This window comes from Macrobrachium rosenbergii, chromosome 14, assembly GCF_040412425.1.
Source record: "Macrobrachium rosenbergii isolate ZJJX-2024 chromosome 14, ASM4041242v1, whole genome shotgun sequence".
Classification (NCBI taxonomy): domain Eukaryota; kingdom Metazoa; phylum Arthropoda; class Malacostraca; order Decapoda; family Palaemonidae; genus Macrobrachium; species Macrobrachium rosenbergii.
Genome location: NC_089754.1, coordinates 6621906 through 6693994, shown reverse-complemented (window position 1 = coordinate 6693994; position 72089 = coordinate 6621906). Strand labels below are relative to the sequence as shown.

General features: G+C 36.3%; 1 protein-coding gene and 9 non-coding genes across 10 annotated transcripts in view; 5 read left to right on the top strand and 5 right to left on the bottom strand.

Annotated features, from left to right (window-relative positions):
• LOC136845479 (prolyl 4-hydroxylase subunit alpha-1-like) overlaps positions 1–1958 on the bottom strand; it is a 41352-nt gene extending 39394 nt beyond the window's left edge. The window contains 1 exon segment of the mRNA XM_067115652.1: positions 1736–1958. The gene's annotated coding sequence lies outside the window, so the exon portion shown is untranslated.
• A 31488-nt stretch (positions 1959–33446) lies between these two features.
• Positions 33447–33518, bottom strand: TRNAQ-UUG (transfer RNA glutamine (anticodon UUG)). Its single transcript has one exon. It is a non-coding gene; the product is annotated as a tRNA-Gln (tRNA).
• A 621-nt stretch (positions 33519–34139) lies between these two features.
• TRNAQ-UUG (transfer RNA glutamine (anticodon UUG)) lies at positions 34140–34211 on the bottom strand. The gene has a single exon. It is a non-coding gene; the product is annotated as a tRNA-Gln (tRNA).
• A 1069-nt stretch (positions 34212–35280) lies between these two features.
• On the top strand, positions 35281–35352 carry TRNAQ-UUG (transfer RNA glutamine (anticodon UUG)). The gene has a single exon. It is a non-coding gene; the product is annotated as a tRNA-Gln (tRNA).
• Positions 35353–40043: 4691 nt separating this feature from the next.
• TRNAQ-UUG (transfer RNA glutamine (anticodon UUG)) lies at positions 40044–40115 on the bottom strand. Its single transcript has one exon. It is a non-coding gene; the product is annotated as a tRNA-Gln (tRNA).
• Positions 40116–41184: 1069 nt separating this feature from the next.
• TRNAQ-UUG (transfer RNA glutamine (anticodon UUG)) lies at positions 41185–41256 on the top strand. The gene has a single exon. It is a non-coding gene; the product is annotated as a tRNA-Gln (tRNA).
• Positions 41257–41935: 679 nt separating this feature from the next.
• Positions 41936–42007, top strand: TRNAQ-UUG (transfer RNA glutamine (anticodon UUG)). The gene has a single exon. It is a non-coding gene; the product is annotated as a tRNA-Gln (tRNA).
• Positions 42008–61534: 19527 nt separating this feature from the next.
• TRNAQ-UUG (transfer RNA glutamine (anticodon UUG)) lies at positions 61535–61606 on the bottom strand. The gene has a single exon. It is a non-coding gene; the product is annotated as a tRNA-Gln (tRNA).
• Positions 61607–62671: 1065 nt separating this feature from the next.
• Positions 62672–62743, top strand: TRNAQ-UUG (transfer RNA glutamine (anticodon UUG)). The gene has a single exon. It is a non-coding gene; the product is annotated as a tRNA-Gln (tRNA).
• A 744-nt stretch (positions 62744–63487) lies between these two features.
• TRNAQ-UUG (transfer RNA glutamine (anticodon UUG)) lies at positions 63488–63559 on the top strand. Its single transcript has one exon. It is a non-coding gene; the product is annotated as a tRNA-Gln (tRNA).
• Positions 63560–72089: the final 8530 nt, after the last annotated feature.

The window sequence follows — 72089 nt, the reverse complement described above, 5'->3', positions numbered from 1 at the left end:
ATGCGTTTCAGGTGGTATTCCCAGCATTTTTCGAATAATAACAGTTTTGCTATTACAAAGGAAAATTGTGTATGCAAGTAGTTTCTAAATGGAAGGGAATTAAGGAATTCACCATGGTTACTAGGTTCTGGCTACGCCAAAAAGCTAATAAATAGTCATCTTTTTCGTGTTTGGATCCAAGAATATAATGTCGATCTTATATGGTTTCCACGACCCTTGTGAAAAATTCATTATGTTTGTCTGATTAATTTAAGCCACCTTTGAAACAAAACACACCTTTGTAAACAATATTCGATAGATCCCAGTTTATACTGTAGTTGGTTTCACATTACAGAAATGAGAGAACTTTGATGTAAGTATTTTATTGATAGTCGTTGTCCGATTTTCCTCTGGGAAAGGCTTTTCCAGCGAAACTCACACAGGACATGTCGCAGTCCTTACACAGTAGTATCTTTGGGCGTTTCCTTCCACCCGTAAATAATAGTAACCGAAGATCCTACAGCGCAAGGTAGCTGCCTCTTATTAGAAGCTCTTGTGTAAATAATTTAGTTCTCCTGTGTACATTATAGTTTGTAAAGGGGTGGGAATGCCATCAGAGATATAACGCTCTGTCGTTTTCACTTTTGTTTCATCTATGGGGACATTTTCTTCGTCACTGTTCCTGTTTTTGCAGTTTTCAGTCACAGTGTCAGGGGCACCAGGCTCAACTATAGGGTCAAGGAAAGGGAGATGACTCAAAGTGTTACACCTCCGGGCTTCAGCTAGTATTTTGGGATACCGTTGTTGGTCCCCTGCTCTTCTCCCTGGGTTCGACCTACAACAGTGCTATCAAGTAAACAGTTCTTTACTTACGTCAGCAAGGAAAGTGTGTCTGTTGAAAGCAGCCCTAAATTCAAAGTCTTTACAGCAACATTTGGAGAATGCAGTGACGTTTTCATCTTCACAAAAGCTCTAGGGATTAGCTATTCGCATCCCTTGTATTTAGTGAACGCCGTAAGGTTGAACATTTCGAGAATAATACGGGCCAATAGACCCTACATCAAAACTTTTTCAAGCTTACTCCTATATTTTACTTGCACTATTGAAGTCCTACACATCACAAATTTACAATTTATGGTGGTGGATGGTTCCTTTCGCTCATCTCCTCATTGTTGATATGTTTGCATCAAAATTACGGAAATTACCTAATAATTTTCAAATCCATCGTATTTCAGTGTCTCCAAAAGTGTTTATACCACTCGTGTCCATATAAACTAAATCGTTCTTTCTTCTCTTACTTAAAAGGTCTCAGAAGCAAACATCCCCCTCACACACTAAATATTAGTACAGAATGGCCGCCTACCTCCCCACCATTTTTTTCTCTCTCGTATACAGTGATACTGTACATTGCGTTACAATGACAGTGACATTCTTCTGTGAGATTTATTAGTCTTTATTAATTAAGCTAACTCCAAGATACCTTTAACATAGCCTTAGTTAACTTGTAAAATAAAACTTGCTCCGAAGACCCGGTACTTCACCGCCTCCACAGAATCAGTAGCTAATACACATCGAACCAGTAATTCTGAACAAACGTTTGACCAGATAATTTGTATTGTTTCAACTAATTAGTAATGAAAAGACAACACATTCCACCGTAGTATCATTCCATTTTCGATCCCTTGACTGGCCCCACTGACTTAAAATAATCAAATTCACTTGAAAATATACAATGAATAAGTCGGTCGCAGCATACCTTTCCTGATTAAAACTCCCCTTCCTGTGATCCTCAGTTGAGCTACTTCTGGAAGTGTCGTCTTTGTCTGTTATTATGAATCTGAACTGATGTCGTCTCTACATATTTAGGAAGGTTTTTCTAAATTTTGTTTTCTTCAGTTGGGTTGAAAATATGATTTTGTCTCTGCAGTTAATAATTCTCTTCGATAAACATTGAGAAAATGTATACACGAACTGCCACAGCCGACGCAATGGTTGACTGTGGAAGAGTTGTCGAAAGTTGTGTTATCTTGCTGTCACAAGTGTTCACAGTGGCAGACAAATGTTATCCTGTACATGTGGGTGTCTGACTATATTCTATGCTAGCCATTAACCATATGATACACAAACTGTCAAAAGTTTTAATGCTCATATTCATCAAGCTAAATAACAATAGTAATTGGGAAGGAGACCTTTGGGGGCAGTACCATAAAAAATATTACCCGTTTCTTCGGTATTTGATAAAAAAAGTTAAGTATACCTTAGTTTAACCAGGCCACTGAGCTGATTAATAGCTCTCCTAGGGCTGGCCCGAAGGATTAGATTTATTTTACGTGGCTAAGAACCAATTGGTTACCTAGCAACGGGACCTACAACTTATTGTGGAATCTAAATCACATTATAGCGAGAAATGAATTTTTATCACCAGAAATAAATTCCTCAAATTCTTCATTGGCCGGTCGCAGATTCGAACGCTGGGCTAGCAGAGTACTAGCTGAGAACGGTACCCACCCGTCCTATGAGGAACTAGGCATTTGATCAAAGCGTATAGAGAAGTAAAAGAGTGGACAGTCGCGCGTGTCCTTATGAGATAAATTGTAACTGCGGGTGTTTGAGCTGGCATACACCACACTAATGTTTAAGACGAATGTTAGCACTTTTGTGGGTTGTAACACTATCTTCTGATCTTTTATTATTATTTATATAGCAATGCACTAATCTGGATTGATTATCTAAATATTCTATCGGAAAAAAAATGAGTAAATACATACAGCTTATCCTATCTATCTATAACTACTAGTGTTAAACCAGGTTTCATTCAAAAGGTTGAAAATTATGGATGAAAGGAAATATATAAATAAATAAATAAATAAATAAATTTAAAAGATATATCAGGCTAAACTATAAATAAACTGAAACTCCTCCGTTGTAAATTGATATCTTTATTTTATCATACTGAAATTGATATCTTTATTACTATACTGGGCCCGGATGCACAAACATTTACGATGGTGTAAAGTTAAGTTTTTGTTCGTTACATTACATTTTTGGTTTCTTTAAGGTTTTTTTTCAACATTACGTAGTTACATGCCATATCGTAATAAACATTTTTTCAAAAATTTTTTTTTCTGCGACTGTTGACAAATACAAATATGTTTCTAACCCTATTATTCAGAAATTAAATGGGAAATAGGAATGTTATCACAAGGAAAGCCAGAAAAACGAGGATACATACACCGTCGTAACTTAAGACATTGCAAGTATGTTTAGTACATCTGGGCCCTACAATGCAAGTATGCATTTTCAGTATTACAGATGACTAAACTTCTTGAGTTTTCGGTTCTTTCCATCTGCAACTAAAAGACTTTTGTTTGCATCTTCTAAAGTGTGATGAAGGCGGATGCGTATAAAGAGGTTGACAATGAAGAACCTGCAGTTGCATACAGAACAAGCTAAAAACTTGCCTTGCATTTTCTCCTCCAAGCCCGTCACAAGTCTGTAGTGAACGCTGCTTATGTAGTAAATGTCAGAAACCATCTTTCTATACTCGTTTTCCATCTGAGTAATCATGTCGTAAAGGACTGTACTTGGCACAATAGCTCCTCTTCTAGTGTGTTACCATAAGTCTTCTTGGAGAGAAAAACATGAACAGGGTTGTGTGGATCAAGAATACTTTGAAGCTTTGCCCTGCATTCTCTACAAACCCTGTGACGGATCTTACGCACAATGAAACCTGTGATATATGCTAACACATTGCATTTTTCGAGAGGGAGGGTCATTGGCAGAGAGGAATGTGTAACATTCACTGCAGATTTTGCAAAACCTGAAGTCCCTATATTGTTCAGAGTTACCAAGAAGGTATCAATGTCTTCTTGGGCAGTTAGCACCAGCACTTGGAACCATAATAGCATCCACCATGACTTGGCGGAATGCACTCCTGAACTGACATGCATCTGGGTTGTCCCTGTGCCCCCCTTTCCCCGAAATATTGAAAATAAATTCTCCAGTCTTGATTGAGTCAGTTGGTTAATAGGTAAGAGAGCTTGTACTTTGAATGTAACTCATCCCACAACTGTAACAGACCTTTGATTGCCATCTGCCATCCAGAGAGGCAAGGCAGCTTTCGTGAACCAAGTGATTGATACCATCCAACCATTTGAGGCAGTTAACTAGAAATTCCTTGTGATCTGATTTCCGATTCTAGGCATGCCGCATTTTTCATTACTGGTGTGAGCTCCACTACTGAAACAGTTGAACAATTGGTCCATCTTCTCAACAAAGTCTGTGTACTCTTAAATCAACACACAATACATTCCTCATCATGAGCATTTGACAGTTTGTGAAAGGGTGTCATATCAACCTAATTAATTAATTAATTAAACATATAATAATTAAATATTTTAAACAAACTTTTGCTTAGCACATTTCTCCTCATACCACACTACACCACCAGTGCTCAGTTTTTACAGGAAAGTTTTTGTGACAACAGGAGCAGAAGAAGAATAATGTAACAATGCAAGAAAGAAGACAACGAAAGAAGAGACAAGAAAGAAGAATAAAAAAAGAAGAAATCTAAGCGATTATGACTCCCTGAGAGTTTCCGGGGAAACCTAGTTGAACAAACAAACACTGCTATATGAAATAGCTTGAGCAGTAAGAGAAGGTCTGAATCGCTACAACAACACTCGTAACCATTGTAGTGTCTGAACAAAACATGGTGAATGAAACAACCAAAGCAGAGAGTTTAGAGTACAGTATACTCCTCAAAGAAACAAAGAGAGAAAAACCATCAACAGATCTCATAATTTCGTTAGTGTGAACTTAGTTTTGATAAAATGTAACTGAAAACATATCACTCACCTTTCTTTGTCGTTGGGGAATCGAAAAAATGATAATTCGGGCCTTTTCTTTCTTGAATCACGGCAATTAAGTGCAGCAGCAGCAGCACAGAACTGTCATGTTGTTGACATCTTCCAACTCCAATTACGCGCCCGCCGATAGAGGCACCACCATCGGCCGCAGTTACAAAGGGGAAGCACGAGTGTCCTCTCTTTACTTCTTTGTACTCTTTGATTTGATTTGCATAGTTTTCTCTATGCGACTTATAACCTTCTTCTCATCAGCGTATACAGCTAGTAGATAAAGTTTGTAAAGGTCATGTAAAGATTTTCTGAAGGAGTTTTATTTCCTCTGACGTTTCAGCTCAAGCTCTGGCGGCCATCTACTAAGAAGTACAAAAAGTGAGCGAATTAAGGTATTGTACATGCTACACAGTTATGAATAACAAGCAGGTGATTTAGTCCGATAGCCGACCCGCCAACTGTAAACTACCCACCTGCTATATACTGTACAGCTGTGCAACATGTATCTCAGTTCACTCACTTTTTGCAACGCTCGGTAGGTGGCTGCCAGAGCACGAGTCGCGATGTCAGAGGAAATAAAACTACAACAGAAGATCTTTACATGTTGTTCGCAAACTTGATGTACCACCTACACGCTAATAATAATAATAATAATAATAATAATAATAATAATAATAATAATAATAATAATAATAATAATAATTATTATTATTATTATTATTATTATTATTATTATTATTATTATTTGCAGGAGTAGACCTTTTTTGATTTATATTTTGTTGAAAATAATAGTTTTTTAACGAATTAATCTTATAAGATTAATTAGTTAAAAACTGCCATTATTATTATTATTATTATTATTATTATTATTATTATTATTATTATTATTATTATTATTATTATTATTATTATTATTATCCGTAAAAAAACACTGACATCAATACAACATTTTTACATCTGCTACATTTTAAACAACAGCAGATTATGCAAATAATTTCAGGTATTGTCATCTTACTCCGACTGGTATACTATCATAATGAAAGTACTTCAAGTAATGCGATATTCAGTTGAATTAGTTAAATGATAGTCGTTCCACCTGTGGACAAATAGGGGTAATAAGATGATGGTAATTTTACGGCTGCATAGTAGATTTCGTTTTGAAAACTTGCTTTGAAAAATCAGGGCAGAATTCCCATTCATAAATCTGTACACGCACACACACACACGCACACACATTCACGCACATGCACACTGTATATATATATATATATATATATATATATATATATATATATATATATATATATATATATATATATACATATACATATATATATATATATATATATATATATATATATATATATATATATATATATATATATAAATAGAGATATATATATATATATATATATATATATAAAAAATATATGAAATGATGAAAAACGAGCCATCGTAGCATCTTAAGATTATTGGCCAAATTTTCGAGACGGTAAGTCTCACCATCAGGGCTGTAAAATATACAAAATTCACAAATTAAAAACAGACTCGGTAAAATGACACATAGTAAATTTAAAATAACAAAACGCTAAATAACCCGTATTAAAACAAAGTAATAAAAAAAGTGAAATAAAAATCATAAAAAGTTAAGAGAACTCTAGACTAGCATCTACCTATCCCTAGGAAGTTGAAACACTGAGTGACATTCCCCTTCTTGGAAGGCAGGACGTCAACTCTGCTATGAACTAGACGGTGAAGAGGTCTGACTATTTAAGCAGCTTGTGCCCTCAATAAATAGTCAGACCTCTTCCACTCTCTTGTTTATAGCATAGGTGACATCCTGCCTTCCAAGAAGGGGAATGTCACTCAGTTTTTCAGCTTCCTAGGGACAGGCATTAGTCTTAGAGTTCTCTTACATTTTTATGCTTTGTAATTCACTTACTTTTACTGTTATAATATAGATTATTGTAGCGTGTTTGTGATTTTAACTTTAATATGTGGCATTTTCCTGAGTTTGTTTTTAATTTGTAACTTTTGTATATCTTACAACCCAGTGATGAGACTTACCGTCTCGGAAAATTTGGCCAGTAAACTTAAGATGCTACGATGGCTGTTTTCCATCCTATTTCTTCTAAATCTCAGGCGTTCCAGATGCCCTAACCTGCCTTAATATATATATATATATATATATATATATATATATATATATATATATATATATATATATATATATATATATATATATTTATATGTATATACAGTATATATATATATATATATATATATATATATATATATATATATATATATATATATATATATGTATATTTGCAGTTGTATCACATTACAGCAGTTGACAAATAAGAGACGGGTCTGACTGGTTTCGACTTTATTTCCAAGCCACTGACGAAGGACTTCGTCAATGGCTTGAAATAAAGTCGAAACCGGTCAGAACCTGTCTCTTATTTTTCACCTGTGGTAATGTGTGATAAATGAATCACGTAGAAAAGTGATTATAATCATATATATATATATATATATATATATATATATATATATATATATATATATATTATATATATATATATATATATATATATATATATATATATATATATATATATATATATATATATATATAAATTAATAAGACCTCACGTGAAAATAAGAGGAGGTGGTACCATGACTTTCAACTTTTATTCCAAAGTCACCTTCAGGGTACTTTTTCTCAGACATATCAGCAAGTCAAAGACATGTCCATAAATTACAATAACTTTATTTACATATTACAGAGTCAATATCGGGTATAACTTTCAGTACCCTGAAGATGACTTTGGAATAAAAGTTGAAAGTCTTGGTACCACCTCCTTTTATTTTCACGTGAGGACTTATTATATACTTCATCCACGGACCGTCGTTGAAGTAAAAAAAAAAAAAAAAAAAAAAAAAAAAAAAAAAAAATATATATATATATATATATATATATATATATATATATATATATATATATATATATATATATATATATATATATACTGAAATCTACTGGACACACAGTTTTTTACCAGAGTCATATGTAATGTAACTGTAATGACTGCAATGCCCTCCTAACTTCTCGATTTTTTCACATTTTGGATAATCTCGTCAGTACAAAGCCTGAGATCCAAATGAAGAACCAAACAAAGATATTCTGATGCCGGATGAGGTTCGAACCCACATCTGGAATATCAGAACAAGGTAACGTTATCCACCTGACACCTGAGAAGGGTATGTATATTACATACTGTACATAATTATATCTGTCGAAACCAGATACATTGACTATAGATGGACTAGAGACTCCTTCAGCAGGGTGAGTCTCGTCCACCTCTAGTAAATGTATCTGGATCCGATCGATAGATGTAAACATGAACGGGAATGAGGGACACCAGAATATCTTAGGTACTTCATTTGACTCTTAGGCTTTGCAGTGACAAGAGTATCAAAACTTGAAGAAATCGAGAGGTTAAGGGGGCATTGTGGTTATTACATTTACAAATATAAATTTGCTTATATATTTGTATATATTTATATATATATATATATATATATATATATATATATATATATATATATATATATATATATATATATATATATATATATAAGTGTGTGTGTGTGTGTGTGTGTGTGTGTGTGTGTGTATAACACCAAACCATTTTCACCAGAAAGATAACTGTTAAGAAAAATCAGAATAATGGTCCCTCCAACACTCAAACTTTAACTGCTGAATGGTAAGAAAGCCTCGTGTGCAATCAGAACTTCATAACATCAGACACTTATATACCTGCACAGAAGGCTCTTAGCAATGCATTGAAACCCCCTAAATACACAAAGAAAAATGAAAGTAAAAGTAAAAATTGTGACAGATTTCTCGCTTGCTTCAGTAACATAGTGGTAGAAAGATACATCGAGGATGTGTTAGAAAAACAGAGGTTAAATAGCTGAGGGTTCATACCTTCTAAATGTTTCAATTAATCCTTGATATATATATATATATATATATATATATATATATATATATATATATATATATATATATATATATATATATATATATGCTATATATACACTATTTGACAAAAAAGTTTAACACATGCAATTTTAGATGAGCAATTTGGAATAGAGTGGTCTGTTCACAAAATTGGTAGTAGTTGTACTACAGAAAAACTTCCAGTGAAAAGGTATGTTTCATGTATTAGGAAACGAAATTACACTTCAAAACTCAATACAAAAGACACATTAGTCGCAAGAAAAAGAAGAATATATATATACCAAAATTAGCAGAAAAAAGTAATGTTCACTTCCTTTCATATTTCACATCTGAACCTTTTTCCCAGACATATCAGCAAGTCCAACACATATACATAAGTTACAATAACCTTTATTTACATATCTACAGAGTTAATAGCAAGTATGACCTCCCATAAATGTTCTGTGGGGGTTGAGATCTGGGCTCAGTGCACAGTGCAGGCTGCCTCAGATCGTTCACATCCTGTCCTTCCAGGTAAGTAGCAGGCCAGTACCAGAACAGATTGGTAGCAATGGGTTACAGAGCATGTAGATGTGATGTGAGGCCAAAGCTCATCCCCAGACATAAAAGAGACTGTCTGGCTTGGGCCCATCAACACCGGAATCTGACTGTACAACACTGGCACCATGTGATATTTGGAGATGATTCCAGATTTCTGCTGTTTCCGGTAGATGCTAGGAGGCATGTATGCAGACAGCCTGGAGAACGTCTCAGGGACGAGTGTGTACAAGCTCGAGTTGCTGGAGGTTGTAGAGCTGTCCATGCGTGGGATGCCATTTGTGCAGGTGGCAAGAGTTAGCTTGTCATTCCGGATCGAAACGTGACAGGTGACGTGTACAGACAGTTGCTGGATCGGAACCTTCTTCATGGGCTTGTGGTTTGTTTGCCAATAATTTCCAGTACCAAGATGACAATGCCCCTGCCCATCGAGCACATATGGTGATAACTTACCAAGGTAAGTAGTTAGGAAGTGAACGTCCTTAGGCAGCCTGCACTAAGGTCGTTTCTCAACCCCATAGAACATTTATGGGATCAATTGGGCCGTGCAATTAGACAAAGGGATAATCAGCCATCTGCCCTTAGAGAAGAATGGGACAGGATACCTGCTGAGAGCCTTGTACACCTGGTGGAGAGCATGCCACACCGCCTGGTGGGCGTTATTGCTGCTCGCTGATGTCATACACGCTATTGACTGTGTAGATATGTAAATAAAGGTTGTTATAATTTATGTACATGTGTTGGACTTGCTGATATATCTGAAAAAAAGGCTCAGATGTGAAATATGAAAGAAAGTGAACATTACTTTTTTCCTGCTAATTTTAGTGTATAGTGGTTTGTTTGCCACTAATGTGTCTATTGTATTGAATTTTAAAGTGTAATTTCGTTGCCTAATTCATGAAACATACCTTTGTCCATGGGAAGTTTTCTGTAGCACAAGAACACAACCAATTTTGTGAACAGACCATTCTATTCCAAATTGCTTGATTAAAGATGCATCTGACGACCTTTTGGGTGAATAATATATATATATATATATATATATATATATATATATATATATATATATATATATATATATATATATATATATATATATATATATATATTGATTAATTGAAACGCGAGGTATGAACCTCAGCTGTTTAACCTAAGTATTTTTCTAACACATCTTCAATGTGTATTTCTGCCACTTTGTTACAAAAGCAAGAGAGAAGCCAGTCACAATTTATACTTTTACTTTCATTTTTCCTTGTGTATTTGGGGGTTTCAATAACATTGCTAAGAGCCTTCTATGCAGGCATAAAAAGTGTCTGACGTTATGAAATTCTGATTGCACACGAGGCTTTCTTACCATTGAGCAAAAGTTTGAATGTTGGAGGGACCATTATTCTATTTTTTTTATAGCTGTCTTTTTGGTGAAATGGTTTGGTGTTATACGCACACACACATACTTACATGCATAAATATATATATATATATATATATATATATATATATATATATATATATATATATATATATATATATATATATATATATATATATATATATATATATATATATATATATATATATATATATATATATATATATATATATATATATATATATATATATATATATATATATATATATATATATATATATTCATATATTCGCATCCAGATCAAAGGCAGGAATACAGAAACAAATGGCATAGTAACCATTTATTCCGACGTTCCATGATTCTTAATCACATCATCAGGGAGATCTACGACAATAAAATACAATGTACTAATATAAATTAATTAAAAGAGCTATATTCAAGCCTTTACTTTAAAAACGTAGAAAGCAGGCTAAGAAAATTGATAAAAACAGAACACAAAAAGAGAAAATTCAAAAACAGACAACACACTCAAACACAGACGCACTTAGAAAAAAATAGTAAAAACCAGACAACATACTTAAATACAGACGCACTTAAAAAACACTGGAGGGTAACCTACCATTCCAGAGGGCAAGGACATACTACTATGGGTTTCACAGACAGTGCAAGTGCGATTTTTTGCAATTATTCTGTAACGAACACTCGTATCAGTACGAGATTTTGCTATAGTGTATTACACCCAGTGAGGAAATTATAGGAGTATCACGAATCATTAATTGTTAATTATAAAGACACTCGCCCCTATACCAAAGGGCAAAGTCTCAATCAGCCAGTCCCAAAAACGAACAACCATATACAAAAGCTCTGCCTCCACCCCTCCTTCCCTCTCCTTTCTTCCTCACCTGCCATCCTCCCTTCAAGCTCTCTCTTTTCTCTCTTTTTCTCTCGGAAGGTAGCTTAAGTTTCAACTTATTTTGTATGATTTTTTAAATCTAGCTATCTATCTATCTATCTATCTATCTATCTAATTACAATTTATATTGTTGTAGCTATGTAACGATTCAATCGGTTGATCAGATGACTGATTTCTTTATGCATTGATTTGCTCATTTCTCTCTCGATCTCTCTCTCTTCTCTCTCTCGATTCTCTCTCTCTCTCTATGATAGTGGTTATGTAAATAATTATTAGACTGAGATCTATCTGAATGGTTTTGGAGTAGTTGAGTGATAGACACTATGACTGATAGAAAAATGACTGTTGTACCTGCGTTTGCTTACCTTCTTCGCGAACCTCATTTCTACTCAGGGCATTAGCCATCTACTGGTATTACGAGGGTGAGCCTGAAGAAGTGATGGCCACCTCAGAACATAACTGTCCGTATGGTTGCAGAAATGAGTTTGTCAACCAACTCTGCACAGTTTTTAATAAAGAGAAAGCTGACAATTGCCTTCAGATTCGTTTGAATAGGTAACTTGTTATAGTTACTCTATGAATTACAAATAAATATTGACCCTTTCCACAGGACATTCATCAGAGTTAAAGCCTTGATTATACTGATGCACGTATTTTCAAGTCATGGATGTTTAAATTTTATTTTATATGATACATATCTATATAAATCCTTTCCTTCATATAGGCCTTACCACCGTGTTGCAGCAGCCTTGAGGATGAAAGTGGGGACGGTGCATTCGATTGTGTATCGCAGGACTAGGCCACGGCCCGTCACACCACCAGTGCCTCCAGAAACAGCCTATTTTGACAAAGTTTCTCTGTAGGAGCCATATCGGCACATCCATACAAAGTTTGTTGCCAAGCAGGCTTTTACTCTCGCATCCCTGGCACAGAACCTGAAGGAAGAAAGTATCATCCCTGAAAGTACCTCAAAGATTTCGCTATGGCGCTTACTCCACAAAATGGGAATCGAGTATAAGACCATCAGCGCAAGATGTATGTCAGGAAGGAGTCGATTGACATCATGTGCCAAAGGATACGTTCCTGCGGACCTTCAAAGACACAGGAAGACGGCAGGGGAGGTAGTGTACCTGGATGAAACGTGGTTCACAACCAGAATGAGTCATAACATGGAATGGGTGGATACCACACAGCCAAATATCAGTGCCAATTACAGCCGTCAGGTGCCAATTTGGGGGAACGTTTCGTGGTAGTCGCAGGTGGTACAGGCGATGATTTCATTGAGGGCTCCTTCCTCTGCTTCCCTGCTAAAAATACCAGCGGCGACTACCACGGCGAAATGAATGACGAAATGTTCCTGCGGTGGCTAACAACTCAGCTCCTGCCACTCCTAGAGGAGCCTTCGGTATTAGTGATGGACAATGCTCCATACCATAGTATAATGACTGAAGAATGTCGTTGTCCCACCACTGCTACCAGGAAATCTGACCTCATTGAATGGTTACAGCGCAGAAATATATCCTTCCCGCAGCATGCTACAAGACCTGAACTCTACATATGCCCGTCAAAATAGGTCAGAGCCTGAGTACAAGGTAGATAACACCATTCGGGAATGGGGTCTAGATGTCCGCCTCCCGCCCGCACATATCAGAGCTCAATGCAATCAAGCAGTCGTTGGGGACACTTGAAACGACACGTGCGCTCCTCACTCCTACGTTTCACCTGAGCAGACCTGCAGGCCAGATTGGAGGAAGCAAGGCTCTCTGTCACTGGCGATGTGGCAGGGGGCAGTACGTCGATCACGAGCCTTTGAGGACAGTTATCGTTCAACAGATGACATGCATGACAGTATTGATCCTGTCATTATTAGTCTTGACAGTGACACTGACGATGAAGTTGACTTGCTCTTAGAAAGCGATGAAGACTAAAAAAAAAAAAAAATAAAAAAATAAAAATAAAAAATAAAAAAACCTTCAAAGAAAATTAAATATGAACGATTATATCCTACCCACATTCGAGTCCCGTTATCGATTGATACAAATATTCAATCAAATTCAATTCAGTCCTTACAGAGCGTTATAAGTTTTCATGGGGGCGGGGAGTGGGGGGCGAATATATGTGATATTAGGTGAAATAAAAATTTTGTTTCTCATTTACTATGAATACCTATCATCTACGCTCAGGCCCAATACCGAAATAAGCAATGATATAATGGTGTACAATTGCATATTGTTCAAAGACATTATATATTATGATTTATATATATATAGTATATATATATATATATATATATATATATATATATATATATATATATATATATATATATATATATATATATATATTGCTATTTAGAAAACACTTTAAATTTAAGAAGCATGGGGGCAAAAGGAAAAAAATGGTTAAGCCTCTGTACCAGCTCCCCACATTTGTAGAAACTGATTTGCAGAGAGAGTTGACAGAGAGAGAGAGAGAGAGAGAGAGAGAGAGAGAGAGAGAGAGAGAGCAAATCAGTGTATAAATAGATCAGTTAACTGGAGGGTAACAACCAGTGAATCGTTACATTTATACAACAATGCCAATTATTATTAGATAGATATACAAAATTCGTAAAAAATATGTTTAAATCAAAGCAACTTTCAGAGAGAGGGGGAGAAAGAGAGGAGGAAGGACGTAGTGCAGGTGAGGGAAGAAAGGAGAGGGGAGGAAGAAGAAGGGGGTTGGAGGTGAATAAATGGTAATTAGGCGCAAGCTTTTCTAAGCTGGTGTTCGTTTTCTTGGTTGGCTAATGAGGAGTTTTGCCTTTTGGTATAGGTACAAAAGTCTTTATTATTTACAATAAATGATTCATGATACTCCTATAAATTTCCTCACTGGGTGTAATACACTATAGCAAAATCTCGTACTGATACGAGTGTTCGTTACAGAATAATCGCAAAAAATCGCTCTTGCACTGTTTGTGAAACCCATAGTAGGTATAAAACACACACAACATTTCAGTAAAAGGCAGAGAGTTAAGACAAATCCAAGGGTACAGCGGTTGTTTGACAGTTCAGTGAGGGAACTCGTTGTTTAATATTTAGTGTTTCGAGAATAAGTAGTTTTTGAAGATTGCTTGTATAACCAATAATCTTAAAATCTTCATAGATGATATCTGTTTTGTATTTAATGGTATGGCTGCGTATATTAGAGGATTCTGGATTAGTTATTCGGCACCCGGTTCTATAGCTTATCCCCCTGTGGGAATCGGCCCTCACCTTGAGAAGCCACCTGGTGGATCCAATACATTTTCCTAAATTACATTTAGGATAATTGTATTCATTGACAACACCGGACGATATCAAAGGCGGTAGCCGATCCTTAAATCTGAAAAGAGAGCTGATACATTTTGGGCTCTTAGGTATTAGTTTAAGATCGATGGCCCCAATATATTTTTGGACGATTTTCATGAAATCCCTCCGAAAGCTGTCTTCATATAAGAAAGGAAAAGTTGCATATAATAGGAGTTTAGGCACATTACAACACTTTGGCTTATTGGAGAATTTTTTATTGAGAAGTTTTTTGAGAATCCTGTGAAAAACATGACTAGGGAAACAATTATTGATGAAGTATTGCTGTAAGAAGACGATTTCTTGGTGAAAGAGGACCCAGTCCGATGTTAGAGATAAAGCACGATATATTAAGGTGTAAATAGAGTTAAGTTTAAAACTGATAAAACAAAAGCTATATAAATTGGACCCCAGACCAGTAAAAGTTTTCTTTCTGAATACAGAGGTATTAAACTTATCATTATGTTTAGTTAAGAGTATGTCTAAAATGGCTGGCTTGGAGTCGTACTCTTTTTTCTATGGTAAAAGTGATGGTATGATGATAGCAGTTAGAAAATTCTAAGAAGAGTTCAGCATCGTGGTCTTGTTTAAATAAAATAAAGTGTCATCAACATATCTGGCATAGAATAGGTGACGGTAGGCCAGGGGCCACTCAGCGAGTGTATTCCTGCCCTTGATCTGGATGCGAATGTGATGTGCGCTGTGTTTTCTATTTGCTCCATGGTTATATATATATATATATATATATATATATATATATATATATATATATATATATATATATATATATATATATATATATATATATATATATATATATATATAATTTATATATATATAATACACACACACACACACACACACATATATACATATATATATATATATATATATATATATATATATATATATATATATATATATATATATTGCAAATAAAACGAGAAAAACAAAGTAGAAAAAATTGTGGAGGGTCAGGCAAGGATAGAAAATAAGAAGAGCTTTCAATTCGATCAGCTCTCTCTTTGTTTATACTTGGCTGCAGCTACAACTGTTTTGTTTTCTTTTATAGTTTTATAGATTTTAAAATACTAGGTTATATGTTATATATATTATAATATAATAGGTTAGGGATGTATATATATATATATATATATATATATATATATATATATATATGTAGAGATCTACTGGTCACTTTTTACTAGATACATATGTAATTGTAATAGCCATAATGCCTCTTACCTTTCTCGAATTCCTCGCGCTTTTTGGATACGCTTGTCACTACAAAGCCTTAAGATCCAAGTACAAGAAATATGAAGAAATTCTGATGTGCAGTAGCAGGAAACGAACCCGGGTCCGCTAATCATAACGATGTGCTACTATCAACCTGGCCACGAGCTGTTAAAGTCCACCTCTTACATACATATACCTGTCGTTTTCAGATATATATATATATATATATATATATATATATATATATATATATATATATATATATATATATATATATATATATATATATATATATATATATATTAAAGCTGGAATAGATGTATATATATATCACCATCGTAGTCAAGTATATATATATATATATATAATATATATATATGTGTGTGTGTGTGTGTGTGTGTGTGTGTACACACATATATATGCACATGTAACATCTCTAACCTTTTATTTTAGAATCTATATATATAGCAGTTGTAGCTGCAGCCGAGTATAAACAAGGAGAGAGGTGCTGTAGCTGATCGAATTGAAAGCTCTTCTTATTTTTCTATCCTTGCCTGACTAATCCACACTTTTTCTTCTTTGTTTTTCATTTTATAATTCCTTCTTCGAGATGGGTGGGCAAAGCCAACCTCTCACAGTGATAAGAATGCAATGGGAAAACTGGAGTCTCCAGATTAAAAACCGCTGTCACCTGTGAATTTTCAATGCCCAGATTCACCGTCTCCATTACCTCTGCCACCGATGACCTGAGGTCGCAACAAGTGAAATGAAGCCCTGCCCATAGGGTATCTTACGGGTTGTTTATAATGACCCAACAATGAAATGCATGAACCCTCAGATGGTTTGCTCAACTTAAATTTGAAATTCTACCAGTGAGAGTCTGTTCTTCTCAGAGTAACCTTGCATAGACCCAGACAGTTCAAACTTGCAAAGGAGTTTTTCTTCGTTGACGAAGAAAAACGAAAAGAAGCCGCAAGACGACCGGATCGAGAAATCCAACAGGTAACCCACTCTGATGATTTGCAGAGTGTCCCCAGCATTGCATAGATTCGAAGATGATGTGAGACGCACCGGCCATACTCCTATATGGTTACGCAGTGCCCTGAGGAAATACTGAACACTCACGAGCCAAAGTTAAGTTCCCGTACTGATAATGGTAGGGGCCAAGGCGAAGAAAAGAAGGTTAAAGAGGGAGAGAGAGAAGAGAGTTTGTTGGTCCCGCAAGTGGGAAGTAAGATAGAATATCAATTAACTTACTCTTAAATGTAAAAGAAGTTACTTTTGTTCTACGAAAAACATTCAGAGAATCCTTTTAAGTGCGGAAGTAGTTCACTGTTATTAAAAGTGCTTTCATTAACTGATCTTTCATTTTGTGATGACCGAGTGCAATATGCTCATTGCTGTTTAGTATGATTATATTTGAGATTGATTAGGAGACTTGATAAGCGCTTGTGAGAGAGGTATTTGTGTGGAGTTCATTGCTTCTAAAATTGCAGATTATCTGTCTTCTTGAAACCATTAAAACTGGTCTTTTGTCATAATAGACCCATGGGTCTGTTCTAGATACTGATCCGTAAAATTTTTGGATAATTTTTCTTTGTACCAACATAACGCTGTAACTAAATGTCGGTAAAACGTATTTATGTGTAATATCAAATATTAAAGTGCCAAGGTTAGGAATTATCTTTGTGTTTGTGAATTAGAATAAACGATATATTCTTATGTATTGCTGAGATTAAGGGATGTGTTTGACGGAACTGACTGCAAGCATGAACTAACATTTTGATTTCTGGACACGCATGATGAGTATGACTACGAATTAAAGCTCCAGCTGTGAAATCAATTGTTGTATCAAAACTAATTCATAGTTCATGGCTGCATTGAAGCTGACTTATAAAGAGAGTAAAAGTAACACAGTAAACACTTCAATGAAAGTTTCTTTCATCGGATAAATCATGCAAGTAAAATTGCCTGTGTTAGGATAACTCTTTGATGCTTCCTTCCGTATCTAACATGAAATTACGCCTCGTTTTTGGACACATTACTTAAGTGAAGTGTATTTGGATTATTGTCATTTTTTTGCGAAAATGTAATTAGTTTAGTAAGTCAAAATGAAGCCTCATTCTCCTTGTTATTGAAGTTAGGTCCGTTCCCACTGGAGACTTGAATAACTTGAGCTTAGTGATTCTATAGGAAACTGATGTAATTTTAATGCAGTCATTGTCTATATGTTTGTGCGCTGAGTTGATTTTAAGAATTAATTTTTTTTCTGTTGTGGTTAATTACTGAACTACTGTGTGTAACTTTTAATTTTATCGCAAGTTAATAATTTTGTAATTGTATGTCTTAGATTCATCTTCATTCTTTTTTCATTTTCATTTTGTTGTATATATCTTTTTATTACTTGTTATTTGTAAGAAAATCATGTATCAGTGTTATTATTTTGTCCAAATAAAAGTGTGAAGTGTGTGAGCCCTATGATGTCATTAAAAGTCCTTGGTTTGTCCAGAAGTGTTAAGTAGCTCAGTGAATACTAAATTTCTTAAAAGGAAGACAGTAGAAAAGCAAATTTATTGCGGTTATGACACCCCTCATCTCTGAGTGTGATTGACTGTAATCTAGAGTCTGAGAGGTAAGAAAATTCCATCTTCAAAGAAGAGAGAGAGAGAGGAGAGAGAGAGAGAGAGAGAGAGAGAGAGAGTTAATGATTTAAAGTTGCTGTGATCTGACTAACACCGTAGAGTCCATAGCAAGCATATACTATGGTTCTTTGAATTTTCTGATTTCAACTGACACAAGTGTTATGAGGAGATGCAGCCCTGAACACCCGCAAGGAGCCCAGGTGTGCAGATGAGATAAGAATTCTCGGTCTAGATATTCAGCACCAGCTCGAGTAGTGAACCAGACCAAAATCACGTAACAATGTATACATATATATATATACATATATATGTATGTACATATATACACACATATATATATATATATATATATATATATATATATATATATATATATATATATATATATATAGTATATATATATATATATATATATATATATATATATATATATATATATTATATATATATATACACACACACATATGAATGTCTTTTAATGTGATGCAATAGTATAATATAAAGATAAAAAGGCCTGCAATCACTGTTTGGACGTTGCAGCCATGTATTTCGAGCGCTTCCTTCTGTGCCCCTGTTCACTGGTTAAATATGGCCAGATGATATGATACAAGAGTCTATATACAAAGTATATGTAGATGTGTCAGTAAGTCTTCATTGGGGTGCAGGTGGCCGTTGACCCAGGAAGGATGGAAATTAAGGTATTCCCTTGTGATTTTTGGTTTCATTAACTCCCGTCTGGCAATGCATCTAGTGGTCGTATTTTCTGAAACACCTGCTTAAGAAGAGGCCTGAGGATTAACTTGTAGATGTCATCCGATTTCCAAAGCCTCCTGACAGGTTCATATTGCTGGTTTGATTGATGATAGCAGATTTCAGCATCTTCCTTTTGTACGGACGACTACTTTGAAAACCAGCTGTCCCACTCAAGTTTATGGTATGGTCTTTATCCCTAATATGTAGGAAAATCCCCGGATTCTATAAAGCATATCGCACTGATCTTTTGTGCTCTCTTATTCTTTGCGAGATGGACCTACCCATCTCCCCCATGTAAATCTCATTACAATTGCTGCACAGAATCTTGTAAACTCCGGCTTCTTCCCCTTTTTTATTTAAGTATATATTATTGAGCGAGCTCCCGATGGATTTGGGATAATGGGCAAATAAAAGGATTATTAGACTTGAGATGTTCTGTAGCTTTTTGGATGTTTTCATCGTACAGAAGCTTTATTCTGTCGTTAAAAGCTATTTGTCTGTTGTGAGTTGGACCTCTGCAGTGTGTTTTATTCACTTTGTTAATAGCCTTCTCGATAATGTGTGGTGGATAGAGCAGTTGCGTTAGGTGTTGGCAGATCGTGTTGAATTCTTTATCTAGGTATCCATTTGAAAATATTTTAAGTCCCCTAAGGAATAGGTTGCACCCTACCATGATCTTTACGGAGACATCGTAGTAATGAATATAAGAAACAGCGAAAATGGGTTTCCTACACACTGTGAAAGCATATCTGTTCTGTTCTCTTATGATCAGTACATCTAGGAACTGCAATTTTCTGTCCTTTCCCCATTCTGTTTTGAATTTTATGGTCGGAACTAGCGCATTTAGTCTATTAAAAAATTCATTGAAGTCTCCCTAGCTATTGTCCCAGAAAGCAAAAACATCACTACGTATCTTAGCCAGATCATATTGCAGGGTTTGATAGGTGACAAAATTTCTGTTTCGAAATATTCCATGTACAGGTTTGCTAGAAGGTGGTGGGAGGGGGGGGATAGGGGACTGCCCAAACTGCAGCCAAATTTTTGTTATGGCCTCCCAAAAACACATAAAGACGGAATTCCTTTACACTCCATAATAAATTATCTATACAGGGGCTCTTTCATGTATAAATTATCAAAATGGCTTGCAGACCTGTTATCACCCTTTCTAGGAACCTTCTCGTCCTCCCACGTCAAACATGCAGAGGATTTTATAAAAAAAATTAAGTTTAAATACCCCCTCAAATAACATCAAACTGCTTAGCCTAGACGTCGAGTCATTATTTACCAAAGTCCCGATTGTCGACGTGTTGTCTATTTTAAAGAGGAAGTTACAACCATATGAAGACCATTTTCCTCTTGGCATAGATAAAACTCTAAGACTAATAAATCTCTGTGTAACTAACAATGTTTTCTTTCAATGGTAATTTTTACAAACAAAAATTTGGCTGTAGCATGGGCAGTCCCCTATCCCCCCTTCTAACAAACCTGTACATGAAATATATCGAAACAGAAATTTTGTCGCCTATCAAACCCCGCAGGATGATCTGGCTTAGATATGTAGATGATATTTTTACTTTTTGGGACAATAACTGAGGAGACTTCAATGAATTTTTTAATAGACTAAATGTGTTAATTCCGACCATAAAATTCAAACAGAATGGGAAAAGGACGGAAAATTGCAGTTCCTAGACGTACTAATCGTTAGAGAACAGAACAGATATGCTTTCACAGTATGCAGGAAACCCATTTTCGCTACCACGATGCCTCCGTAAAGATCATGGTAGGGTGCAACCTACAGTATTCCTCAGGGGACTTAGAATATGTTCAAAGGGACACCCAGATAAAGAATTCAACACGATCTGCCAACACCTAATGCAACTGCTCTATCCACCACACATTGTCGAGAAGGCTATTAACAAAGCGAATAAAACATACTACAGAGGTCCAACTCACAACAGACAAATAGCTTTTAACGACAGAATAAAGCTTCTGTACGATGAAAACATCCAAAAAGCTACAGAACATCTCAGGGCTAATAATCCTTTTATTTTCCATTATCTCAAATCCATTGGGAGCTCGCTCATTAATGTAATACTTAAAAAAAAAAAAAGGGGGGGGAAGAAGCAGGCGTTTACAAGATTCCGTGCAGCAATTGCAATGAGATTTACGTCGGGTAGATGGGCAGGTCCATCTCGCAAAGAATAACAGAACACAAAAAATCAGTGCAATATGCTTCAGAGAGTTAGGGGATTTTCCTACATATTAGGTACAGAGACCATACCATAAACTGGAGTGGGACAGCTGGTTTTTAAAAGTAGTTGTCTGTACAAAAGAAAAGATGCTGGAATCTGCTATCATCAATCAAACCAGCAATATGAACCTGTCAGGAGGCTTTGGAAATCGGATGACATCTACAAGTTAATCCTCAGGCCTCTTCTTAAGCAGGTGTTTCAGAAAATACGACCACTAGATGCATTGCCAGACGGGAGTTAATGAAGCCAAAAATCACAAAGGAATACCTTAATTTCCATCCTTCCTGGGTCAACGGCCACCTGCATACCAATGGAGACTTACTGCCACATCTACATATGCTTTGTATATATGTTTTGTATTGTATCATCTGCCCATATTTTACCAGAAAAAGGTGCACAGAAAGAAATGAAATATATGGTTGCAAAGTTCAAACAGTGTTTTATGGGCCTTCTTATCTTCATATATATATATATATATATATATATATATATATATATATATATATATATATATATATATATATATATGACTATTTTATTACGGTGATGTGATAAAAATATATATATATATAAATATATGCGACAAACGCTATATATATATATATAGCATATATATATATATATATATATATATATATATATATATATATATATATATATATATATATATATATATATATATATATATGATATATATATATATATATTTATATATATATATATATATATATATATATATATATATATATATATATATATATATATATATTATATATCCACTATAGTCCTATAGTATATATATACAGTATATATATGGTTCGAGTATATGGGATATGATATATATATATATCATATATAAAAATATATATATATATATATATATATGAAAATATATTATTTACAACATATATATAGCGATATATATATATATATATATATATATATATATTTATATATTACTGATATATATATGAATGACTTTTTATCGGTGATGTGATAAAAAGTCATAATATGGCTGCGTCGACAAACACACTACCCGGTTAGCATGGCAGAGGTGGTGGATATTGTCTCTATTACAAACACCTGAGTTCGGCGGGCAATTTGTATGGGGAGACGATATCCACTTACACCTCACTTGCTGGCCGCGTGGGTTAAGCGTCCACTGTAGTCCTGAGTTCTTGTCCTTTGCTGGTTCGAGCCCACGGGACGACAAACTTAATATTAACTAAAAATTCCCCTTCGGTAACATATATGAAAATATATTATTTCCGAGGTTAGAGCGAATTGGATATTAAAGGACGTTTGTAGCTTACTGATTGTTTATGAATCACGGTGATGTGATAAAAAGTCATAATATATATATATGCGACAATATATACACGGTTAGCTTGGTGTTTGTATTAGAGACGATATCCACCCATCGGGTGGATATCGTCTCTATATAAATATAGTTCGACGGGCGATTTGTATATGGGAAACGATATCCACTTATATCACTTGCTGGCCGCGTGGGTTTAGCGTCCACTGTAGTCCTGAGTTCTTGTCCTTCGCTGGTTCGAGCCCACGGGACGACGAACTTATTATCAACTAAAAATTCCCCTTCGGTAACATGTATGAAAATATATTATTTCCGAGGTAGATATTGGATATAAAGGACGTTTGTAGCTTACTGATATATATATATATATATATATATATATATATATATATATATATATATATATATATATATATATATATATATATATATATATATATATATATATATATATATATATATATATATATATATATATATATATATATATATATATAAATATGAAAAGCCTATAGGTAACAAGTATGTTATGAATTACAATACACAGTGACTGTTGAATTATAGCAAGTGGGAAGGAAAACTCTCCCAAAGTCTTGGTGAGAATATTTAGCTACCACCTGATGCATTTCCTCATTAGGTAAAATGGTGGTGTCAGGATTCTCAAGACGTGGGATCAGGTGGCGTGACTTCGTATGTGCGTTCGCCAAAGTGTCCAGGTTCCGGTGGGGAATGTGCGCTTTTGCGTTTCTTTTGGGCGGAGTCCCAAGGTGTTAAGGGATTAGATATGGGAAATTTATGGTATGATACATATTTTATGAGTAACATGGGAGGAATTCCCATATCTTTGTTTTTATGCTTTTAGGAATTAATGAGGAATTCATTTGACTTCTTCAGATGTTTTGCTGAGAAAGATGTTGAAGATGTACTCATTGGAAATATTCTGGACTTTGACTTATTTTCACCTTTGCAAGTTACGGTGTAAGACTATAATGTGAATGGTCTTTTGGGAACTTTAATATTACATTTTAATCCATTTCTTATTTCTTGCAATCTAGTTATGTTAGATTTTGTCAAATAAATTATTTTTGGTAAAGCTTGTTTTGTTGTAGACCTGAGAGAGAGAGAGAGAGAGAGAGAGAGAGAGAGAGAGAGAGAGAGAGAGAGAGAGAGAGAGAAGGTATTGAGATGTGCTACCAGCAGCTGTGGTACGGCTGCTACCAAGGCTACGAATAGATGGGACGTCTTGACTTTGTAGTAACAGGTAAGCAGTGAAATTACCTCTCAACTGGGCTACAGTAATTTGGTGGCAGCTCATTAGGGACCTCTGAAAGCCTCTGAGAGAGACGGGTGACGTGGAAATTAGGTTATGTAGGACGCAAGAAGGCGTGTTCCAGTAATCTGGGAAGAGTTAGGATGGTAGCACTGGTTGCTGACTAAGGTATTTTCAATACCCTTGGGGGAGACACAACAACGCACGACCGGTTACTAGTGGCCTTGTGTTTTAAGTGTGTGACTTTATGGGTCAAAAGATGAATGTGTATTTCCTCTACTTCAGATTGGGAATTGGTTTCTAGGTACTTTTGGAGTGCAGGTTATTGAAGACAGAGAGGGTTTATTACATAAGTGTTCTATTTGCGTTGGTTGTAGTGAGGAATTAGAGGGGAACAAACCAGTTCAAGGGCGATCGAGTGTTTTTTTTTTTTTTGATTCGCGTGCATGTTAGGTCAGAGGTTTGGTGATTACACTTGGTAAAATAGTGTATAGGTACGCTCCAAAGAGACTTATATTGTGAGGAAATTAATATTGTTAACAGATAGGGTGTGTCTTTTTAGCTGATATATGTGTTCTCCTTGATGATGGAAGAAGTTTTTTTTTTTGTGCAGTCGAAGCGACCAAGCACTGTTATTAAGTTAGGGGAGGTGATGTTTGGTGACATCATTGAGAGCGAGTTGATGCAGTTATCCCACTGCTGTCCTGTTCTCTGCGAGCCCGTTATCTTTGTGTGGGTGGACTAAAGTATTTCTGCCTCATCGTTCGCAGTTGGCATTTAGAATTTTTTTTATGGTTCGCATCTGTGGTTAGGGATACTTCATTGTTCGCATTTGCAGTTTAGAATTTAATTTAATGGTTCGCATTTGCATTAGTGTTGGGAGTCTGTGGAATTTTTAACTGCTTTTTTTGCTTTTTTTCTTTTTCTCTCTTTTTGTCCTTTCTCTTTTTTCTCTTTCTACCTTTGGAGTTATATGAAGCTTTGCTCTGGTCAATTTCTTGGAACTTGGAGTGTTATCCATTCCGATAATATTGGCAGAGGCTAATGAAGATGAGGATAAAGTAACAATGTTGCACAAATTTACATCCATAAACGCCGGGGTTCACCCATTTCCTGGGCTGGTTGATGGCGTTCTTCCGGTTCCCCCTCGAAATTTTTATAGAGGGGGTGACGAATTTTTTAGTTGCCAAGAAAATAATGGATGGGGTAGAAGCTTTCAATGAAACAAAAGGCTTCCCTATTTTAGATAAAGGGGATATCGGGCAACACTGCCGGAGTCATCACTTTTTGAAGTGTAGAACCTGGAATGATCTTAGGGATTTTTTGAGAGCATCATACGGAACAGCTGGAGTTGGCGATGTAGTTCGAGATCATAGGTCTCTTTTCAAGGTCCATAAAGGCTGAGATTTGCTGGTCATGTTTATTGCCAGATGTTTTGATGCTAAGAGGGATTTTTTGAAGAAGTTGAGAAATTCTGGTTGGGTAAATGGAGGATCAATTACGATAGAGAATCTTCAGAAATTATTGCAATATGCCTGGTACCTGAATGATGTCCCTGATGTTATTGTAAAGAATTTTGTCAAGGAAATAGAAGGGGGGTTCGGATGAGAATTTACTGTTCTCTCAGGTTCGTAAACAATTGATGAAATGTCCTACTGTAGCTAGCTCCTTTATAGATGGGATGCCGAAATCTTCAGGGGCTATTCCGAAGCATCATACGCAGAGTAATTCTGAATCCACAGTTATGAGGTTATGTGCCAAGACAGAGGATGATAAGACTTGTGCGGGTTCAGGATCCCAAGGGCGTTGTTATAATTGTAATAGGCAGGGTCATACTAAGAAGTTTTCTAGGGTGAAATATTGTGGCGCTTGCAAGTCTGCATATCATGGTTGGAGATTTTGCCAGCTTCTTAAACAGAATGAGTCTTGAAGCACACCTCAGAGCGCTGGTCTGGCAGGTAGGAGAACTCCTCAAGGGAGTTTTTTAGGAGCCAGTCTAGGGGCCAGCAAAATTTTTGGTGAACAGAGCAGCAAAAAGGGAAGAGATAAATGGGGTTATTTCTTGTGATATACGACTTCTGGGGGAACCCTCAGAGGTGAAGCCAGTGGTAAAAGGGTCTGTGTATGGGGTGGGTGTGAGTATTTTTACAGATACAGGCGCCTCTATTAATTTGATGAATTATGAGTTGTTCCCATTGATGTTTGCTGGTCGTTCTTTGAGACCTGTTAAAAGAAGACAGAACCATTTTTGGTTAAATGAGGGGCTGGTTTTGGGAATACTTTGTTACTGGGTCATCCAGCGTGTAGAACTTTTACAAAACCATTTTTGTATAGGGGTATGCAGTATAACTACTTTGTGTACCTGGGTGTGTTTTGTGCCTTACGAGGGGTGGATGTGAGTGAATTGGATGATGGTAATGGATCGGGTGTACATGAGAATTTGCGGATGGATTCTGAACATGTTTCGGTGGGTAGGAAGTGTTATGAGGGGGTTTTGTCGGATGTATGGTTGCTATGGTAAGATTTCGAACGAAAGGAGTGCATAAGTCCAGACAGGTGTGTGTGGATGAGTGAAGCGAAAAGCTGAAGGGGGTAATGTGTACGGGTTCTACAAATAATGTATCGAGTTTAGGGGATACTTGGGTGGAATTGCTAAACTGTAATGATTCAGCTCGGAATTGTCAGAAGGGTACTTATGCGGTCAATTTTGTTGACTGGGTTGGTGAAGATAATTTAGTTGCTATTGTTGGGGTGGGGCGTTGTGTAGATTTTCAGAAGCGGGTTTACAGGCTAGGAAGCAGGTTTTTAAGGATCATTTAGCCAATTCTGAATTTAAAGAATATGTTGAGGGCATGGAAGATGTTCTGACTGAGTTTGTGGAAATAGTCGCACTTAAAGGGGATAAGTTAGAGTTAACAAATGTGTTAGAACACAAGGTTTATTTAGAGCAGTGGTTCTTAAACTTTTTTGCTTTGCGCCCCCCTCTGCATTATGTATAGATCCCACGCCCCCTTACCCCTGAAACTTTTGCCAACTATAATCTATAAACAATATGTTCTCTATTTGTATGCTATTATACTTATCATAACAATAAAAGGCAATTCATAAACAAGATTTGAAATTAAAATTTACTTATATTTTTAATTTTTATCATGTTTTGAGATAATAATTAGAAAATATATGGAAGCAGTGATAACGTTTTTGGCAATTTTGTAATTAACATCACAAATTAAAAAATAATAGGCACCATCTGGCAACTCTGCTTGCGCCCCCCTTGGAAGCTTCTGGCGCCCCCCTAGGGGCGCGCCCCAGTTTAAGAATCACTGATTTAGAGGATAAGACTAAGCCTATTTTTGTCCTTCTATGTAGGATTCCTTTTAAGATTAGAGAAAAGGTAGTTCAAGTGGTTAATAAGTGGGAGGAGGAAGGCATTGTTAGGCCCAGTTCTTTAATTTCCGTTGTTAGCAGTGCCTAAGAAGGATGGTTCAGTCCGAGTTTGTGTGGACTTTAGGAGTTGAAAAAGAAAACCATTCCTGATCGTTACCCTGTGGCATGTTTGCCAGATTTATTTGTTGAGATTGGCGGCAAGAATATGTATTCTTCAATTGATCTGATGCAAGAGTACTTGCAAGTACCGCTTAGTGAGGAGAGTTGAGAGTACACAGTTTTCTCTTTGTCATGCACATGTCGTTTGGTTTATCAGGTAATCCTATGACATTTACTAGGCTAATGAATACAGTTTTGCATGGCTTGTTGGGGAAATGTATATTCCTCCACATGTATTAAATAATTTTGCTATTTCATTTAATTACTTGTCCACAATGTCCAGTATTAATTGTTAACTGTCAATATAATGCATTTGAATTAAACACGTAATGCTGAGATCCATAACTACATCTCTTCACAGCGATAGTGTTAATTCGGAGAGCTCTCATTGCTTGACTTTGGTCAAATCAGGGAGAGGAGAGGATTACAATAACCATGAGATGACAGCTTTTTCGGAATTATAATTATAATTGGGCAATTGGTGGCTTCTTCGTCAGTGTTTCTCTTACTTCCCGTTTCAACAAATTTGCAGTACATACACATATATATTGTCTGTAAAAATCAAGACTGGTGCAAGGGTGATCGGGGAAAAATTCAAATTTCTACCAGAAGGCTGAACTCTCTTACAAACATAAGGTACAAAAAGATGTCCCCAAAAGAAAGTTCATATTCCCTGGAAGTGATTTACTAATTTATATAAAGTGTATGGAATGAAAGGACAGGTGAATCACTGAACAGTAAACCTTACACGTGTCCTATAAGAATAAAAAAAAATTGCTTAGAGAACTTCCATTGTTACCAATCTTGGTTGACAGCCGCACCCCTCCTCTCTCCGCCGGAGAAAGATTCCCAAAACGGAAGTCTGAAGTATTGTGTACTGAACTATCATATACTGATTCAGTTCTTATGGGTGGTAACTGCCTGCCCTATACTTTATCAAAATAAATAACACGAAATGAGAACCCCGATAAGATAATTATAGACATTGGGGTCTCAATTCGAAATCGATTCAGGTAAGCAAGAGATTGAGAAACTCGTATTTGGTCGCTATGCTGTGTGATAATAAATATAGACCTTTTTTTCAGCAGCTTCCCAGCTCAATACACCGATGCCTTCTACAAAGATTTTAACGGACTCTTTGTGTGTAATTGTCTCAATGAATATAGAAGGCTTGGAATCTGTAGCGCTTTCATATCATGTGGATGAACACGTATGCTCTGGTATATAACATCTTCATACTCGTATAATGAAGGTCAAAGTTAATCTTCCTGACATTATATACTAAGGGTAACAAAAATAATGTCGTTTGAAAATGAACTTTAAAAGAATACAGTTTACGTGTTTATCATTATTTGAAAAATTGTGAGGAGTGTTCTAAACTTGAAAGGGAGTAATATGAATCTAGAGGCAGTGCAGTGAACCTGGTTAAGGGGGTGAAGTGAACCAAGGTTTACTTCACTCTGGAGTCATTCAACTTAGTTTCAAGTCTTTCCAGAGTAGTTTAGAATGTGAGTTGTATTATCTCATTGTTATGTGACAGTCTCATAGAACTATGTTCAGAAAGAGTTAGTTGGTTTAATTCGAATCCATTCATATCTTTGTAAGAAGGATTAATAATTGTCTTTCAAATGTTTTTAATAATAATAATAATAATAATAATAATAATAATAATAATAATAATAATAATAATAATATTCTTTATTTCTGCTCAGGGCCATATACAAGGAATATACAAAGCAGAGTCATTACAACATGCAGTATACATACACAATCTAGATACACGAGATAAAATGACAAAAATGATAATTGGCAATATCCACATAGTTGCTAAAGTAGTAGTAAAAATAGTAATGATATTAATGGTAGTGACAGTACTAATATTGAGAATAATAGTAAAACTATTAAAAATAATAATTAAAAACAGATCGCATACAAATTGATTTCCAGCCAGCGACCTTAGGTGGTTACAGAAGTCAGGTCCAGATGGCTAAATACGAAAAGTGAAAAGAGCAAATCTCAGTAATAATAATAATAATAATAATAATAATAATAATAATAATAATAATAATAATAATAATAATAATAACAGATTCTGCAGATGACACTTTAATAAATTGCAAAAATAGTGAATAAGAATACTAAGCATTTATGGAACAGAGGCCTCATTATCCCATCTTTCCCAAATTTTAGATCTTCTCGCCCCGCTGCTAAGATGCATAGTATACGCAAATTGCTGCTGTTTCTCAGTTAGGTGATTTTGAGATCATCCACTGGGTAGAAGTGTGGTGGCCGGGTGTGTTCAAGTATTGGGGAGGCGTCTCAATGTCTTTGCATAATGTGTACAGTGGTGATACGTCTCACGGGCTCTCGGGTATAGTTCATCCAAAGGGAACACCCATATATATATGCTGTAGCAGTACGAGTTGAAGAGCAGCAGTTTTGTCGACAAAATCTTCTGCAGGGATTTTGCCTGCAAAACCTTCCATCTAGTCAGGTTTAGAGACCAGTAGGAATAGCAGACGAGAGTGACGACTTATGTGATGGTTCTGATTCGAAATGATATTATTGTTTCCTTTCTTACATGTCTTTTATTATTATTGAGAAATACACTATACGTTGCACGTTTAATAAATTAGAGTTGTGAAACTAAGAAATTTGAAATTGAGATATCTAAAGAGGACGCCCCTTGGTGAAGCCAAGCAACATGTCGTTAGCTTTCTCATCTTTTAAACTTCGCTAGGCTAGACATATGGTCCCGTGTGTCGTAGATCGGCTGTGAAGCCTTAGGTAGTTATAGTGTTTTTTGATCAAATTTAATTGATGCCCATCTTAGCCTTGAACTGAATTGCCACCTGTAATGAAGCAATCCAACATTAGTGAATCCGGTGGGTAAAATGTAGGCTTAATTAAATTATGATTTCAGAGATTTTGTAGCAACTTAATGTAACTTTTGCACTTTGACTTCAGCCCCCACGTGTTCCAGAATTCATCTTTTGTTCTTTGTTTAATTTGTCTGCTAGCAAACTTAACGTAAGTTATCGGTAGCCAAAGCCTACATTACTTCTTTGTAAACCCAGCTATACCTTGAATTAGCATAAAGTCATTGTAAATTTGTCTATATTTTTTCATGTTAACATAATATTATATAGCTTGGGTATATTTTTTGTTTTATAGATTATTTTTGTAAGTAAAATCAGAAAACCCACTCACGTTCAGTGTTGCCGCCACTTTATTTGTGGTTCGGAGCCATTTTCTATTGACTGAGTATCCCTGGCCAGAATAGCGTGAATCAGTGTGTGCTGAGCTATTGGCGGGCAAAAATTCTCGACCATAGTTTCGTGTCTCGGTGACAGAAGGCAAACCTCCTTGCAATCTTGTTGCCAGTTGCACATAGTTTACGACACCTCTGTTCTATGTCTGCTGTATCTTTTAGGTCATGCGTGATAACATGGCCAAAATATGTAAATTCATGCACGAATTCCAGACGATGATTTCCGAGGAAAATTTGTGCTTCTACAATATGCTTTAGCACTCTCGGGAGCAGCGACATGCACTGGGTCTTGGTTTCGTTGTGAAGTATATCAAATTCCTCTTCATATATCCAGCAAGTGTCAATTAGTCGCTGGAGACCTTGCACTAATGGGGAAATCAGAACCATATTGTTGGTGTAAGAGAGGTCGTTTATTGTTGTTTCGTTGATTGGGCATCCGATTGGAAGTTAGTTCAGTTTGACACTCAGGGCATCTGTGTACGTATTAATTAGTTATGGAGAGAGAATTCCCATTTAGGGAGCCGGAGTTGTACGACAATACGTTACCCCGTTTAGCACAGAATTGCTGCGTGGAGAACCATCAATATAAAATACCAGTTAAATAAAGAGGTGCGCTTATTTTGTGCAGCTTCAGGAAGAGCTTCGGGTAGTTTACTCTGTCAAATGCTTTTCTCACATCTACAAAACACAGGAATACAGGCGAGGCTGATGATTCTTTCAGGATGTAGATGCAGGTGTCGGCTGAATGGTTTGCTGTAAATATGAACTGGTTGTCAGTAGTGTGCAGAAAGGGGAGAAGTCTCAGTAGAAGAACCGACTCAAGTATCTGCGACGCAGTTTTAGTAATTGCAATCGGGCAATTGCCAGGGTCAGCTGCATCCTTTAGCTTGTTTTTGATCAATGGTGTTAAGTGAACTAGAGTAGGGAGACTGGGAGAAACTGGTGAGTTATGCATGCATTGAATAGTGCAGCTAGCAAGATGTAGATTATCGGTGGCAGAATTTGAAAGCTTCTGGAGGAAGACCATCACAACCGGGCGATTTATTATTGGGTAAGTTGTTTATACCAATATTGATGTTACCTGTCGTAATGCGACCGGTGAAATGAAATTGAATGTTATCAGTAAGGAGGGTATCTACTTCTCTTCAGGAGTCTTGATAGTTTATAAAATTCAGATAGCGCTGAAATGATCCTCCCCACATTCTTGCCATAGCTTCGTCGCCGATGTATTCTCTGTGATAGCTTCTTAGCTTTGGGATTTAGGGATTGAATGTCATTCCAGAGACGAGGGTAATCGCCCGATTCAAATTTTCCAGACATTGCAGTCAGTCTGCAGTGCTCAAGAGCAAGATTGAACTGTGCTCTCGTCTGTCGCATTAGCAATGCAAAGTGTCCTTCCCTCAGGCTACTATTTTGCATCCACAGTAAAAACATTTCTCGTTAGTGTGTATGCAGATCTTGAACCAAGTTATTCTAGCCAGGTATGTTACAAGCATTGCCTTAACGAAATCTATAGGTATCCCTGCCGGAGGCAAGCATAGCGGGTATTTTAATGGAATAGAATTCTTTAAGATCTCACCTGTGGTGGTCATTTCTACATTTTGGGTTAGTGCAAAGTAAGGTGTCTGTTGGTGAACTACTGACCGTAACCTATTTTCCGTGATCACCACAAAGGATCTTATTTTCGGCAGGTTTTTAAATTTCAAGTTCATAGCAGCAGGTAGGCAACCAGTTAGGGTTTCACGGTAGGGGTTGATGGGGTATTGAATGACAGCTGTAAGAGGATGTGATCGTAGTCTGTTGCGAGATTGTAGGTTACAATTGATTCCTGAAGGTGCAGAGACGTGATGCAGTGGTTCAGCCAGGAGGTTGTAATTGTGTATGTTCTATTTTATAAATAGGTCTAGGAAGAGTGGGGGAGTAGGATTTTCACGAAATCATATTGATAATTTAGTTTTAAATATCTAACCGAAAGAGACTTTTTTCTACACATAACTGTTTGCATTTCATATAGACAGTAGTCCATAATTTGGACAATCATAATTTTTTTTTTTTATCTTATGAACACCTAGAACCTTTCACAGTTTGTAAAACTGAGGAAAACTCGTTTCCAGTCTTCAAAAACAGGAAGTAAAGGTGAGGTCCCACCGAGATTTGAACTCGGATCGCTGGATTCAAAGTCCAAAGTGCTAACCATTACACAATGGGACCTTACATTTCCTAAAAATTCTGAAGAAATTCTGACAAATCAGTATTCACCTTTCTTACAGATGCATTTCTCAACTAATCTCAATACCCACAACTATACATTCTTTATTGTTTTCTGTTTGTCTAATCACGTTTGTCTCCTCCAAGAGAGTAAATAGGAATATCTATGCACCATTAGTTTAATTTCTGGTGGTATTTTCCACCTACTATTTTTTGTACATGACCAGCAACACACTGGCTCTGGAAAAGTTACAAATTCCCCTGAAAGGAAAGAGTTACGCAAAATCCAAGAATTACCATGTTCTAATGCAGTAACTTCTAGCAAATTGACATTTCCTCAACGTGTGTCACCCCATAAGCATGTTGCCCGCTTACCGTTGCCTAGCAATGAAGTATATGAAGAGTGGGGGAGAAGCATTTTCACGAAATCATATTGATAATTTAGTTTTAAACATCTAACCAAGAAGAATTTTTTCTGCACATAACAGTTTGCATTTCTTATAGACAGTAGTCCATATTTTGGACAATCATAAATTTTTTTAACTTATGAATGCCTAGAACCTTTCACAGTTTGTAAAACTCAAGAAAACTCTTTCCATTCTTCAACAACAGGAAGCAAAGGTGAGGTCCCACCGAGACTCGAACTCGGATCACTGGATTCAAAGTCCAGAGTGCTAACCATTACACCATGGGACCTTACATTTCCTAAAAATTCTGAAGAAATTCCGACAAATCAGAATTTACCTTTCCTACAGGTGCATTTCTCAACTAATCTCAATACCCACAATTATACATTCATTATTGTTTTCTCTTCGTCTAATCACGTTTGTCTCCTCCAAAAGAGTAAACAGTAATGTCTATACACCATTTAGTTTAATTTCTGGTGGTATTTTCCACCTACTGTGTTCTGTACATGGCCAGCAATACACTGGCTCTGGAAAAATCACAAATTTCCATGAAAGGAAATAAGAGTTATCTTCCCAAAGGAAATTCTTTGGGTGACCTAATCCAAGAATTACCATGTTCTAATGTGGCAACTTCTTCTAGCAAATTGACATTTCCTCGACGTGTGTCACCCCATCAGCATGTTGCCACACACCATTGCCTAGCAACGTATTCAGGAAAGTAACTATGAACCAAACTGTTTTTTTCTCAGAGCTATGAAAATTAAATACTTGGCTTATTAGTAGTTGAGAGAATTATTCCAATACTCCGTTAGTTTCTATTTATCCTTTTTCTTAAAATATATCTATTTTTAGAAAAGGAGCTGTTGTTATCATAAGTATTGTTAGAACTCATAATGGTGAGATGGAAGAAGATCATTATTGTTGTTGATATTTGAAGTTTTTTTTTTTATTAGGACTAATAATTTCCTAAGTCTACAAGGTAACTAAATTTTTCAAATATATTCAGAGGACCTAGTGTTGACACGATGCAGAGAAACCAGGTTGATCAGATGGCGAATAGAATGAAGGCTGAAAAGAATATGAAATCAGTGTCTAAAGTAATGGCCATTATTGGAGATGTTATTCTTAATCTTACAATTCAACAGTAATGCAAATAAATCTTAATCTTAAAGAATATTAAATTATGCTTAAATCTAATTAACATTGCACAGGGTTCTCCTAGAGACAAACGTAATGAGATGAAGAGAAAACAATAATGAATGTATAGTTGTGGGTGTTGAGATTAGTTGAGAAATGCAACTGTAAGAAAGGTAAATTCTGATTTGTCGGAATTTCTTCAGAATTTTTAGGAAATATAAGGTCCCATGGTGTAATGGTTAGCACTCTGGACTTTGAATCCAGCGATCCGAGTTCGAGTCTCGGTGGGACCTCACCTTTACTTCCTGTTGTTGAAGAGTGGAAACGAGTTTTCCAGAGTTTTACAAACAAACAAAAGTATACGTCCCTAATCACATGTACGACAAATATATGTCAGTGAGTTTACAGTGCAATCTAGCTGAAGTCTACTGTAAATATTCCTTATCGCAAACGCTTCTACCTAGCGGCGGTTCCGTTTATCAGCATTGCATAAGACACGAGGCTAAAGATAATTAAAAAGATCGAAGTAAACTCTTGGAACGTAACTGACGAAGGCATGAGAAATCTAGATTTTGGAGTCATTCGGACAAAGGTTATCGACGAGATACGCTTAGAAAACTTCAAGGTACAAAACACACGAACAAACACACACACACACATACACACACACACACATATATATATATATATATATATATATATATATATATATATATATATATATATATATATATATATATATATATATATATATAGTATATATATATTAGTGGAAATGAAAAGGAGAGAGAATGAGCTTTCTGAAACCCGTCTGAGCTATCGAATGTTCTACTCAGTTCACGTTACCTAATGAAATGCGACCATGAATTTTTCATCTCATTCACGCCAAAAGAACAATTTTTCATCATACAATGATTAAAGAATTTTTATTTCTTCAGAGAGATATTAATGCTTTTCTTCTAGAGTGAGGTTGTTAGGCTAACTTTAAAATGCCATAATTCGGTTTACTAATGCCTATTTCCCTGAATGTGTTATGTTCATATACTGTATCCGCTATTTCAGTCTGTATTTTTGGTCGATTTTTCGTTTTATCTTTGATGGTCATCTCTTCTCTGGAAAACTTCTAGAAAGTTAATAATAATTTTATTAATTCCAAATTAGTGAGGAATAATAATAATAATAATAACAAGAGGTATAATAATAATAATAATAATAATAATAATAATAATAATAATCATAATAATAATAATAAAAATAATAATAATAATAATAATAATAACGGGGCGCCGTGGCAGAGTGGTTTAGCTCATCGCTGGACTGGTTAAGGAACATTGAGGCTACGCATTGATTGCTTGGGAAAGGATCTTTGCCACAATTTCCTCAGCCACTCAGCTGTAAATGAGTACTACCTATCCCTGATGGGGTAGGGTCCAGCTATGGATTAAATAGCAAAACTCAGCAATGATGGAAAGAAATGAAAATTAAACGGCAACGACGTAAACGGAACCACTGGCAACAGAGGAGCTTCGTCCGGCAGCCAGGTATACAGCCAATGAGCAGTCATCCAGCAACTGACCACCACAACGACAGTAACCAGCAATCATAGACTAGACTTACAGAGGCAAACCCAGAAGAAGAAATCTTCAAGACTGGTTTCTGGTGCCCCAGTTGCTCTGCTCTCGGAAGCAACCCAACAGTCTAGTTGGTCAACATCTGGAATGAGGTTAACACCCTCAAACAGTTTGAAACCGGTGTAGTGATTTGTGTAAAGAGAAAGAACTGGTCCATGCACAAGTTCAGCTCTGGGAACTGGAGAGTGAGCTAATATCTGCATTACTGGTAAGGACAAGAAGACAAACTAAGAGATGATTCCAGATGACAACAGGAATGGTGAGCTACCTAACAATATATTCTTTCCTGATAGTATCCTTCATCTCTGCTGTTTTACATCCATTTGGAATTGCATGGAAAAGTCTCATCAATGTTTGAAGCTATTCCATACAGAAAGAACAAAATCCCTCCATGAAAGCCTACAACACCAATTAACTAAGGGAGAAAACAAGTGAAGCTAATGAATAATGAGACTAATAAATATCATTAGCAAGACTAGTAGATAGAACTCATGTCTTGATACAAACACCAACACCACCATCACAACAACCTTGATGAAACCAAATCAACATCAAATGGAAAATTCTGGTAAAACAAATCATGGCTGGAGATTTGACTTGAATAAACTGAAAGTAGATTTGTTGGGAATCTAAGAACCAAGAAAAGTAGAGGGGAACTGAACAAGAAAATACAGAGTACAGGAGAAGGGACTACATAATGGTACGTGAACAGGAATACTGGATACCAGTTGTGCACTGAACAAACTCTTCAGAACAATCCAGAAAAGACCATGCTTCAACTAAGAGTTCTCCAGTTCTCTTACATTCATGCACCATGGTTCCAGGAAGTCAAGGAGGTGAAGCCTTTGGGAAAACAAAACAAAGTTTTTCCCGAAGTTGTATAACCTTTCACAGCAGACACCTGTTAGAAAATACCCAACTGGAAAGTGATAGGTCCTTTCCCTTGTTTTTCCTTACAAGAATGTTCTCCCTGGTCATCCATTTGAAGGTGAACAATGGTGCATTATATATAAACCACCATGCACCCAAATGGATGACCACAGGAGAACATTCTTAGTTTTGAGGCAGTATCCATGAAATTATTAGGACCTGGGCCTTACCAGTTGTGGTATTTTTCTAACAGGTATCTGCTTATTAACTTTAGGAGGATAAAACATCATCCCAACCAACACAATTTCTTCCTTGACCTTCCTGAACCAAAATGGTATGAATGTTAAGTGATAGGAGATTGATCTCTTAGTTGGCATGGATTGACTTTTCTGGTTTGTTCAAAGAGTTTGTTCAACTGGTATCCTTTATTCCTGTTCTGGGATAAGATTAGCAGTTAACATCTGTACTCTGGATCTTTTCAAGGTTGTCCCCTCTTCTTTTCTTGGTTCTTGATTTCATGACAAAAGTACTGCAGAAAATCTCTGGATACCAGTTTATTCAAGGCAACAAATTAACCATTTGATGTTGTGGACGACATCAAGCTGCCTTAAGAGTATCAAGGAAACAGTTACCCTAATCAAGACTGGTGTAAGTGTTTGTATCTGGGGGCATGAGGATACTAGTCTTGCTAATGAAAATTTATTGGTCATCATAATTCCAAAGTGACACTTGTTTGAAGGGATAAAGCTACCAGATTGGTGCATCAAACACATAGATGAGATTTTTGCAAATTTCTGGGAATGGATGTAAAACAGCAAGATTGAAGGATCTATCAGGAAAGAAATTGCCAGACCTCGCTGTTACATATTCAAATTTCCTCGCTGGAAACATGTTAGAAAGCCATAAACCATTGCAATACCAGGAATCTCTACAGTTTGTCTTCTTGTAGTGGAGTGGCAGTATTGAACTCTCCAGTTGGACTCAGAAATTTGTGGAAACAGTTCTGACTCTACACAAATCACTGGTCCCAAGAGCAAATTCAGACAGTGTTATTTTCTAACACAGATGTTGACCAGGTCTACTCTTTCTGAGGACTGCATCAACATCGAGAGCAACTCCAATATCTTAAAACTTCTCTTGTCCATTTCTTCTTCTTCTGGTTTGCCTCTGTAAGTCTAGTCTATGGTTGCTGGTTACTGTTGTTGTGGTGGTCAGCTGCTGGATGACTGCTCATTGGGCTGTATACCTGGCTGCCGGACGAAGCTCCTCTGTTGCCAGGGGTTCCGTTTACGTCGTTGCCGTTTAATTTTTCATTTCTTTCCATCATTGCTGAGTTTTGCTATTTAATCCATAGCTGGACCCTATCCCACCAGGGATAGGTAGTACTCATTTACAGCTGAGTAGGCTGAGGAAATTGTGGCAAAGATCCTTTCCCAAGCAATCAATGCCTAGCCTTAGTGTTCCTTAACCAGTCCAGCGATGACCTAAACCACTCTTCCACGGCGCCCGTTATTATTATTATTATTATTTTTGTTATTGTTATTATTATTATTATTATTATTATTATTATTATTATTATTATTATTATTATTATTATTCCTCTTCTACCTCTTGTTATTAATATTATTATTATTCGCACATAGGAAGTTTTCCAGAGAAGAGATGACCATCAAAGATAAACGAAAAATCGAACAAAAATACAGACTGAAATAGCGGATACAGTATATGAACATAACACATTCAGGGAAATAGGCATTAGTAAACCGAATTATGCCATTTTAAAGTTAGCCTAACAACCTCACTCTAGAAGGAAAGCATTAATATCTCTCTGAAGAAATAAAAATTCTTTAATCATTGTATGATGAAAAATTGTTCTTTTGGCGTGAATGAGATGAAAAATTCATGGTCGCATTTTATCAGGTAACGTGAACTGAGTAGAACATTCGATAGCTCAGACGGGTTTCAGAAAGCTCATTCTCTCATTTCCACTATATATTTCATTTTATATATATATATATATATATATATATATATATATATATATATATATATATATATATATATATATATATATATATATATATATATATATATACATATATATATATACATACATACATATGTGTGTGTGTGTGTGTGTGTGTTTCGTATCTTGAAGTTTTCTAAGCGTATCTCGTCGATAACTTTTGTCCGAATGACTCCAAAATCTAGATTTCTCATGCCTTCGTCAGTTACGTTCCAAGAGTTTACTTCGATCTTTTTAATTATCTTTAGCCTCGTGTCTTATGCAATGCTGATAAACGGAACCGCCGCTAAGTAGAAGCGTTTGCGATAAGGAATATTTACAGTAGACTTCAGCTAGATTGCACTGTAAACTCACTGACATATATTTGTCGTACATGTGATTAGGGACGTATATTTTTGTTTGTTTGTAAAACTCTGGAAAACTCGTTTCCACTCTTCAACAACAGGAAGTAAAGGTGAGGTCCCACCGAGACTCGAACTCGGATCGCTGGATTCAAAGTCCAGAGTGCTAACCATTACACCATGGGACCTTACATTTCCTAAAAATTCTGAAGAAATTCTGACAAATCAGAATTTACCTTTCTTACAGGTGCATTTCTCAACTAATCTCAACACCCACAACTATACATTCATTATTGTTTTCTCTTCATCTCATTACTTTTGTCTCTAGGAGAACCCTGTGCAATGTTAATTAGATTTAAGCATAATTTAATATTCTTTAAGATTAAGATTTATTTGCATTACTGTTGAATTGTAAGATTAAGAATAACATCTCCAATAATGGCCATTACTTTAGACACTGATTTCATATTCTTTTCAGCCTTCATTCTATTCGCCATCTGATCAACCTGGTTTCTCTGCATCGTGTCAACACTAGGTCCTCTGAATATATTTGAAAAATTTAGTTACCTTGTAGACTTAGGAAATTATTAGTCCTAATAAAAAAAAAAAACTTCAAATATCAACAACAATAATGATCTTCTTCCATCTCACCATTATGAGTTCTAACATTACTTATGATAACAACAGCTCCTTTTCTAAAAATAGATATATTTTAAGAAAAAGGATAAATAGAAACTAACGGAGTATTGGAATAATTCTCTCAACTACTAATAAGCCAAGTATTTAATTTTCATAGCTCTGAGAAAAAACAGTTTGGTTCATAGTTACTTTCCTGAATACGTTGCTAGGCAATGGCGTGTGGGCAACATGCTGATGGGGTGACACACGTCGAGGAAATGTCAATTTGCTAGAAGAAGTTGCCACATTAGAACATGGTAATTCTTGGATTAGGTCACCCAAAGAATTTCCTTTGGGAAGATAACTCTTATTTCCTTTCATGGAAATTTGTGATTTTTCCAGAGCCAGTGTATTGCTGGCCATGTACAGAACACAGTAGGTGGAAAATACCACCAGAAATTAAACTAAATGGTGTATAGACATTACTGTTTACTCTTTTGGAGGAGACAAACGTGATTAGACGAAGAGAAAACAATAATGAATGAATAATTGTGGGTATTGAGATTAGTTGAGAAATGCACCTGTAGGAAAGGTAAATTCTGATTTGTCGGAATTTCTTCAGAATTTTAGGAAATGTAAGGTCCCATGGTGTAATGGTTAGCACTCTGGACTTTGAATCCAGTGATCCGAGTTCGAGTCTCGGTGGGACCTCACCTTTGCTTCCTGTTGTTGAAGAATGGAAAGAGTTTTCTTGAGTTTTACAAACTGTGAAAGGTTCTAGGCATTCATAAGTTAAAAAAAATTTATGATTGGCCAAAATATGGACTACTGTCTATAAGAAATGCAAACTGTTATGTGCAGAAAAAATTCTTCTTGGTTAGATGTTTAAAACTAAATTATCAATATGATTTCGTGAAAATCCTACTCCCCCACTCTTCATATACTTATGTATAAAATAGAACGGAAACAATTACTACAACCTCCTGTAATTTTCAAAGCTCTGAGAAAAAACAGTTTGGTTCATAGTTACACTCCTGAATGCATTGCTAGGCAACGGTAAGCGGGCAACATGCTTATGGGGTGACACATGTTGAGGAAATGTCAATTTGCTAGAAGTTACTGCATTAGAACATGGTAATTCTTGGATTTTGGGTAACTCTTTCCTTTCAGGGGAATTTGTAACTTTTCCAGAGCCAGTGTTTCGCTGGTCATGTACAAAAAATTGTAGGTGGTTGTTATTTACTCTCTTGGAGGAGACAAACGTGATTAGACAAAGAGAAAACAATAAAGAATGTATAGTTGTGGGTATTGAGATTAGTTGAGAAATGCATCCGTGAGAAAGGTGAATACTGATTTGTCAGAATTTCTTCAGAATTTTTAGGAAATGTAAGGTCCCATTGTGTAATGGTTAGCACTTTGGACTTTGAATCCAGCGATCCGAGTTCAAGTCTCGGTGGGACCTAACCTTTACTTCCTGTTTTTGAAGACTGGAAACGAGTTTTCCTCAGTTTTACAAACTGTGAAAGGTTCTAGGTGTTCATAAGGTAAAAAAAAATTATGATTGTCCAAAAATATGGACTACAGTCTATATGAAATGCAAACAGTTATGTGTAGAAAAAAATCTCTTTCGGTTAGATGTTTAAAACTAAATTATCAATATGATTTCGTGAAAATCCTACTGCCCCACTCTTCCAAGACCTATTTATAAAATAGAACATACACAATTACAACCTCCTGGCTGAACCACTGCATCACGTCTCTGCACCTTCAGGAATCAATTGTAACCTACAACATTCGCTACAATCTCGCAACAGACTACGATCACATCCTCTTACAGCTGTCATTCAATACCCCATCAACCCCTACCGTGAAACCCTAACTGGTTGCCTACCTGCTGCTATGAACTTGGAATTTAAAAACCTACCGAAAATAAGATCCTTTGGGGTGATCACGGAAATTAGGTTACGGTCAGTAGTTCAACCAACAGACACCTTACTTTGCACTAACCCAAAATGTAGAAATGACCACCACAGGTGAGATCTTAAAGAATTCTATTCCATTATAATACCCGTTATGCTTGCCTCCGGCAGGGATACCTATAGATTTCGTTAAGGCAATGCTTGTAACATACCTGGCTAGAATAACTTGGTTCAAGATCTGCATACACACTAACGAGAAATGTTTTTACTGTGGATGCAAAATAGTAGCCTGAGGGAAGGACACTTTGCATTGCTAATGCGACAGACGAGAGCACAGTTCAATCTTGCTCTTGAGCACTGCAGACTGACTGCAATGTCTGGAAAATTTGAATCGGGCGATTACCCTCGTCTCTGGAATGACATTCAATCCCTAAATCCCAAAGCTAAGAAGCTATCACAGAGAATACGTCGGCGACGAAGCTATGACAAGAATGTGGGGGATCATTTCAGCGCTATCTGAATTTTATAAACTATCAAGACTCCCGAAGAGAAGTAGATACCCTCCTTACTGATAACATTCAATTTCATTTCACCGATCGCATTACGACAGGTAACATCAATGTTGGTATAAACAACTTGCCCAATAATAAATCGCCCGGTTGTGATGGTCTTCCTCCAGAAGCTTTCAAATTCTGCCACCGATAATCTACATCTTGCTAGCTGCACTATTCAATGCATGCATAACTCACCAGTTTCTCCAGTCTCCCTACTCTAGTTCACTTAATACCATTGATCAAAAACAAGCTAAAGGATGCAGCTGGCCCTGGCAATTGCCCGATTGCAATTACTAAAACTGCGTCGCAGATACTTGAGTCGGTTCTTCTACTGAGACTTCTCCCCTTTCTGCACACTACTGACAACCAGTTCATATTTAAAGCAAACCATTCAGCCGACACCTGCATCTACATCCTTAATCATCAGCCTCGCCTGTATTCCTATGTTTTGTAGATGTGAGAAAAGCATTTGACAGAGTAAACTACCCGAAGCTCTTCCTGAAGCTGCACAAAATAAGCGCACCTCTTTATTTAACTGGTATTTTATATTGATGGTTCTCCACGCAGCAATTCTGTGTTAAACGGGGTAACGTATTGTCGTACAACTCCGGCTCCCTAAATGGGAATTCTCTATCCATAACTGTTTAATACGTACACAGATGCCCTGAGTGTCAAACTGAACTAACTTCCAATCGGATGCCCAATCAACGAAACAACAATAAACGACCTCTCTTACACCAACAATATGGTTCTGATTTCCCCATTAGTGCAAGGTCTCCAGCGACTAATTGACACTTGCTGGATATATAAAGAGGAATTTGATATACTTCACAACGAAACCAAGACCCAGTGCATGTCGCTGCTCCGGAGAGTGCTAAAGCATATTGTGGAGCCACAAATTTTCCTCGGAAATCACCGTCTGGAATTCGTGCATGAATTTACATATTTTGGCCATGTTATCACTTATGACCTAAAAGATACAGCAGACATAGAACAGAGGTGTCGTAAACTATGTGCAACTGGCAACAAGATTGCAAGGAGGTTTGCCTTCTGTCACCAAGACACGAAACTATAGTTGGGAATTTTTGCCCGCCAATAGCTCAGCACACACTGATTCACGCCCGCTATTCTGGCCAGGGATACTCAGTCAATAGAAAATGGCTCCGAACCACAAATAAAGTGGCGGCAACACTGAACGTGAGTGGGTTTTCTGATTTTACTTACAAAAATAATCTATAAAACAAAAATATACCCAAGCTATATAATATTATGTTAACATGAAAAAATATAGACAAATTTACAATGACTTTATGCTAATTCAAGGTATAGCTGGGTTTACAAAGAAGTAATGTAGGCTTTGGCTACCGATAACTTACGTTAAGTTTGCTAGCAGACAAATTAAACAAAGAACAAAAGATGAATTCTGGAACATGTGGGGACTGAAGTCAAAGTGCAAAAGTTACATTAAGTTCCTACAAAATCTCTGAAATCATAATTTAATTAAGCCTACATTTTACCCACCGGATTCACTAATGTTGGATTGCTTCATTACAGGTGGCAATTCAGTTCAAGGCTAAGATGGGCATCAATTAAATTGGATAAAAAAACACTAGAACTACCTACTGTAAGGCTTCACAGCCTATCTACGACACACGGGACCATATGTCTAGCCTAGCGAAGTTTAAAAGATGAGAAAGCTAACGACATGTTGCTTGGCTTCACCAAGGGGCGTCCTCTTTAGATATCTCAATTTCCAATTTCTTAGTTTCACAACTCTAATTTATTAAACGTGCAACGTATAGCGTATTTCTCAATAATAAAAAAAAAGACATGTAAGAAAGGAAACAATAATATCATTTCGAATCAGAACCATCACATAAGTCGTCACTCTCGTCTGCTATTCCTACTGGTCTCTAAACCTGACTAGATGGAAGGTTTTGCAGGCAAAATCCCTGCAGAAGATTTTGTCGACAAAACTGCTGCTCTTCAACTCGTACTGCTACAGCATATATATATGGGTGTTCCCTTTGGATGAACTATACCCGAGAGCCCGTGAGACGTATCACCACTGTACACATTATGCAAGGACATTGAGACGCCTCACCAATACTTGAACACACCCGGCCACCACACTTCTACCCAGTGGATGATCTGAAAATCATTGTTAGGCGAAGAATGTCCAGTCTTATCACCCGACTGAGCACATTATGCTTATACTATGCATCTTAAGCAGTGGGGCGAGAAGATCTAAAATTTGGGAAAGATGGGATAATGAGGCCTCTGTTCCATAAATGGCGTTATCTTCCTTGACACGGGCGCGCTGACGGCTGAGTTGCTTAGTATTCTTATTCACTATTTTTGCAATTTATTAAAGTGTCATCTGCAGAATCTGTTATTATTATTATTATTATTATTATTATTATTATTATTATTATTATTATTATTATTATTATTATTACTGAGATATGCTCTTTTCACTTTTCGTATTTAGCCATCTGGACCTGACTTCTGTAACCACCTAAGGTCGCTGGCTGGAAATCAATTTGTATGCGATCTGTTTTTAATTATTATTTTTAATAGTTTTACTATTATTCTCAATATTAGTACTGTCACTACCATTAATATCATTACTATTTTTACTACTACTTTAGCAACTATGTGGATATTGCCAATTATCATTTTTGTCATTTTATCTCGTGTATCTAGATTGTGTGTATACTGTATGTTGTAATGACTCTGCTTTGTATATTCCTTGTATATGGCCCTGAGCTGAAATAAAGTATATTACTATTATTATTATTTTTATTATTATTATTATTATTATTATTATTATTATTATTATTATTATTATTATTATTATTAAAAACATCTGAAAGACAATTAATAATCCTTCTTACAAAGATATGAATGGATTCGAATTAAACCAACTAACTCTTTCTGAACATAGTTCTATGAGACTGTCACATAACAATGAGATAATACAACTCACATTCTAAACTACTCTGGAAAGACTTGAAACTAAGTTGGAATGACTCCAGAGTGAAGTAAACCTTGGTTCACTTCACCCCCTTAACCAGGTTCACTGCACTGCCTCTAGATTCATATTACTCCCTTTCAAGTTTAGAACACTCCTCACAATTTTTCAAATAATGATAAACACGTAAGCTGTATTCTTTTAAAGTTCATTTTCAAACGACATTATTTTTGTTACCTTTATTATATAATGTCAGGAAGATTAACTTTGACCTTCATTATACGAGTATGAAGATATTATATACCAGAGCATACATGTTCATCCACATGATATGAAAGCATTACAGATTCCAAGCCTTCTATATTCATTGAGACATTTACACACAAAGAGTTCCGTTAAAATCTTTGTAGAAGCCATCGGTGTATTGAGCTGGGAAGCTGCTGAAAAAAAGGTCTATATTTATTATCACACAGCATCGCGACCAAATACGAGTTTCTCAATCTCTTGCTTACCTGAATCGATTTCGAATTGAGACCCCAATGTCTATAATTATCTTATCGGGGTTCTCATTTCGTGTTATTTATTTTGATAAAGTATAGGGCAGGCAGTTACCATCCATAAGAACTGAATCAGTATATGATAGTTCAGTACACAATACTTCAGACTTCCGTTTTGGGAATCTTTCTCCGGCGGAGAGAGGAGGGTTGCGGCTGTAAACCAAGATTGGTAACAATGGATTTTCTCCAAGCAATTTTTTTTTTATTCTTATAGGAAACGTGTAAGGTTTACTGTTCAGTGATTCACCTGTCCTTTCATTCCATACACTTTATATAAATTAGTAAATCACTTCCAGGGAATATGAACTTTCTTTTGGGGACATCTTTTTGTATCTTATGTTTGTAAGAGAGTTCAGCCTTCTGGTAGAAATTTGAATTTTTCCCCGGTCACCCTTGCACCAATCTTGATTTTTACAGACAATATATATGTGCATGTACTGCAAATTTGTTGAAACGGGAAGTGAGAGAAACACTGACGAAGAAACCACCAATTACCCAACTATAATCATAATTCCGAAAAAGCTGTCATCTCATGGTTATTGTAATCCTCTCCTCTCCCTGATTTGACCAAAGTCAAGCAATGAGAGCTCTCAGAATTAACACTATCGCTGTGAAGAGACGTAGTTATGGATCTCAGCATTACGTGTTTAATTCAAATGCATTATATTGACAGTTAACAATTAATACTAGACTTTGTGGACAAGTAATTAAATGAAATACCAAAATTATTTAATACATGTGGAGGAATATACATTTCCCTAACAAGCCATGCAAAACTGTATTCATTAGCCTAGTAAATGTCATAGGATTACCTGATAAACCAAACGACATGTGCATGACAAAGAGAAAGCTCTGTACTCTCAACTCTCCTCACTAAGCGGTACTTGCAAGTACTCTTGCATCAGATCAATTGAAGAATACATATTCTTGCCGCCAATCTCAACAAATAAATCTGGCAAACATGCCACAGGGTAACGATCAGGAATGGTTTTCTTTTTCAACTCTCTAAAGTCCACACAAACTCGGACTGAACCATCCTTCTTAGGCACTGCTAACAACGGGAAATTAAAAGGCGAGGAACTGGGCCTAACAATGCCTTCCTCCTCCCACTTATTAACCACTGGAACTACCTGTTCTCTAATCCTAAAAGGAATCCGATATGGAGGGAAAAAAGTAGGCTTAGTCTTATACTCTAAATGAACCTTGTGTTCTAACACATTTGTTAACTCTAACTTATCCCCTTTAAGTGCGACTATTTCCACAAACTCAGCCAGAACATCTTCCATGCCCTCAATATATTCTTTAAAATCAGCATTGGCTAAATGATCCTTAAAAACCTGCTTCCTAGCCTGTAAACCTGCTTCTGAAAATCTACACAATTCCCCAACAATAGCAACTAAATTATCTTCACCAACCCAGTCAACAAAATTGACCGCAAGTATCCCCTGAACTCGATACATTATTTGTAGAACCCGTACACATTACCCCCTTCAGCTTTTCGTTTCACTCATCCACACACACCTGTCTGGACTTATGCACTCCTTTCGTTCGAAATCTTACCATAGCAACCATACCAGGACTAAGAACCACATCATCCGACAAAATCCCCTCATAACACTTCCTACCCACCGAAACATGTTCAGAATCCACCCGCAAATTCTCATGTACACCCGATCCATTACCATCATCCAATTCACTCACATCCACCCCTCGTAAGGCACAAAAACACCAGGTACACTAATAGTTATACCGCATACCCCTATACAAATTGAGATTTTGTGTCTCCGACACGCTGGATGACCCAGTAACAAAGTATTCCCCAAAGCAGCCCCTCATATAACCAAAAATGGTTCTGTAAAAGTTCTACCCCCAAGAGATAAATCCACATCTACATATCCCAAAACCTGTAACCTATTTGCTTGAGCATCACACTGTCTCTTTAACAGGTCTCAAACAACGATCAAAAACTATCAATGGGAACAACTCACTATTCATCAAATTAACAGAGGCGCCTGTATCTATAAAAATACTCACACCCACCCCATACACAGACCCTTTTACCACTGGCTTCACCTCTGAGGGTTCCCCCAGAAGTCGTATATCACAAGAAATAACCCCATTTATCTCTTCCCTTTTTGATGCTCTGTTCACCAAAAATTTTGCTGGCCCCTAGACTGGCTCCTGAAAAACTCCCTTGAGGAGTTCTCCTACCTGCCAGACCAGCGCTCTGAGGTGTGCTTCAAGACTCATTCTGTTTAAGAAGATGGCAAAATCTCCAACGATGATATGCAGACTTGCAAGCGCCACAATATTTCACCCTAGAAAACTTCTTAGTATGACCCTGCCTATTACAATTATAACAACGCCCTTGGGATCCTGAACCCGCACAAGTCTTATCATCCTCTGTCTTGGCACATAACCTCATAACTGTGGATTCAGAATTACTCTGTGTATGATGCTTCGGAATAGCCCCTGAAGATTTCAGCATCCCATCTATAAAGGAGCTAGCTACAGTAGGACATTTCAACAAGTGTTTACGAACCTGAGAGAACAGTAAATTCTCATCCGACCCCCCTTCTATTTCCTTGACAAAATTCTTTACAATAACATCAGGGACATCATTCAGGAACCAGGCATATTGCAATAAAATTTCTGAAGATTCTCTATCGTAATAGATCCTCCATTTACCCAACCAGAATTTCTCAACTTCTTCAAAAAATCCCTCGTAGCATCAAAACATCTGGCAATAAACATGACCAGCAAATCACAGCCTTTATGGACCTTGAAAAGAGACCTGAGATCTCGAACTACATCGCCAACTCCAGCTGTTCCGTATGATGCTCTCAAAAAATCCCTAAGATCATTCCAGGTCCTACACTTCAAAAAAGTGATGACTCCGGCGGTGTTGCCCGATATCCCCTTTATCTAAAATAGATAAGCCTTTTGTTTCATTGAAAGCTTCTACCCCATCTGTTATTTTCTTGGCAACTAAAAAATTCGTCACCCCCTCTATAAAAATTTCGAGGGGGAACTGGAAGAACGCCATCAACCAGCCAAGGAAATGGGTGAACCCCGGCGTTTACGGATGTAAATTTGTGCAACATAGTTACTTTATCCTCATTTCCATTAGCCTCCGCCATATTATCGGAGTGGATAACACTCCAAGTTCCAAGAAATTGACCAGAGCAAAGCTTCATATAACTCCAAAGGTAGAAAGAGAAAAAAGAGAAAGGACAAAAAGAGAAAAAAAAAAAAAAAGCAGTTAAAAATTCAGCAAACTCCCAACACTAATGCAAATGCGAACCATTAAATTAAATTCTAAACTGCAAATGCGAACAATGAAGTAACCCTAACCACAGATGCGTATCCTGCTACCCTGACGAAGGTAAAAACCTGGCATTAAATTCAGGTAAACAATATTACCCGTATGATTATGTGAAGGGTTACGAAAAAAGAGTCGAGGATCCCCCCAATGCATGCCTTCATTTCTAAGCTTTCGGGTGAGGAAATGATTGTCGAAGGTTATGAACATGTAATGAAGGTATGGAAAAAATTCCAGTGTAATAACTTGCTGGATTACAGTCTCCTCTACTTGCTCATGGATGTGGGCTTACTCGCAGATGTTTACATGTCTTGGAGAAACGCTACGTACGAGCAGTTTTGATTAGATCCCGTGCGTTACCTGACTTCCACTTCCCTCTCTTTGGACGCTTTTTTGTATTCTTCAAAGGAGCGACTTCCACTCATCAGCAATGGCGAGTTATATCAGTTAATTGCTTCCAATATCAGAGGAGGGTTTTGCAGTCTAGTAAACAGACGCGCTATCGCCTCGAATCCATAATGTTAACCCGCACTTCAAAGATCATGATACATACTCTATGTGGATTTCACGCCACTGTACCCGACAACGATGGCTGAAGATAAGGTGCCCCTGGACGTGATAACGGAACTCACGCCTCCCGAATTAGAAGAGTTTATTCACAAGGAGAATACGGGTCCTTTATACTTTCAGATACCAAACAAGAGCGGGATGATGTAGTGAGAAATACGGACGCTTTCCCGCTCGCTATGCATCATATGAATATACAGTAGGAGAAGAGCATGTATCCCAATATACTAGAAACCTACTAAAAAATTTAATACCAAAATCCCCAAAAAGAATATTAAACTCGTAGGTACGCACCTGCCTATGAAGAGCCATTTAATATGCCTCCCCATCTTAGTTTAACCAGACCACTGAGCTGATTAACAGCTCTCCTAGGGCTCGAAGGATTGATTTATTTTTAGCTGGGCCTAGCAAAGTTTATTGTGGAAAGAACCACACTATAAAAGAAACAAATTCCTCTTGCACTATTGCAAACTCTCATGAAGCCAGGCCTCGAAATAGAAAGTATAAAAAAAGCAGGACACTTACCTAAGGGATTACATAATGCAGAATGCAGCGCAAAGAGCCAGGGAAAGTGACCCTGATAAACGCAATACAATTAAAATCCTTATGAATGGACTTTTTGTGTCACCAAAAAAAATTCTCTGAATTATGCTAATAGAAACGTTGTAGTAGCGAGTGAAGACAGCCTGTTTAGAAATGTCTCCAAACATACGTATAAATCACTCAATACGATTAACGAGGAACGATTTATTATTAACCACCACCGCGAGACTGTACTGGCAGATTCCCCCATTTATATTGGATTCAGTGTATTAGATTTTGCTAAAGATAAAATGTATAAATTTTACTATAACGTACTGTGAGCGCATTACAGGGACAGGGTACAGCTGCTATGTATGGACACTGATAGCTTCTTTTTCACTTTAGAAACCGGAAATCTGATGCGTGAGTTGAAAGGAACCGTTACATCCACACATGGATTTCAGTTACTTCACTAAATCTCACCCGTTACATGACTCCTCCAGGAAAGGGGATCTCGGTCTATTGAAAATGGAAACAGGGTCAGAATACATCAGGGAGTTCATCGGGGTAAAACCTAAAGTATAGGCTACTCATACCTGACTGAGACAAAGAGCTGTAATACTTTGAAAGGTGTGCAAAGGTCGAGACAAAAAGCCATAAGTCATGACCAGTATATAGATGTAGTTAGCAAGAATGAGATCACCTTAATTGAACTATACAATTTACAGAATGTTGAAGGGACAATGTGCCTAACAAAAAAAAAAAAAAAAAAAACCACTATGCCCGCTTGAAGATAAACGTTTCTACTTCGACGCGTATAACTCATACGCATATGGTCATCCCGAAATAGAAAAAGCTACACCTCAAAGCGTGCGAAACGAAGCCAAAACCCCTGATAACGCTGATGAGAGCGAGTCTCCCGAGACAGAAGAGGAGGGGGAGGAGGGGATGAGTAATCCAGCTAACAGAAATACAACATGTTTGGGCCCCTCCATCTGTTTACGCAGAGGTGAAGTCGATAAGATAGCGCAGAGATTGGGGAAGAAGAGAGACCCTCCCTTACCAAGTTTACCCTCTCCCTCTCCTCTCACTACTACTACTACCACTACTACCCGGCCACCTCCTCAACCTGTCCTGGGTTCGTCACTTCTCCCTAACCCTCAGGTTCCACCTTCCCCACGACTGTCCATTAGAAAGGGGTGTCCCAGAAAACGTAAGTCCGACAGTAAAATGGGATCCATTAAGAAAAAACGTAATGCCTTAATCAGTCCACCTCCCCAACCTATCCCGGGACCAAAACGTCTCCCAAAGACTCGATTGCCAGTAAAGGGATGTTCCAGAAAACGTAAGACCGACAGCATCAGGAAAAAACGTAATCCCTTCATCGCATTCGAAGCGAGAGAGGATGGTGTCGGCAGCGAGGATGACAGCGGAACTGATACCAGTCTTGAAGATTTCATAGATGACAGTTTCTATTGATAATTAATTTCATATGTAAATAAGATATTTATTACGTGATGTTGATTTACTGAATATATAAATTTACTTTGTAATGTCTATTCTAAGTGAACAAAATATTTACTAACTTTATTTACACATTCTTTCTCTTTGTACCTATGTGTTCTATGTGTAAATAATAAATTTATTATGTGACGAGTACTCAGTATACCGATTTTGAAGATTTCATGGTTGACACTTTCATTTGGTAAATAATGTATCCTCCTATTGCGACCATTCTATGTAAATAAAGGTATTCACTAACATTTTTCTATGTAAATAAGAAATTTATTACACAGCGTTTATTTACTGTATATATAAATTTACTTTTGTCATGTCTATTCTAAGTGAACAAAATATTTACTAACTTATTTACACATTCTTTCTCTTTGTACCTATGTGTTCTTTGTAAATAAATTTATTATGTGACGAATATTCAGTACATATAAAATGTACACTTTGTAATGTCTATTCGAAGTGAATAAAATATTTGCTAACGTTATTTTACGTGTCCTTTCTCTTCATACCTTTGTGTGTGTATGTGTGAGTACATGCGTGCGTGTGTTATAATGCGCATGCTATAACACGTGCGAATAGCATTTATGATGTAGTGTCATTAGAACCTTAGAGATGCAAGCGACTCCTTTCTCTGCAGAAGCAGTGGGTCTATTTGCAAATCCGTCCCGAATTATCATAGCGGGATACAGCAACTCCGGAAAGAGCATAATTTGCCAGAAAATAATTGAAAAGTATGAAGAGAAGTGCCACACTGTACTCTACTGCGGGGCGGGGTAAATGAACACCCGTTACGGAATCATCCAGCTATAGGGAACAAGATCAGGGTTAGTAAAGAAACAATAAACCCTTTTGAATATACCGATCAAGAGGCGGTTTACAAGGGTCTGTTATATGTTCTCGACGACTGTTTTCTAGAAGCGAGTGATAAACAAACACGGCACGGAGGCGTTTACCGCTGGACGGCATTCGTCAATCTCTGTCGCGTTCATAACGCAGAATATATTCCATTCGGGAGGGAGTGAATGTATGTGCGCTTACATTGATAGTGCGGGGATTCGATAATACTCATGACTGTGCTGAGACTTTCATCATACACATCGTCATCGTATTCTTCACCGCGGTTAGATTCGGGTGTTGATGTGTCTGAAAAAGAAAAAGCACCATTTAATTCAAGTTGTAACTCTCAGGCATGTGTTGTAACGGCAGTTATGTTTATTATTACTGTTGTTGTCATCACCGGTATTGTCAAAGAGGAGTTATTTAAATACTTACGGTGGGGGTTCATAAACTCCTTGAGTGCGACAGTTTCTTCAAGACTGTTACCATACGCTTCCTCGGTGCCTTGAGACCTCAATGAAGGCGTGTGTAAGTCAGGTGTGTCGCGATCCTCCTTTTTCATTTCGCTGCGCGCTCTTCGGTGTATACAGGAAGACAGGTTCGGGCCGAATTCGATCACTGGCATATATGCATTTGCTCCTCTCCCATCCCTCCTAAACTTGCAAGCGAAAACAAACAGGGCGGGTCATGTTTGCCCTGGTCTTATCTTATCATAGACACCTGGTCGTAGGTCACTAATGGAGCAGAGAAACGCTCTCTCGGGTCACTAATGAAGCGGAGAATTGCTCCTCTCCCATAGTCTTACCGCAGAGCACCTCGCCGTGGGAGTCATTTTGCCGGGTGGAGGTCTCGTGTACGTATATGGAAACGCCATTAAGAACCTGTACTAATTTCCCCATATCCCCCACCAAAATCTCTGTTAACAGCCTATAAGTCAAGCTGTGTTTATGACCCGTTAGAAATTCCGCGATGAAGATAGGGAAGGTCTGATTTAATGAATGGGTTTACAACACCTCGCCCACGTATGTGAAATAAATGATACGGCAGATGAAATATCTCATGTACGTAGTTGACATAATTTGAATTTATAAATAAAAAAAAAACTCATGTATGTACATGGAACAAATCATAAAAATGCCCCCAATACTGTAATAAATTAAATTATACCCCAGGTAAGGAGACGAACTCTTATCTCGGACAGGTCACCCTTGATAACATCTCAGGTTTGGAGATGGGATGGGGTGAGAGGTGAAAGGAATTTGAGGCGTTTCTGAAAAATGAGGCGTTTTGTAAAAATGAGGGGATTTGGGCGTTTTTCCCTACTTATATATATATATATATATATATATATATATATATATATATATATATACATATATATATATATATATATATGTATAAATAACACACACACACACACACACACATATATATATATATATATATATATATATATATATATATATATATATATATATATATATATATATATATATATAAATAAACACACACATATATACATATATATATATATATATATATATATATATATATATATATATATATATATATATATACATATATGTGTACATATATATATGTGTATAAATAAACAAACACACACACACACACACACACATATATATATATATATATATATATATATATATATATATATATATATATATATATATATATATATATATATATATATATTCTTATATTCTTTCAAGTACTTGCTTTTTCTTAATGTAATTGACCACTGCGTTTTTATCATTTTCTTTTCAACACTCTCTTGGTGTCAATTGTCTCCTGATTTCAGCAGGGATGTTATATAGTTGGTCTTCATAGGTCGTGTGTGAATTTGATAAGAGTGCTTCTCTTCTTAAATTCCTGTTCAATTATTTGTTTAAGTTTGGCTGAAAACTTGTTGTCAAAAAGTCATTAACAGACTACTGTCACAACACTTCTCTAATCCGTCACCCTCTTATAATGTCTTAAAGAAAAATATATATGCAACAATCCCGTTTATTTTTGACAACAAGTTTTCAGCCAAACTTAAACAAATAATTGAACAAGAATTTGGCTGCCTTAAGATACAATTTATTCCAATCAATCCACTCAAGATCGGTGTATTCTTTGGCCACAAGGACAAACTGCCGGTCTTCATGAGATCTAACGTTATTTATAAATTCAAGTGCCCGGGATGTCCCGGTATCTATGTTGGATCTTGCCGTAGGTTACTGCAGGTGAGATATTGTAGCCATGTGGGATACAGTTTTAGAACGGGTCAGAAACTGAGTAAACCAGAATTTTCTAATATAAAGAACCATGCCTCCATATGTAAAATCGAAATAAATAAAAAACATTTCTCTATTATTGGTGGAACAAGCCATAGTGATTACCTAACCACCCTTGAGTCCTTATACATCAAACGGCTTGTTCCGTCTTTGAACTCTAACGTTTCCGCTTCTCCTCTTTATCTAGCATAACTGAAGTCGTAGGGTGGGGTCAGCTCTTGGTCATTCTTTCTTCTCCTTCTCCTTTGAATGGTTTGTTCAGCACTAGTTTCTTTTTACTGTATACGTTTCAAGTTTTATTAATTTTAATTTTTGTAAATAATTTTTTTTCCTTTTAACTTTATCTTTTAAAATAGTTTTTTTGTAAATTTTAACGAAATTTGTTATATTTGCAGATTGAAGATGCTCATAGTACATGTGCGAAACGTCTCGTATAAATAAATTATGGCCTTTTTTGATGTGTTTTGTGGACCCCGTGTATGCCTTATATTATATATATATATATAATGTATATATATATGTATATATATATATATATATATATATATATATATATATATATATATATATATATATATATATATATAATGTATATATATATATATATATATATATATATATATATATATATATATATATATATATATATATATATATATATATATATATATATATATATATATATAGTAAAACTGTAACCTGAAATTGTACTTGTGTATGTAATTAACTTTCATCATTAAAGTAAGAATCTGGTTGAGTAGCCCGTGGTCAGAGTCTGGTTGGGACCATGGAAGCTAGGGGGAAGAACTGCATCTTCTTGTATTGGTGACTAGCGACTCTAATGATCTTTCTCTGGCTTCTGGCTTCTCTGGAACCCCTACTTCTCCTTGTTATCTTCCATCTCCTCCCTTGAAGTTACTTCATTGGAAGATTTTATCTGTAAGGCCTCCCCTCGAACAGTTTGACTGGGAAGGGCAGTGGTGGGTGTTGTTAAACTCTCTCCTAAGAGGATTTGATTGGAAATGACCTCAGGAGGAGTAATAGTGCCTCCTCCTAGAAGGTCTAATTGGAGAAATGGTGAACTACTTCTCTTTGTCCAGCCCCTTTTCCTGGAAATTCATGTAAACGCCTCCTACTGAAGGCGGGATTATAGATATGGCTGAAATGTTAACTCCTGACGAGGTGCTAGGTAATGCTTGGTCAGCTGAATCGCGAGGGCACAGGTTCCAGATTTTATGATCGGTTTTATGGCCCTGGGCGCGATATACTCGCTCACTCTTTGAGTTCGTATGAAGATGGTTTCCTGCGGTTAGCTTACTGGACATATCTAGCCTCACAATGCATAACAACCAAGGCTTAATTGTTGTTCTCTCTCTCTCTCTCTCTCTCTCTCTCCTGTCTTTATTCTTTCTCTCTTTCTCTCTCTCTCCTTCTCTCTCTCTTTATTCTTTTTTTTCTCTCTCTCTTTATTTAATCTTTCTTTATATTATTACATTACTCGGTCTCACTATCTCACACTGCCCTCAGTGTGACAATAAAAATATAGTTTAAATGGATAGTTGTAAATTCACATACAAAACAAATTGTATGATTGCCCATAATGTAAAATACACACATAAAATAAGTGAGAAAAAAATGGATACTATTGAATAATTCATATTAATACAACAATGGTAAAATAATAGATTAATAATGTATTGTAGAAAATTCATACATTATACAATGAATTATTACTTAAAAGAAATATTCATACACACAATGAATTATCACACTGTAAAATGGTTAATTGCAATAGTGAATATATAATGAAAAATCAATAACATATAAAGAAATTGGTAGTAAATCATGTCTATAAGAACACTATTCTTCTTTCTTGGCCCTTTCAATTTCTGTTATAATCTTCTCAATATCTGAAATTACTACACGTTTGACTAAAATTGCAAATACCATAATTACAAGTAAGATTATGATTAAATTGAACAGGGACAAAATTGGAGAAACTTTTCTTTGTGGTAGAAAAACTCATCTACCAATGGTAACTCATTCAGTTGTTTTAATTCTGACTGAGAGAAGTGAAACTCTTTGATATTCTTAGAATAGTTCATGTATGGGATATGCTTTTTAAAATTTAGCTCAGTGAAAATATGAGGTTAATAGTACAGCTGGTTTGGTATAACTGACTGTTCTACTAGGATGGAAACAAATCTGTGTTTGGACAAACTTGTAAATAACCCTTTTCTTGATTTTTGTTGTCAATTATTTCTTGAACACAAGTAGTTTCGTAAAGGTGATCAAGGTTACAAATGTATTCTTTTTCCCTTAAAATTATGCAATCTTTTAATTGGGTATCAGTAATAAATGAAATCATTAATCCATGTTCTTCTAATGCAAAATGGATGTTGTTGACATTTGAAATGATTACATTTTCTTTTATCAATAGACACATCATCTTTCTGATTAAATTTAAAATAATCTTATTATTCTGAGTTAAGTTTATAGTACACGAGAACATCTTTTACTAAAATAATCTTATTATCTACTACTTTGTAACGAGAGTTTATGAGTTTAATTTCTCTCTCCAGTACAAAATTGAGAAATTGTTGGTTTTCATCATATTTACCTTTGTTACAGTTTTGAGAAGTTATCACTTTATTTATACTGTACCTCTTTCTGATTAAATGGTAACACTAAAATAATCTTATTATCTAGTACTTTTGTACTTATGAGTTTATAGTACACGAGAACATCTTTTACCACAGGAGTATAATGGCCCCCTACCAAATAAAAATTAACTATATCTTCCAATTCTTTAGGAGTGATTAGTGTTGGGCTTAACATTCCCGTATAAGCTAACAAGACTGCGTTTAACATGTCTCTATGTTCTTGCAAGATAATTTCTCTCTCCAGTACAAAATTGTTCAGAAATTGTTGGTTTTCTATCATATTTAGTTCCTTTGTTACATTTAAGTTTTGAGAAGTTATCACTTTATTTATCACTGTACCTCTTGCTGTTGCCCACTGTTCCAGTATTTCACTTCTAGCCTTTTCTTTTTCTACATTAGATTCAGTTGCAACTCCAAATAGTTGATTTAGTGCTGTTCCTATAAAAGGTAAGAGGAATCTTTTGGACCTTGTATTTAGGATATTTCCTATGTCATTATCTAACTTTTTCAACAATGGTAGGGCAATTTTATTATCACTCTTCTGTATTATGGAGTTGAGTTCTTTTTGAACACCCTTCAAAGACATTTCATTGATAAGCACTGAAGAAATATCTATATTCACGATTCCTAAATCTTTTATTAATTTCACAGATCCCCTTTTCTCTAGTAGTGCACCCTTTCGGATGACAACTTCTGTGGACACGAATTAGAGTATTACGATTATTAAGTTGAGCCGCATGTTTGTATCTGTAAGAATAATCCTTATCAGATATTCTGTATCGATGAGGTATTTTTTTTTTTTTTTTATAAATACAATATACGTATGATATTTTCAGTCTAACACTTTACATAAGTTTATCTTTTTCTTAACTCATATCTTTTGTTTACTTGTTCTTCCCTATTCTCCTTCAATACTTCTAACTTTTTAGTGGACCAAGCGTTTGCTTTTATTACCTTCACATGATTCCAATGAACCACCCTTTCCTTTAGATCATTCTCATTAATAATTTTAAGCTTATTTAATTTTAACACTTCTAATACTCTATAAGGACTATGAAAATTAGGAGAAACCTTTACATTAGGACCTTCTGGAATATGATTTTGAAAATATACCTGAGTACCCACTATAATGTCTTGGCATGAATTTTGTGAAATTCGTTAAGTCTAGTCCTCGTTTGTTTGATCGTTTCATAAGTACGTCTAGTTTTCCATGCAATATAGTCATCATAATTATAAGTATGTCTGGGTGGTGTTGCATCATCTAGTAAGGTATTAGGTAATCTTTTTTTGATAACCATACAATAAGTAGTGTGGTGATTTTCCTATTATCTCATTTACAGTATTGCTTATAGTAAACTGCAGGTCTTCCAAATCTAAATCCCAGTCTTCTGTATTAGGTTCAACTAAAGTTTTCAGGATATCCTTTATTTTACGATTTGTTCTTTCTATTGCTCCATTTGAACTTGGTTTATATGCTGTTATTTGACATTTATTTATATTGTAAAATTCACATAATTTTCTTAAAAGCTCACTAGTAAATTCAGCCGCGTTATCAGAAAGAAGAACTTGGGTACATGAATGTCTCGTGGTAATTCTAGATTTAAGAGCTTCTGCTACTGTAATTGCATCTCTATTTCTTACTGGTACAATTTCTACATATCTGGTTAGATAGTCTAGAAAGAATAGTATCTGTTTATTCCCTCTGATAGTGGTAGGAAATGGACCTAAAAAGTCCATGGTAACTAACTGAAAGGGATTTAATGCTGATGGATATTTTTCAAATGGAGCCCTTGGATTTACGTTACCCTTATTTCTATTACAAACTACACAATTTTGTACAAAGTTCTTGGCGTCTTCACTACAATATGGCCAAAAATAATTTCTGGTTATGATTCTGCTTGTTTTTTTAATTCCTGGATGTCCTGTTAGTTCTAAAACTTCTCTGATTAGTGTTTTTGGGACGTATAGAAGAGAACAACCATTCTTCTCTGTTGGCCTTTTATACAACAAACCACTTATTAATACGAAATCAGGTTTTAAAGATTCATCTGTTATTAACTGTCCTATTATCTGTCTGATTTCTACATCATTTCCTTGTATTTTTACTCTTTCTAAGTCTGAGTCTACCACTTGACAACTAAAACAAAAGGTATTAGTGGTAATGCATTTCTCTGTTTCTTCTTGGGATCTGGATAATGCATCTGCTAGTGTATTAAATTTCCCTGGGATATATCTGAATTCTGGAGCAAATTCTAACACATTAATGAACCATCTATTAAACTTCATGTTATTTGTAAAAGTTCTCTTTTTAAACAAATCACACATGGGTTTGTGATCAGTAAGTACACTGACTTTATGACCTAGAAGTATGTCTAAATTTCTTTAATCCCCAGTATAATGCTAAACATTCTCTTTCTGTAGTACTATAATTTCTTTTTGCTGGGTTTAAGACTCTACTAGCGTAATATACTGCCCTCATTCTAGTTTTGTCTTTTTGTAGTAATACAGCTCCTAGCCCTGTACTTGAGGCGTCACAAGCAAAGTAAAAGTCCTTGGAGAAATCTTAGTAGAATAATACAGGATTCCTTGTCATTTTACTCTTTAGCGTTTGGAAGGCTGTCTCTTGCTCTTTATTCCATTCATATTTGACTTCCTTCTTTGTTAATTCTGTTAATGGTTTGGCTATCGTAGAAAAACCCTTAATAAAAGGTCTATAGTAACCTACCATTCCTAGGAATCGTCTCAATGCTTTCAAATGTGTGGGGCTGGATATTCAACTATTGCCTTTATCCACTAATACATATATACAGTATACACACACACACATGTATATATATATATATATATATATATATATATATATATATATATATATATATATATATATATATATATATGTGTGTGTGTGTGTGTGCGTGTTCCGTACCTTGAAGTTTTCTAAGCGTATCTCGTCGATAACTTCTGCCCGAATGTCTCCAAAATCTAGATTTCTCATGCCTTCGTCAGTTACGTTCCAAGAGTTTATTTCGATCGTTTTCATTATGTTTAGCCTCGTGTCTTATACAATGCTGATAAACGGTACCGCCGCTAAGTAGAAACACTTGCGATAAGGCATATTTACAGTAGACTTCAGCTAAGATTGCACTGTAAACTCACTGACATATATTTGTCGTACATGTGATTAGGGACGTATACTTTTGTTTGTTTGTAAAACTCTGGAAAGCTCGTTTCCACTGTTCAGCAACAGGAAGTAAAGGTGAGGTCCCACCGAGACTCGAACTCGGATCGCTGGATTCAAAGTCCAGAGTGCTAACCATTACACCATGGGACCTTACATTTCCTAAAAATTCCGAAGAAATTCCGACAAATCAGAATTTACCTTTCTTACAGGTGCATTTCTCAACTAATCTCAACACCCACAACTATACATTCATTATTGTTTTCTCTTCGTCTAATTTCGTTTGTCTCTAAGAGAACCCTATGCAATGTTAACTAGATTTAAGCATAATTTAATATTCTTTAAGATTAAGATTTATTTGCATTACTGTTGAATTGTAAGATTAAGAATAACATCTCCAATAATGACCATTACTTTAGGCACTGATTTCATATTCTTTTCAGCCTTCATTCTATTCGCCATCTGATCAACCTGGTTTCTCTGCATCATGTCAACACTGGGTCCTCTGAATATGTTTGAAAAATTTAGTTGCCTTGTAGATTTAGGAAATGATTAGTCCTAATAAAAAAAAACTTCTTCAAATATCAACAACAATAATGATCTTCTTCCATCACCATTATGAGTTCTAACATTACTTGTGATAACAACAGCTCCATTTCTAAAAATAGATATATTTTAAGAAAAAGGATAAATAGAAACTAACGGAGTATTGGAATAATTCTCTCAACTACTTAATAAGCCAAGTATTTAATTTTCATAGCTCTCAGAAAAAACAGTTTGGTTCATAGTTACTTTTCTGAATGCATTGCTAGGCAATGGTGCATGGGCAACATGCTGATGGGGTGACACACGTTGAGGAGATGTCAATTTGCTAGAAGTTGCCACATTAGAACATGGTAACTCTTGGATTAGGTCACCCAAAGAATTTCCTTTAGGAAGATAACTCTTATTTCTTTTCATGGAAATTTGTGATTTTTCCAGAGCCAGTGTTTGCTGGCCATGTACAAAAAATAGTAGGTGGAAAATACCACCAGAAATTAAACTAAATGGTGTATAGACATTAGTATTTACTCTCTTGGAGGAGACAAACGTGATTAGACGAAGAGAAAACAATAATGAATGTATAGTTGTGTGTGTTGAGATTAGCTGAGTAATGCACCTGTAAGAAAGGTAAATTCTGATTTGTCGGAATTTCTTCAGAATTTTTAAGAAAAGTAAGGTCCCATGGTGTAATGGTTAGCACTTTGGACTTTGAATCCAGCGATCCGAGTTCGAGTCTCGGTGGGACCTCACCTTTGCTTCCTGTTGTTGAAGAGTGGAAACGAGTTTTCCTGAGTTTTACAAACTGTGAAAGGTTCTAGGCGTTCCTAAGTTAAAAAAAAAAATTATGATTTTCCAAAATATGGACTACTGTCTATATGAAATGCAAATGGTTATGTGCAAAAAAAAATCCTTCTCAGTTAGATGTTTAAAACTAAATTATCAATATGATTTCGTGAAAATGCTTCTCCCCCACTCTTCATATACTTATGTATAAAATAGAATGGAAACAATTACAACCACCTGTAATTTTCATAGCTCTGAGAAATAACAGGTTGGTTCATAGTTACTTTCCTGAATGTTTTGCTAGGCAATGGTACGTGGGCAACATGCTGATGGGGTGACACACGTCGAGGAGATGTCAGTTTGCTAGAAGTTACTGCATTAGAACATGGTAATTCTTGGATTAGGTCACCCAAAGAATTTCCTTTGGGAGGATAACTCTTATTTCCTTTCATGGGAATTTGTAACTTTCTCAGAGCCAGTGTACCGCTGGTCATGTGCAAAAATTAGTAGGTGGAAAATACCACCAGAAATTAAACTAATGGTGTATAGACATTACTATTTACTCTCTTGGAGGAGGCACACGTGATTTAGACAAAGAGAAAACAAAGAATGTATAGTCGTGGGTATTGAAATTAATTGAGAAATGCACCTGTAAGGAAGGTAAATTCTGATTTGTCAGCATTTCTTCAGAATTTTTAGGAAATGTAAGGTCCCATGGTGTAATGGTTAGCACTTTGGACTTTGAATCCAGCGATCCGAGTTCAAATCTCGGTGGGACCTCACCTTTACTTCCTGTTTTTGAAGACTGGAAACGAGTTTTCCTCAGTTTTACAAACTGTGAAAGGTTCTAGGTGCTCATAAGGTAAAAAGAATTTATGAATGTCCAAAATATGGACTAGTGTCTATGTGAAATGCAAACAGTTATGTGTAGAAAAAAAAATCTCTTTCGGTTAGATATTTAAAACTAAATTATCAATATGATTTCGTGAAAATGCTAGTCCCCCACTCTTCCTAGACCTATTTATAAAATAGATCATACACAGTTACGACCTCCTGGCTGGAACACTACATCACGTCTCTGCACCTTCATGAGTCAGTTGTAACCCACAACATTAGCTACAATCTCGCAACAGGATACGATCACATCCTCTTACAGTTGTCATTCAATACCCCTTCAACTCCTACCGTGAACCCCTAACTGGTTGCCTACCTGCTGCTATGAACTTGGAATTTAAAAACCAACCGAAAATAAGATCCTTTGGGGTGATCACGGAAAATAGGTTGCGGTCAGTAGTTCAAGCAACAGACGCCTTACTTTGCACTAAGCCCAAAATGTAGAAATGACCACCACAGGTGAGATCTTAAAGAATTCTATTCCATTATAATACCCGCTATGCTTGCCTCCGGCAGGGATACCTATAGATTTCGTTAAGGCAGTGCTCATAACATACCTGGCTAGAATAACTTGGTTCAAGATCTGTACTGTATACACTCTCACGAGAAATGTTTTTACTGTGGATGCAAAATAGTAGCCTGAGGGAAGGACACTTTGTTAATGAGACAGACGAGGCTATGGCAAGAATGTGGGGCAATCACTTCAGCATTATCTAAATTGTATAAACGATCAAGACTCCCGAAGGGATGTAGGTACCCTCCTTACTGATAACATTCAATTTCATTTCACCGGTCGCATTACGACAGGTAACATCAGATGCCATAAACAACTTACCCAATAATAAATCGCCCGGTTGTGATGGTCTTCCTCCAGAAGCTTTCAAATTCTGCCACACGATAATCTACATCTTGCTAGCTGCCCTTTTCAATGCATGTATAACTCGCCAGTTTCTCTCAGCCTCCCTACCCTAGTTCACTTAATACCAATGATCAAAAACAAGCTAAAGGATGCAGCTGACCCTGGCAATTGCCCGATTGCAACTACCAAAATTGCGTCGCAGATACTTGAGTTGGTTCTTCTATTGAGACTTCTCCCCTTTCTGCACACTACTAACAACCAGTTCATATTTACAGCAAACCATTCAACCGATACCTGCATCTACATCCTGAAAGAATTGCTGAACTATTACATATCATCAGCCTCGCCTGTATTCCTATGTTTTGTAGATGTGAGAAAAGCATTTGGCAGAGTAAACTACCCGAAGCTCTTCCTGAAGCTGCACAAAAGAAGCGCACCTCTTTATTTAACTGGTATTTTATATTGCTGATTCTCCACGCAGCAATTCTGTGCTAAACGGGGTAACGTATCATCGTACAACTCAGGCTCCCTAAATGGGAATCCTCTCTCCATAACTGTTTAATACATACACAGATGCCCTGAGTGTCAAACTGAACTAACTTCCAATCAGATGCCCAATCAACGAAACAACAATAAACGACCTCTCTTACACCAACAATATGGTTCTGATTTCCCCATTAGTTCAAGGTCTCCAGCGACTAATTGACACTTGCTGGATATATGAAAAGGAATTTGATACACTACACAATGAAACTAAGACCCAATGTATGTCGCTGCTCCAGAGAGTGCTAAAGCATATTGCAGAGCCAGAAATCTTCTTCGGAAATCATCGTCTGGAACTCATGCATGGATATACATGCTTTGGCCATATTATCATGCACGACCTAAAAGATAAAGCAGACACAGAGCAGAGGCGTCGTAAACTATGTGCAACTGGCAACAAGACTGCAAGGAGGTTTGCCTTCTGTCACCAAGACACGAAATTGTAGTCGAGAGTTTTTGCCCACCAATAGCTCAGCACACACTGATTCACGCCCGCTGTTCCGGCCAGGGATACTCAGTCAATAGAAAATGGCTCCGAACCAGGCAAACAAAGTGGTGGCAACATTGAACGCGAGTGGATTTTCTGATTTTACTTAAAAAAATACTCTATAAAACAAAAAATATACCCAAGCTATGTAATATTATGTTAACATAAAAAAATACAGACAAATTTACGATAACTTTGTGCTAATTCAAGCTATAGCTGGGTTTACAAAGAAGTGATGTAGGCTTTGGCTACCGATAACTTACGTTAAGTTTGCTAGCAGACAAATTAAACAAAGAACAAAGATGAATTCTGGAATACGTGGGGGCTGAAGTGAAGGTGCAAAAGTTACATTAAGTTCCTACAAAATCTCTGGAATCGCAATTTAATTAAGCCTACATTTTACCCACCGGATTCACTAATGTTGGATTGTTTCGTTACAGGTGGCAATTCAGTTCAAGGCTAGGATGGGTATCGATTAAACTGGATCAAAAAACACTAGAACTACCTAAGGCTTCACTGCCGATCTACGACACACGGTACCATATGTCTAGCCTAGCGAAGTTTAAAAGATGAGAAAGCTAACGACGCATCGCTTAGCTTCACCGAGGGGTGTTCTCTTCAGAAATCTCAATTTCAAATTTCTTAGTTTCACAACTCTAATTTATTAAACGTGCAACGTGCAGTATATTCCTCAGTAATAATAAAAGACATGCAAGAAAGGAAATAATAATATCATTTCGAATCAGAACCATCACGTAAGTCGTCACTCTCGTCTGCTATTCCTACTGGTCTCTGAACCTGAGCAGATGGAAGGTTTTGTAGGCAAAATCCCTGCAGAAGATTTTGTCGACAAAACTGCTGCTCTTCAACTCGTACTGCTACAACATATATGGGTGTTCCCTTTGGATGAACTATACCCGAGAGCCCGTGAGACGTAGCACCACTGTACACATTATGCAACGACATTCTGGGACGCCTCACCAATACATGAACACACCCGGCCACCACACTTCTACCCAGTGGATGATCTGAAAATCATTGTTAGGCGAAGAATGTCCAGTCTTATCACCCGACTGAGCACAATATGCTTATACTAAGCATCTTAAGCAGTGAGGCGAGATGATCTAAAATTTGGGAAAGACGGGATAATGAGGCCCCTGTTCCATAAATGGCGTTATCTTCCTTGACAGAGGGGCGCTGGCGGCTGAGTTGCTTAGTATTCTTATTCACTATTTTTGCAATTTATTAAAGTGTCATCTGCAGAATCTGTTGTTATTATTATTATTATTATTATTATTATTATTATTATTATTATTATTATTATTATTATTATTATTATTATTATTATTATTATTATTATTGTTACTGAGATTTGCTCTTTTCACTTTTCGTATTTAGCCATCTGGACCTGACTTCTGTAACCACCCAAGGTCGCTAGCTGGAAATTAATTTGTATGCAATCTGTTTTTTATTATTATTTTTAATAGTTTTACTCTTATTCTCAACATAATACTGTCACTACCATTAAAGTGTCATCTGCAGAATATTATTATTATTATTATTATTATTATTATTATTATTATTATTATTATTATTATTATTATTATTATTATATAATTATTATTATTATTATTAAAAACTTTTGAAAGACAATAATCATTCTTACAAAGATATGAGTGGATTCGAATTAAACCAACTAACTCTTTCTGAACGTAGTTCTATGAGACTTTCACATAACAATGAGGTAATTCACGAAAGTGCCTACCCAGCATGTTCAACTCACATTCTAAACTACTCTGGAATGACTCCAGAGTGAAGTAAACCTTGGTCCACTTCACCCCCTTAACCAGGTTCACTGCACTGCCTCTAGAATCATATTACTCCCTTTGAAGTTTAGAATACTCTCACAATTTTTACAAATCATGATAAACACGTACTAAGCTGTATTCTTTCAAGGTTCATTTTGAAACGATATTATTTTTGTTACCTTTAGTATATAATGTCAGAAAGATCCACTTTGACCTCCTCCATTATACGAGTAAGAAAATATTATGTACCAGAGTATACCTTAAGTTAAGTATACCTTAGTTTTACCAGACCAATGAGCTGATTAACAGCTCTCTTAGGGCTGGCCCGAAGGATTAAACTTATTTTACGTGGCTAAGAACCAATTGGTTACTTGTTCATCCACATGATATGAAAGCGTTACAGACTCCAAGCTTTCTATATTCATTGAGACATTTGCACATTAAGAGTCCGTTAAAATCTTTGTAGAAGGAATCGGCGTATTGAGCTGGGAAGCTGCTGAAAAAAGGTCTTTATATTTTACCACGAAGCATCGCGTCCAAATACTAGTTTCTCAATCTCTTGTTTACCTAAATCGATTTCGAAGTGAGACCCCAATGTCTATAATTATCTTATCGGGGTTCTCGTTTCGTGTTATTTATTTTGATAAACAGAGGGCAGGCAGTTATCATCCATAAGAACTAAATCAGAACATGATAGTTCAGTACAGGATACTTCAGACTTCCGTTTTGGGAATCTTTCTCCGGAGGAGAGAGGAGGGGTGCAGCTGTAAACCAAGTTTGGTACCAATGGATTTTCTCCTAGCAATTTTTTTTTTATTCTTATAGGACACGTGTAAGGTTTACTGTTCAGTGATTCACCTGTCCTTTCATTCCATACATTTATATGAATTAGTAAATCACTTCCAGGGAATATGAACTTTCTTTTGGAAATATCTTTTTGTACCTTATGTTTGTAAGGAGTTCAGCCTTCTGGTAGAAATTCGAATTTTTTCCCCGATCACCCTTGCACCAATGTTGATATTTACAGACACCTTATATGTGCATGCACTGCAAATTTGTTGAAACGGGAAGTGAGAGAAACACTGACGAAGAAACCGCCAATTGCCCAATTATAATCATAATTCCGAAAAAGCTGTCATCTCATGGTTATTACAACCCTCTCCTCTCCCTGATTTGACCAAAGTCAATCAATGAGAGCTCTCCGAATTAACACTATCTCTGTGAAAAGACGTAGTTATGGATCTCAGCATTACGTGTTTAATTCAAATGCATTATATTGACAGTTAATAATTAATACTAGAAATTGTGGGAAAGTAATTAAATGAAATAGCAAAATTTTTTAATGTTAAATCTTAAGGCTCCTTAAACCCTTGAAATGAATTGATTTCTATACACCCATTTTTGCATGAAACAGCAAAAACGCGGAGCATTGCTGCTTTGTTGAGTAAAAATTATATCAAAAGGGAAAGTTATTCTAAACTGCTGATTGATTTGAATCTGAAAGTGGAAGAGCTATGAAACTCTAAGTAGTATTTTGAACATGGAATCAAATCACTTTAGAGCGATTTCAACTTAGATTTAGATCACATAAGAGTGATTCAATCTAGGTTTAGATAACTCCAGAGAAATTTCAGTCTGGATTTAGATCCCTTTAGAGTTATTTCAAACTTTTTTTTAGATCACTCTAAGGTGATTTTACCTTATGTTCAGATAATTTTAACGTGATCTGAACCAACTCTGAGGCCACTTTAGATGGATTTCAGTTTAGTTTTAGATCACTCTAGAGTGATTTCACCTTCGTTTAGGTCACTTTAAGCCCCGTACACACTATGCATCATGATGCGCGCAGTGTTGAACGGATGCGTTGAAAAACCACTTTTTCAACACGAAGCCGCATCACCAACGTGTTGATGGGACAAAGCCATTTCATGAGTCTTTGCAGTGATGAATCAGCAGTTGGAGTGATAGGACGTCTGCTCAGCATGTCTGCTCAGCTCCAGCGCCGATGGCTCAATCACATTTTATTGAATTGCATTTTTGTTCTGAGATCCATTTGCTCATTAACCTTATCTGCATTTCCTTTCTTTTGAAAGTTATTTTTCCTGCTGAAGTCCATACTCCCTTTCTTCTAATTTTCCTTACGAGACTTCTCTTTCTTTCTCTCACCTTCCTCCTGAGGACCTGATCTATCCTCCTGTATTCCTGCACAGTCTTCCAATCTGTCTTGCAGTTTCTTTTTCCACTAAGTTTCTCATTTCCTCTTTTCACCACTCTTATTCCTTCTTCCTAAACCTAAAGTCACTCACTGCTGATTGACTTTATCTTAAAAAAAAAAGGTAGTAAGAAGCTCATTTTCTCTCTCAAAAGTATATTTTATAAATATTTTTCCTTGAAAATCGTTTTCTAATGAATTCCCTTTCTGAACATATTTCTACAGGCTCTTATCTCATGTACCCCAAGAGATCTGCCTTCCCAGTATGCCATCTCTTTCCCATTTACCTATTTGTGCACTGGCATGCTCTAAAAACCTGCAATGCACAGATTCAAACTCTCCAAGAAACTCTTGTACTCTAATTCTCTTTCAATCCTGGCCCACACACATTCTCTATCAGAACTTTCCCTTTTGCCAGGCTCAATCTTACCCCATACAATCTTCATACAAACATATATGTATTCTTAATCGCTGCCCAGAGTTTTGCTGATTCCACAATCAATACAACTTCCCAAGCCGTACACTTTCAGCTATCCTCAACACACTGGCCCTTTATCCTTACCATTCCTGCACAAAATGCCTTTTTTTCCATCTCTATCACTCAGTGCCAAACCAGGCAGCTTCCCTTCTTAAACCCAATAGCTATCATACATTCCTTATCTTCTGCACCACATTAATATATATTTAAACCAGGAAGATGCATAGAAATACACGATGTGGGGTTACAAACCCTATACCACGGCTGTTTTATGACTTTCACACTGTGTAGAGTAGTGGAAATGTTATTATTTTCTAGCCATTTAAGAGAACTGAAAATCTGACGCTGTTCGTCTCTTGTGGAGAACCTCACCTGCCATTTACAGGCATTTATTTTCACCACATCTATCGCGTGAGAACAAGTGAGCAGTGTTGCAGTACAGTTTGGCCGCTAGTCATTTTATTCAACACCACTACTGCATCACGTGGCAGATACATGATGCATAGTGTGTATGGGGCTTTAGAGTGATTTCTCCTTCTTTAATATCACTCAAGGGTAACTCGATGATGATTTCAGCCTTAGTTTAAATTACTCTAAAGTTTCTTCAAATTGCTTAGCTTAACGAGCAAAAAAGCTATATGGCTCGAGAGCTATAAACTTTACTATGTGGTCGCTCTTTCTCAAGATTTTGTAGGAAATTTAATTTATCTCTCATCCCTATTTCTGAATAATACTAAATGCAATACAGTGAACTAGAATTTATGCTAGTAAGTGCAAGAACCAATTTACGACCATATGCAGTTTTCATTACAATGCGAAAATAAGTCTTCAACAATTGATTTCACTTAGGTTTTAGCTGGCCAAGACTGTCATTAATTACTGATACAATAATATTCAGAATTTGAACAAAAATTGTCCAGATTTATCATGGCCAAACCACCTTTATTGGTTTCAGAGAAACAGAGATTTTTCAACTTTTATGGATATCATTTCACATTTGAATACTTCCTTTACAGGCACTTAGACAGACTCAAATAATATCTCTATTAGAAATGCTTATAGCATCCTCTACCATTATTACAAACAGTTATAGTAAATGGACAATCGTTTTTATGAGTGTGCTTTAATAACAGCGAATGTATCAAATCACTGATAGGAATCCAGTAACAGTCCCCCAGAGAGAATTTATTTCCTTTTGACATTGAGATTATACTTGATTACTTCCCACTTCCTGAATTAATGATTCTCTCTTTTCCTGATTTACATTTTATTTCGCTTTTACCTAACTGGGTTAATGCGAGTACTAACTCTGGTTTCACATGATTCCAGAGACTCTCGTAGCACTGTGTCGTACTGTAGTCCTCTTACGTCTGCAGTCCCAGTGGAACAATCATACTTGGTGGGTCTCACGATGTCTTTCAAAGGTGTGCAGTGCTAAGGATACTTTGCATAGCATCAGATCGGGGCACCCTCGGGACTACTCAGCATCTTACTGGAATCTCGGTTATTCACCTTCACACTTAGGATTTCTTCTTCTGGTCAAGTACTGGCCAAGTGATATCTTGCCCAAAATTTTCTCCGTCTAAACCTATGGGAGAATACCAGAAGGAGGACATAAGGAGAACAGGACTTTTAGTGGTGGACTATCAAACTTCAGGCAGGCAGGCCTATAGTAGAATTTGAGGTTTCGTTTTCAAGACGTCAAGTACAACCCCTAAGGTGGTATTCTTGCATTGTTGGAGTATCTACAAGGCTTTAGTAGCCTGGATATTGGGGATATGGAGACCAACCATTATACACAAGCAGGTGACAGCTGTATTAAATCTGACAACACTTTCTAATTGGGTCGCCTCTTTAACTTGATAGGAGGTAAGCTTCTTTCCATTTCTTGTGCACTATCTGCAGGCAGACACAAAGCAGCAGTGGCATTTTCATTTTGAAAGGATTACAGAAAGGAAAAATAGAAGAGAAAGTTTGGCAATACGAGGTTAGGATAATTTCGATAAGCTCTTAAATTGATTAGTGATGG